Here is a 72089-nt window from a genome sequence, read left to right on the forward strand (position 1 = left end):
TGTAAAGAGGGAGGGGAAAAATAAAATAAAATTCTTAAAATTAAAGATATAAAAATCTATATATCCTGTGTATTTTAATATATAGAAATATAAATTATGTGTATTTTAATATTTTAAAATACACATAATTTTAAAACTAACATAATAATTGGGCTTTAATTTTAAAACAGTTAAACTTCTTCATGTTATATATATGTATGTAAAAAAGCTACTACTATTACAAGATTCCTATGAGAAAGTGAAACACTTGTTAATTTAAGAAAATGTAGTACGTAAACACCAGAGAATACTGTGCAGCTGTAAAAAGCAGTGAGATCATGTCCTTTGCAGCAACATGGATGGACGTGGAGGCTATAATCCTAAGCAAACTAATGCAGGGACAGAAAACCAGACACTGCATGCTCTTACTTATAAGTGAGACCTATGCAATGGGTACACATAGACATAAAGATGGGAACAACAGACACTGGGAACTACAAAGTAGGGGAAGGAAGGGGACAAGGGTTGAGGAACCAACTATTGGGTACTATACTAACTACCTGGGTGATAGGATAAATCATACCCCAAACTTTAGCATCATGCAATATACCCATGTAACAAACCTGAGAGTGCACCCCTTGAGGTCAAAGTGCAAGTTGTAATTATTAAATAAAAATCATGAGTAAAAATGTTATCTCCACAATTTATTTGGTGCTTTATTGTTGTACAAAGATAGTTACTATAGTGCGCCACTCTTCTGGGCATCATGAGTTATCATTACTAATATGATACTTTTGGAAACTCAGATTCATGATTAACGTAAGATTTACATATGTATATGAATTACGTGTGTAAGCACGTGGAAAACCTTTTGAATACATCAAATGGCATATTTTTCCTTTTGGTTTTTGGATCTGGGATGTAAAATATGAAGAGAACACTAGGAAGGTTCACAATACAATAGGAAACACTCAGCCATTGTGACAGGAGAATTGTCTGTTTGGGCCTCTAAATTTATAGCACCTGACCCAATGCCTAACACAACTGACATATTTATTGTACCCTTGTTACCTGAATGAATTCAGTATAGTCTTTAGCATTTTCTTTTAGTATATTGTCTGGGAATGAGAATAATAAATAATTCTTGGGATACAACAGTATTATAATTATATTCATATTTTTTGAATCCTACATGCAGACTAAAAGAAAAAATAATATCTGAGAAGCCAAAGATGCTACTGCTACTGTGGTCCTTGTCAATAATCAATATGGGAGTAAACCCTACAGGTGGTTAAAATAATAAACAATGAGGAGTGGATGGATTATGTATTGACCAATCTGAACTAGAGTAGAATATGGATATCTATCAAATTTTGGTCCTAGTAGTCCCTAAGACTTTTGCATTTTAAATTCACAATATGAAATTGTTAATTTTAAAATGTAATCCATTTACAAAATGAAAAATATAAGTTGTTTGCTAAAATATTAGGTGCTTTTTAAAAAATGTATTTATACTTAATTTTATAATAAACTTGTACAAACAACAAACTACTTGCAAATTATGATTAAATGAGAAATAAGCAATATATTATTTTTTCCTAATTTTTCAACTTTAAGCATATGTTTATTTAAATATATTTTTTTAAATTGTAAGATATATTTTACTGGAGATAATTGGTTAGATTTATAAATTAATTTTAAAAACTATTTTTGAGAAAATAATTCTTGTTTTTCTAAAAAAGCATATAATTTTAATAAAGCATATTTAAATTTTCATTGCTTTTGACTTTTTTTATGATTATTAGCTTAACATTGTACTTCTGTAATTATTTTTGCCATGTCCTTTGCCTGCTTTTTCCATATAAATGATAATAGTTTCTACTCTTTTGAGTGATTTGAAATTTTTGTCTTGTCAAGTATATTATTCTTAGCTTTTATTCTTTTTTTTTCTGTATTTAGGCTTAGAAGTGTTGTTCTCAACTTAGAAACTGTAGACTTTTTAACTTACTTCCCTCCTGTGCTTATATATTAGTGTTTTATATTAGTCTTTGTAATCTAAGTTTCTATAATAAGTTTAGTGTAATAGACTTGATTATTACATGTTCACTTTCCAAATATTTAGTCAATTTTACTATCACCTGCTAAATCATGCATCCATTTCGTAATTTTTTCTAAAATTATCAACCTTTAAAAAAGTATAATTTACCTATGAAAATGCATCTATCTGAGTGTAAAATTATCTGCATTTTGTCTGATGTACATGTGGTTGAGATCATTACCAGGATCAAGATACAGAACATTCTCATCACCTTTAAAGTTTCATGGGTACTCCAGGCATGAAAGTAGTCTTCAGTAGACATGTGATCTATTTCTTGGTGTCAGAATAATGCTTTAGGGGGTGGGAAGGGATGGTCACTCCATGTTTTTCTTTTATTACTGCTGTCATTAGTTTATATATTTTTATTGAAGAGTAGTATTCCAATGTGTTTATTTACCAAATTCTGTATATCCACTAACTATTGATAAATATTTGACTATATTCAACTTTTGATTATCAAAAATAAATATATTCTGAACATTAGTTTGAATGTCTTTGTGTAGATATATTTAATTTTTATTTAGTAAATGTTTAAGAGTGCAATAGATATGATTTATTATAGATGTTGTTTTACCATTTAAGAAATTGCCAAACTGGTTTTATGAAGTAGCTAGATCTTGCTATTTTTCCGCCAGTCTATGAGAGTTCTTGATTCTCCATCTCTTCTCAAACAGTTGGTATTACCAGAGATTTTATTTAGCCATTTCAATGTGAGTATAATGTCATGTCTAGTGATCTAGAATATGTTTCCACGTGCTTATGAACAATTTCGTATTATTTTGTATGGTATCTAGTCAAAGTTATAGCCCTTTTTAAAATTGGGCTGTCCTACTGATTTAGAAAAGTTGTATGCAAAAAAGTGGACATAATCAGGAAAATAAAAATGAAAGCCACAAAGCAATATCACCTCACACCCGATGAAATGGCTATTAGCAAAAAGATTGAAGATCACACGTGTTGGCAAGGATGTGGAGCAAAGGGAACCCTTGTACACTGTGGGTGGGAAAGTGAATTAGTATAGCTATTGTGAAAAACAGTACAGAGATTCCTCAAAACAATAAAAGTAAAAATACTATATTTTGGAATGTTTCAGACTATACTGGGTATAGTATCTACTAGTGGGTATATTATCCAAATCCACTACTGGGTAAATATATCCAACGGAAAAGTATTCAGAGTGTCAAGGAGAAATCTGCACTCCCATGTTGACTGCAGTATTATTCACAATAACCGAGATATGGAATCAACCTATGTTTCCACTGATGGATGAGTGGATAAAGAAAATGTAGTACGTATACACAATGGAATAATATTCAGCCACAAAAATAATGATGTTTTGTGGTTTGCAACACGGTTAAAGCTATAAGAAATTATGTTATGTAACATAAGTCAGGCACAGAAAGACAAATACCTCGTTATCTCACTTATATGTAGAATTATACAAAGCTGAACTCATGGACATGTAGACAGTAGAATGGTGGTTATCAGGAGCTGGGTAGTAGTGATGGTGTGTATGTTCGAGAAATATTGGTCAAAAGATACACAATTTCAGTTAGACAGTAGGAACATGTTCAAGAGATCTAATTGACAATATGATGATCCAGTTAATGACAATATATTATATTCTTTTTTAAAATTTTTTAAATTTTGAGACGGAGTCTCGCTCTGTCGCCGAGGCTGGAGTGCAGTGGCTTGATCTCGGCTCACTGCAAGCTCCGCCTCCCGGGTTCAGGCCATTCTCCTGCCTCAGCCACTGAGTAGCTGGGACTACAGGCGCCCGCCACCTCGCCCGGCTAATTTTTTGTATTTTTAGTAGAGAACAGGGTTTCACCGTGTTAGCCAGGATGGTCTCGATTTCCTGACCTCGTGATCCGCCCGCCTTGGCCTCCCAAAGTGCTGGGATTACAGGGGTGAGACACAGCGCCCTGCCAGTATATTACATTCTTAAGAAATACTTAGGGTAGGCTGGGTGAGGTGGCTCATGCCTGTACTCCCAGCACTCTGGGAGGCTGAGGTGGATGGATCACTTGAGATCAGAAGTTTCCAGAGGAGCCTGGCCAACATGGTGAAACCCTGTCTCTACTAAAAATCCAAAAAAAAAAAAAAGCCGGGAGTGGTGGCCAGTGCCTATAATCCCAGCTATTTGGGAGGTGGAAGCAGGAGAATCGCTTGAACTTGGGAGGTAGAGGTTGCAGTGAGCCGAGATCACGCCACCGCACTCCAGCTTGGGTGACAGAGCAAAACTCCATCTCAAAAAAACAAAACAAAAACGAAAACAAAACAAAACAAAATACTTATGATAGATTTCAAGTGTCCTCACAACAAAAATTAAAATGTTGAGAGGTAATGTATATGTTAATTAGCTCAATATAGAAAATTTTCCATGTATATATTTCAAAACCTCATATCGTACCTGACAAATATGTACAATATTTGTCTTGTAAATAATAAAACATTTAAAAAACCTGATATACATCCTTTTGCAACAGATATATGTTAGAGATGGTTTCACCTGTTTTTCCACTGCCTTTTACATTCACATAAAAATATCTGAAAGTCATGACTGACTTTGGAACCAAGAAATGAATGAAAAATCCTTAATTGCCTTTAACAGATTTTTATTAGAAATCTGGACTTTGAGGATATTGCCAGTAAACATTGAATAGGAAGTTAAGAATATGTTATTGAAAAATGGAAGAAGGGATCCCTTTGTTGTAGCAGAAGAAAATTTGCAAATATTATTTGTTTGGTAACATGGAAAAACATACATACTTAATAAACTGCATTATCTAGTTAAGGAGATTCCTTAGCTAAGTTTTGAAAGTGTCATTAAATTTCTTCTTTCTGCTTGGAGTAAAATGTGAGTGGAAAGAGATCCATTGATGTAAGACTTAAAAAAAAAAATGAATGTGAACTTGATGGTTTTGAAATTGTTGAGCCTCTCAAACAGGCAAGTGATATTAACATTAACAAATTGCCTCTGAGCAAAGCTGAAATCCAGAACATGGTCAAGAGAAAGAGCTCCGTGAAGCTAAGACAGTTATTCTATAACTCAACAATTTTGTTTATTTTTCGGAAACATCTAACGTTTTACTTCCAAATAAAATTGCTACAAAAAGAGGCATTTGTAAAGAGTAAGGATGTGCCTCAAAGACACTCTTTATTTAGTATTAGGACAACTAGCAATCTTAAGGCTATTGTCCATCAGCCATCTCAGGAGCAGCATAAGGTAAAAGAAGGGCTTATCGCAAAGATGTTTGTGTGTGTCTTTTGCCTAATTGATTCAACTTCAGTAAGATTCATATGTGCCTTATAAAGTGTTTGAGAGCATTATATCAGTTACTAGATTCTTGGTTTAGCATCAAAGTGACAGAGGCAATGTGAAATAGACTACTGAACTCTAGAAATTTTACTGGCAGAAATCAGCCTGAGAAAATGACTGAGCTCCTAACACATACTACATTTCAAAGAAAAGGAAGAATTATTCCTAAGGCAGAAAAAAGAGCCCAGAACCATGGAGAACCACGAATAGCCATTGAGATCTCATCAAGATATTTATAACACTTGGCTGAAAAGATTACTATGGACCAATGACTCCTTTGTGCCTTCAGTTTTCCATCTTTTTAGAAAGAAATGCTTATATTGGTTGCCCTATGTCTGTTCTAACATTGTATTTTGGTTGTGAGGACGGGCAGATAATTTGCATTTTTGGTTTCATGATTTACAAATTAAGAGGAACTCTATCTGAGAAACTATGCATAGGAAACATATCCAGGTTGGTTGGGTGTGATGGCTCACACCTATAATCCCTGCAGGGTGGCCCAGGCAGGTGGATCACCTGAGGTTAGGAGTTCAAGACCAGCCTGGAGAACATGGTTAAACCCCCGTCTCTACTAAATATACAAAAATTAGCTGGGTGTGATGGGGCATGCCTGTGATCCCAGCTAGTTGAAGGCCGAGGCAGGAGAATCTCTTGAACCTGGGAGGTGGAGGTTGCGGTGAGCTGAGATTGCCCCACTGCCCTCCAGCCTGGGTGACAGAGCAAGACTCCATCTCAAGAAAAGGAAGGAAGGAAGGAAGGGAGGGAGGGAGGAAGGAAGGAAGGAAGGAAGGGAGGAAAGAAGGAAGGGAGGAGAAATACACGCAGGGAGACTCATCCACACCTTCGTTTGATTTAGATGCGAGGATCCTCAACTTTAAACTGATGGTGTAATTGGAAAAGATGGTTAGGACTACAGGAAAGGAAGAAGTGTATTTTTTTATGTGGGGACACATGAATCATGGCAGGCCAGAAGATAGACTGTGAAAGGCAACCTCTGAAAGAGCTCCCAGTGATCGCTGCCTGGTGTTACTCATGAATTTGTATAAAACTTTCCCCTCAGTTGCAGGCTGGACCTCGTGGCTCATTTATAATGAAAAGAATAGTGTAAAATAATAAAATGTCACTTCTGAGATTAGGCTACAAAAAAACTTTCTCTCTCTCTCTCTCTTTTTCTATCAGCCCCTATCTGTCTGTGTCTCTGAACCCTTAATTTGTGGGAGAAAGCTTCCATACTCTACCTCTGTGTAAAAACCTGTATTTCAAGAAACTAATGTCTCTAGCTGCCAACCAAAAAGGACCTAAGACTTACCAAAAGCTGACAACTTACAAGCATATTTTAATAATATTACCATGGAAACATCATTGTCGCTTTATCATTTTATTGACTTTTACTTTTATGGTTACTATTTTCTTCTTTGTACTCTTTTTGTGTATGATTCCTTTGTTCTTTTTCTAATTTTCAAGGATACTGATTGGAGACCTTTCTTGTTCTAATATAAGCATTTCAAACTAAACATTTTCTTGTAAGCATTATTTTATCTTCTTCCCTCAAATGTTAAAAAATGATTTATTTACATTACATGAGAAGTTAATATAAAAGATGCTTTTTTCTTTTTGCCCAGCAAGTTCTACCTTGGTGAATAAACACTAGAAAAAATGGTCAGTCTAGAGTTATTGGGGTAGTGTGCCAGAAATGCCAGGAAGATCAATGTGGTTGAGAATGTTAAGATTCTACAAGTATTCACTGATTTTTGTCTATTTTCTTTATGAAATGATGAGATGGGGTGCTATCACTTTTATCATGACTGTGGAATTCTGTTTCCCCAACTAAATCTGACTCCATGTATTTTGCAGCTGTGTTATTAAAGAGATACTCATTTGTAATTTTTATCTCTTTCTCAGGAATTGAATATGTTCCCATTGTATATACTTCTTCCATTTCTCTGATACTTTTTCCCAAGATTATCTTATACTGTATTAATGTTGTTATATTAAATTTTTTATGTTCAGTGCTTTATATCACATTAGCATTTACTTTCAACCTATTGGGGTCTTCATCTTTACAGTGCCTCCTTGTAAACAGCAGAGTGTTTGGTCATGCTTTATTTTTTATTTAAATAATTCTGCATGTTAACTAGAGCGTTAAGTTCATTAACATATAATGTCTATATAGTTGGATTTTAATTTTATCGTTTTTTATTGTGTTCTCTTTCTCTTGTCCTCTTTTGTCCCTTTTGTTGTTCATTTTTTTCTTGCCTTCTTTTATTAATAACTACTTTGATGTTTTTAGAATTTGCTCTTAATTATGTTTTAGCTTTCATTACATTATGTTTTATTAGTTTTTTATTTTTACTTTCAGTGGTGTATGAAGGACTAGAATATGTATTATTGAATGTCTCAGTCTACTAGTAGTAAATATAACTATACAACAATACAGGTTGGCATGTTTGCTTTATGATGTCTTCCAACAGATCATTGGAGTCCTCTTTTTTATTTTTCAATTATTTCTCTCTCTCTTTCCCCTAGTTCAGATGATATCTACAGCTATACATACCTTCATGTTCACTGATGCTTTCATCTTTATCTCAAAGGAACTGTGTTTCAGATTTTTTTATTTCAACATTTCCATTTTGTTCTGTTTTATGGTTTCTATTATTTCTCTGCTAAGACATATATTTACAATTATTATGAGAATAATATGCTTTAGCTGATTGAGCATATTTATAACAGCTATTTTAGGTTCTTTTTTGAAAATTCCAGCAAGTGGGTTATTTCATGTTTAGACTCTGCTTATGGTCATTTTTCTTTAAAACGAGTCACATTTTCTCGTGTTTGCATGCCTTATTTTATACTTTATCCTGTACATTGTGAACACTATGAAATGAGATTTGCTCTCTTACTTTCCTCCAATGAGCATTGTTTCCTTTCTGTAAGTCAATGTACCTAGATAGACCCAAATATAAACTTTCTTTATAAAATAAATTTTATTGTGTATATTGAAGGTGTACAACATGATGTTGTAAGATACATGTATACAGGAAGATGGTACTATAGCAGAACAAATTAACATATTCATCAGCTCACATAGTTACCCATTTCTCCTCACACCACCACCTGACTCCCTGCCCTATGGCAAGACAAGCTATAATGTACTAATTCAGCAAAAATTCTGAATATAATACACTATTATTAACATAGCCTTTATGTTGTACACTGGATCTTTTGACTTGTTCATTCTATGTATTTTCTACTTTGTATCATTTGACCTACATCTCCCTATTTCTTCACTTTCTTCCTGACCCTGCTAACCACTGTTTTAGTCTTTATTTCAGGAGGACAAGATCTTAAATATCAGTTCTGTTCTTTTTCTTTTTCTCTCTCTTTCCTAAGCTATCCTGTCTGCACCCTGCTGCACACATACATTATTTAGACATAAGCCCAGGCCTTGCAGAGTTTATAAATAGTAATGCAGCTCACCCTCTTGGGTACTCACCCTTTGGGATTTTTCCCTCACTTCCCAGGAGCTATTGCCAGTGCAGGATCTGTCAGTGTCAGGTTGGAAAAACAGCACATTTTCTATTGGTCTTTGGTCACATTAACTTTACTGTGAACATTACCTCAAAGACAGGAACATCATTCCATATTTGTCAGTTCCAAATTTTGGCTGTCCTCCAAAATCAGTCTTTGTTCACTCCCCTGATGTTTCAAATAGTTAGGCAGCTGCTTTAGTATTTGGTCAAGAGTTATATTTGTTATCTATGGAAAGAGCCATCTTCATTAATTTTTTTCTCCCAACTCTTAGTATAAATACTAGTTTTAAAATTTGATTCTGCTTCTTAATGAAAAGAGTCTAATATGTATTATCTTAGCTTTCAAAGGTATACTCTTCAATTTATTCTTCTATTAATATTTATATAAACACTACACAGTTTAAATTGTGGAAAGCATAACACTGATTTAACATCTAGTAAGAGAATTTCCTTCGTCTTTCCCTTTTCTTCTCATTACCTGTAATGAAAAAGGCTTCAGTTGCTCATCCAAATGTTCATTTGGACCTATCACTCAATAACAAAGCCCTGAGCAATGGAATGGTCTGTGTGTGTGTTAGTGTATGTGTGTGTGTGTGTATTTTTACTCAAAATTTTCAACCTCATCCTCCGAAAACACAGATTTAATAGCTGAGATTTACTACCTTGATTACATTATAAGGAACCATTCAGGAGAAAAGCTCTAAGATGATGAAAAGTTGTAGAAGGATTCTCAACCTTTAATGAGCATGGAGCTAACAGGTGAACATTAGAGTGCCTATTTTTGGAGTTTTTAAAAAACTTTAATCAATATGTGTTTCCTTCATTTGATTAAAAATGACGTGTTCAATATGGTTAGAATCACAGTAAAACAATGATTTCTTGAGTTAATTTATTTTCAATATTTGTAATAACCAGATATGAGTCTCTACTAACTCGAAGCTTCTTCCAAGTCTTGGAAACTGCTTTAGTTTTTTCATATTGGCTCAGTATATTTTTTGTGGTATGTATTCCTATAAGTATTATATTTGCCATAAGTTTGTGGATTTTTTGGAGGTAAATTTTCACCCATAGCATTGAAAACAAATGGAATCTTATCTCATATTATCCCCATTAAGACCTTCAGCTTATATCCTGTAATTCTCTATGAGGCTTTTGATCTAAATCCATGTATTTTGTATATCTTATTTCATGTATCTACCATAGGTGTACCTGTGAGGAAGAAAATACTTTAAAAACATATTAAACCTTCCCCCCACTTAGGGCATGTGAGTGTGATAATACTTGTGTTTTTCATTGTAAATTATTTGTGGAGTACCATAGATTGTAATTAAAAGTAATCGTGTGCTGATTTTTTTACCTATGTCACCCACCAAACAATGAAAAATTTAAAATATGAACCATGTATAATGAACCTTTGTATTCAAAAGCACCTAGTCCATTACTGTTTAATTATTCCTATGTTCATACAACATACACGTAACAGTAAGGCAGCCTGGTAGCAAGCTATTAATATCTCTCTTTAATATTTTCTCTTTCATTCATAATGGTTTATTTTAAGTGGTCACTCATTTATGTGTCCTTATCTGTCTTTTAAAAACAGAAAGAATTGGCCAGGCATAGTGGCTCACACCTGTAATCCCAGCACTTTGGGAGGCCAAGCGTGGTGGATCATGAGGTCAGGAGATCGAGACCATCCTGGCTAACATGGTGAAACCCCATCTCTACTAAAAAAATACAAAAAAATTACCCAGGCGTGGTGGTGGGTGCCTGTAGTTCCAGCTACTCAGGAGGCTGAGGCAGGAAATGGCGTGAACCCGGCAGGCAGAACTTGCAGTGAGCCTGGATCGTGCCACTGCACTCCAGCCTGGGCGACAGAGCGAGACTCCATCTCAAAACAAACAAACAAACAAACAAAAAACAGAAAGAAATTTACTTGGTCTGGTGAATACTGATGATAGTTCCCTTTTGACAATTTGAGTAGTTTCATGTTCATATTTTTTGCAGTTCCTTTTAAGTTTGGTCATATAAAATGCCTGGGTGTGACTGTTATATATTTGGCAACAGAGCAAATGAAGAAATAGATAAAAGTCAACTGAAAAAATAAATGTATTTCAGAGCTCTGATGCTGTATAATTTTATATGGAAAAAGGTCTGGATAATTAAATGGAATTGTTGCATATGAAACAAAATTCTTCATTTTCTTATGTAATCTATTACTTACCCTTGACTTAAATTAGTGTCCTTATTTTCAATATGTATGTGTCATAGATTTGTGTGTTCTGTATCTCTACGAGATCTATAAACAGGAGGAATATATGCCAGAATTTTGCATTTACTTAAATAACAATATCATTTTTAAAAAGTATGTCAGAAATGGGTAAGTCTACAAAGTTTATTCTGTAGAAAGATGTCTATGGTTACAAAGGGAAGGAAATGATTTAATATAAATCAATATATAAAACAGTCTCCAAAGAATTAAGCCAGCATAATAATATAATACTATCAGTAGTTATAATATTTGTAATAACCAATACTATAATTGGTTGTAATTAGAATACAGTCTAATTTCTTAAATTTCAAATTTAAGAAAAAGCAAGTTAAAAATAATGTTTTTGGAGACCCCCACATTTTTATTTAATTTAGAACTTCAGGATAAATATGTATCTCTATAATAACATATAAATACATAATAAATGTATTATATATACAATACAGTAATATACAAACATATTTACAATTACATTTTTCAAGGTATCCCTTATAATGAAACTGTGAGACGGGCTAATTTTACAGATGTGCACAGCCAGTCATTTACATTTTTTAACATCGCGATCTTAAAAATATATAGCAAATTTGTTTTACATATTAGATAACTGCAATGAATAAAAAATGGTAATAGGAGATTAAAGAATAAAAGCAAGATAAAAATACAGTTAAGATTATATATTTATAATTTTTAATTTGGTTGAGGTACTCAGTTTATAATGGATGGGTTTCTACCATTATTAAATTTTATCTCAAAAAAAATTTACTCACAAGATGTGCCTAATATATTTTTAATTATTTGCAGATGAAGGAGTTGAAAGATTTTACAAAAATTTCAAGTTAAACTTTGCAACAGAGAAAACATTTACATTAATGCGTCTGTGTGCACTCCTGACACTTGCAAACATCCCAAGATGACTTCAATACTGCATGAAATTTGCACACTGCTATAAGCAGTATAAAATAATGCCTAAAGGAATAGCTTATTAGCTGGTGAAATAGGTCAAGTCATTACTCATATTTAGTTAAATATGAATAGTTCAATGAAAAATAGTCCAATAATTTTATTCAAGATAAGTGAACCTTTTACCCTTTAAACTTTTTTGTTAGAAACTATGCCATATGCAACACACATTAGCCTAGGCCTACACAGGGTCAGAATCATCAATATCACTGTCTTCCATCACCACATCTTGTCTTGTTCCATTGGATGGTCTTCAGGGAAATAAAATGCATGGTGCTGGGAAGTCCAACATCAAGAGGCCAGCATCTTGCAAGGTGTTCTCACTATGTCACTATATGATAGAACACTTTCTGAAGGTATTCTAGAAGCATGTGTGTGTGTGTGTGTGGGAGGTATAATAGGAATACTCTCTAAAGTAACAATAAAATGTATAGAATAGTAAATGCATAAACCAGTATGCACTTACTATACCTTCTAAAGATATTCTATACATACATACATAAGAATTATAATATAGTACATGCATAAACCAGTAACATAGTCATGCATCATATTTATTAATAATTACATACTGTACATAATTGCATGTGTATAATTTTGTATGACTGGCAGCACAGTATGTTGACACCCACATCACCACAAATACAAAATAATATGTATGCGATGACATTATGACGGCTACGATATCACTAAGTGATAAAAATCTTTCAGCTTCATTATAATCTTATAGAATCATCATCACATATGCAATTTGTCATTGACCAAAACGTCATTATGCAGTATATGACTATAATTTTAAATATTAGATTGATTATAAGAAAAATGCTGTAGATATATGTGAAGTAGTATGTTTAGTGTACTTTGTGTTTGCTATAAGAGAATACTACAGACTGGGTAATTTACAATGCACAAAAATTTACTGGCTCTTATTTTCTGGAGGCTGGGAAGTCCAATATCAAGGTGCCAGCATCTGGCAAGGTCTTCTTTCTTTTTTTTTTTTTTTTTGAGACGGAGTCTCGCTTTGTCGCCTGGGCTGGAGTGCAGTGGCCGGATCTCAGTTCACTGCAAGCTCCGCCTTTCGGGTTCACGCCATTCTCCTGCCTCAGCCTCCCGAATAGCTGGGACCACAGGCGCCCGCCACCTCGCCCGGCTAGTTTTTTGTATTTTTTTTTTAGTAGAGACGGCGTTTCACCCGGTTAGCCAGGATGGTCTCGATCTCCTGACCTCGTGATCCGCCCGTCTCGGCCTCCCAAAGTGCTGGGATTACAGGCTTGAGCCACTGCGCCCGGCCTGCAAGGTCTTCTTTCTATGTCATTGTATGGTAGAATGTTGAAGGTCAACAAGAGAAAATCCACGCCAGGAAAACTCGTTTTTAAAGATGTTAAAGTTACACGTGAGCAGAAGGCTCTCATGGCCTAATAATCTCTTAAAGGTCCCACCTCCCAATACAATTACATTGGCAATGAAATTTCAACATAAGTTTCTTGGGGAGAAAAGCATTCAAACAATAGCAGAGAGGATAAGAACTTTTAAACAGACAAATATGAATATAAGATGCTAAGATTTTGGGTTTTTTTTCTTAACCATAAGTGATTTCTGAGCCAGTATCTAACATACCTGGTTTCTTTCTACTACTAAATTTATATATAGACACACACAGACACATACAAACTACACAAAATGTATACATTTTCTAAAATATATATATAAAACTTTTCATCAATGATTTTATTATAATCATACAATAAATTCAAAATCATTCTGCTTGTAGTGCTTAATATAAACAAATGTAAAGAAGGAGATAGGCATAGTTTTAGGCATATACATAATTAGTGGCTTTCTAATACTGATGGTGTTTTGTTGAGAGAATAGGAAATTACACAGTACTAAAATTAAACCCATCAAATTCATCTCAAATTTCTTTCATAATCAGTTATTCATTTGAAAATATCACTCATTTCAGAATTTTCTACACCTTTTGTGTTACAGATTGTTCATGATTTGTGGTATCTCATAAGATTATGAACAATATGATGACATGCCAAATGTGTAATTTTAAAGATATTAAAAGGAGAAATCAGAAAAAAAGAATATTATATTTTTAATAGAAATTTTAAAAAACTGCTGATTCATTGCTACTTTATTTTAAAAGCCCATTATTTTATGTGACTTTCTATATGAATTATCATCATTGAGAATTTTCAAAAATATTCCAAATTCTATTTTCCATTCCCCCCACGCATTGTATATTATTTTAGTGAGCTTAACACAGCTAACCTCTGATGTGGTGGCTGTACATATAATCTTAAATTTTTCAAAAAGGTGAGAGATAATTTTTTTAATTATTAGAGTAATGAAATCAGATGACACACACACAAATATTCCCTTTGGCTCCTTTAAAATTTAAGTTAATTGCTTGTTTTTGATTAATAAATTAATCTTTTTTATTTACTTTTTAGTTTTTTGGAGAAAGGATCTTGCTCTGTTGCCCAGACTGGAGTGCAGTGGTGCCATCTCATTTCACTGCAACTTTGGCCTCCTGAGCTCAAGGGATCCTCTCACCTTGGCCTCCCAAGTAGCTGGGACTACAGGTGCACTCTGCCATGCCCAGCTATTTTTATTTTTATTTATTTTCTATTTTATGTGGACACAGGGTCTCACTCTGTTGTTCAGGCTGGTCTCAAACTCCTGGGCTGAAGTCATCCATCCACCTAAGCCTCCCAAACTGCTAGAATTACAGGCATAAGCCACCAGGCCTGGCTCAGTTAATCTTTTTACACGAGATCTATGTGAGTTGTATTGATATATTTGATTAGATATCAAATCTTGCTATTTGTGTTTTTAAGCTGGCAAAATAGAACAATTGAACAACAGAATATCACTCTCTTGTTATTCAATAAACTGATTAACATGGAAAAACACATTGCTTCGTGAATGACTAAATATTTAAGAACCCATCATATGCAAGTAGCAAAAATTGTAGCAAAATTACCCAAACCTTTTTACTTTGCTCGCATGACAAGATGCTAGTAGATAATAGCTGATTTTATTCTAGAAGATCAGGAAAGGGATGATCAGAGGAACATGCCTCTGTGTGTAGCTTGGCTTTTCCCTTAAGGTCACAAAAGAACTGTGTGTCTACAAAAACCTTAGATGGTATATATTTATTCCATATTTAGCACAGAGAACGAAGTCTTAGAAAGAGTAGAAGTACTCTGGCATTCTGTGTTCTTTTCAGGAAGAGTTTTCTCAAGACCTCTTAACAGATATCTACTTCACATTTTACTCACAAGCCTGCATCAAAGACAAATTCCTATTGCAGGCATTGGAATTCCTGAGACTAAAGTATTTCTTCTCAATACCTCAATAAAATTTCATCCCTCTTAGCATCAATAAAAGAGAGCAACCAGGCCGGGCGCGATGGCTCAAGCCTGTAATCCCAGCACTGGGAGGCCGAGGTGGGCGGATCACGAGGTCAGGAGATGGAGACCATCTTGGCTAACACGGTGAAACCCCATCTCTACTAAAAAATACAAAAAAACTAGCCGGGCGTGGTGGCGGGCGCCTGTAGTCCCAGCTCCTCCGGAGGCTGAGGCAGGAGAATGGCGTGAACCCGGGAGGCGGAGCTCGCAGTGAGCGGAGCTCGCGCCACTCCACTCCAGCCTGGGCGACACAGCCAGACTCCGTCTCAAAAAAAAAAAAAAAAAAAAAAAAGAGAGCAACCATTCTGGACTGGACATAGAGAGTGATGTCCTAATATAATGGGTATGATACATGTCTGTGTGCTCACAAATGCATTTATAGACAGAGCATTAGAAGCTTATGTATCTTCAGTGATGTTTGTGCTACTAGGTAAGCCTAGACGAGAAAGGCTGGATTCATTTAATAGAAGAAAAATGAATGAAAATATTAATGAGTATTTTTATTAACATTCAAGAATACTGCCCACCAAATGGCAGACTTTCAACTCCTTTTACAGCTATGGATGTTTCTTATAATTATAATTATTAACTTCCACAGTCATGTAGAGATAGCCGTAGGAAAAAAATACAAGATGATAATATTTTAAAATCACAAATGATTATACCACTGTTTTGTTCATAACTATGTTAGATTTCTTTGCTAAATTTGGCTACATAACTGAGCTGTTAACCAATTTTATTTACCAAGTAAATAAATTTCACTAGTACCTACTCTTTTTAATATATTATCTAATCTTATTTTTTTTTATTATACTTTAAGTTCTAGGGTACATGTGCATGACCTTTATATCATGTATAACTCCCCAATGCAATCCCTCCCTCCTCCCCCCTCCCCATGATAGGCCCCAGTGTGTGATGTTCCCCTTCCCGAGTCCAAGTGATCTCATTGTTCAGTTCCCACCTATGAGTGAGAACATGCGGTGTTTGGTTTTCTCTTCTTGTGATAGTTTGCTAAGAATGATGGTTTCCAGCTGCATCCATGTCCCTACAAAGGACGCAAACTCATCCTTTTTTATGGCTGCATAGTATTCCATGGTGTACATGTGCCACATTTTCTTAATCCAGTCTGTCACAGATGGACATTTGGGTTGATTCCAAGTCTTTGCTATTGTGAATAGTGCCGCAATAAACATACGTGTGCATGTGTCTTTGTAGTAGAGTAATTTATAATCCTTTGGGTATATACCCAGTAGTGGGATGGCTGGGTCATATGGTACATCTAGTTCTAGATCCTTGAGGAATCGCCATACTGTTTTCCATAATGGTTGAACTAGTTTACAATCCCACCAACAGTGTAAAAGTGTTCCTATTTCTCCACATCCTCTCCAACACCTGTTGTTTCCTGACTTCTTAATGATTGCCATTCTAACTGGTGTGAGATGGTATCTCATTGTGGTTTTGATTTGCATTTCTCTGATGGCGAGTGATGATGAGCATTTTTTCATGTGTCTGTTGGCTGTATGGATGTCTTCTTTTGAGAAATGTCTGTTCATATCCTTTCCCCACTTTTTGATAGGGTTGTTTGTTTTTTTCTTGTATATTTGTTTGAGTTCTTTGTAGATTCTGGATATTAGCCCTTTGTCAGATGAGTAGGTTGCAAAAATTTTTTCCCATTCTGTAGGTTGCCTGTTCACTCTGATGGTAGTTTCTTTTGCTGTGCAAAAGCTCTTTAGTTTAATTAGATCCCATGTGTCAATTTTGGCTTTTGCTGCCGTTGCTTTTGGTGTTTTAGACATGAAGTCCTTGCCCATGCCTATGTCCTGAATGGTACTACCTAGATTTTCTTCTAGGGTTTTTATGGTATTAGGTCTAACATTTAAGTCTCTAATCCATCTTGAATTAATTTTCGTATAAGGGGTAAGGAAAGGATCCAGTTTCAGCTTTCTACTTATGGCTAGCCAATTTTCCCAGCACCATTTCTTAAATAGGGAATCCTTTCCCCATTTCTTGTTTCTCTCAGGTTTGTCAAAGATCAGATGGCTGTAGATGTGTGGTATTATTTCTGAGGACTCTGTTCTGTTCCATTGGTCTATATCTCTGTTTTGGTACCAGTACCATGCTGTTTTGGTTACTGTAGCCTTGTAGTATAGTTTGAAGTCAGGTAGCGTGACGCCTCCAGCTTTGTCCTTTTGACTTAGGATTGTCTTGGCAATGCGGGCTCTTTTTTGGTTCCATATGAACTTTAAAGCCGTTTTTTCCAATTCTGTGAAGAAAGTCATTGGTAGCTTGATGGGGATGGCATTGAATTGATAAATAACCTTGGGCAGTATGGCCATTTTCACGATATTGATTCTTCCTATCCATGAGCATGGTATGTTCTTCCACTTGTTTGTGTCCTCTTTGATTTCACTGAGCAGTGGTTTGTAGTTCTCCTTGAAGAGGTCCTTTACATCCCTTGTAAGTTGGATTCCTAGGTATTTTATTCTCTTTGAAGCAATTGTGAATGGAAGTTCATTCCTGATTTGGCTCTCTGCTTGTCTGTTACTGGTGTATAAGAATGCTTGTGATTTTTGCACATTAATTTTGTATCCTGAGACTTTGCTGAAGTTGCTTATCAGCTTAAGGAGATTTTGGGCTGAGACGATGGGGTTTTCTAAATATACAATCATGTCATCTGCAAACAGGGACAATTTGACTTCTTCTTTTCCTAACTGGATACCCTTGATTTCTTTCTCTTGCCTGATTGCCCTAGCCAGAACTTCCAACACTATGTTGAATAGGAGTGGTGAGAGAGGGCATCCCTGTCTTGTGCCAGTTTTCAAAGGGAATTTTTCCAGTTTTTGCCCATTCAGTATGATATTAGCTGTGGGTTTGTCATAAATAGCTCTTATTATTTTGAGGTACGTTCCATCAATACCAAATTTATTGAGCGTTTTTAGCATAAAGGGCTGTTGAATTTTGTCAAAAGCCTTTTCTGCATCTATTGAGATAATCATGTGGTTCTTGTCTTTGGTTCTGTTTATATGCTGGATTACGTTTATTGATTTGCGAATGTTGAACCAGCCTTGCATCCCAGGGATGAAGCCCACTTGATCAAGGTGGATAAGCTTTTTGATGTGCTGCTGAATCCGGTTTGCCAGTATTTTATTGAGGATTTTTGTATCGATGTTCATCAGGGATATTGGTCTAAAATTCTCTTTTTTTGTTGTGTCTCTGCCAGGCTTTGGTATCAGGATGATGTTGGCCTCATAAAAAGAGTTAGGGAGGATTCCCTCTTTTTCTATTGATTGAAATAGTTTCAGAAGGAATGGTACCAGCTCCTCCTTGTACCTCTGGTAGAATTCAGCCGCGAATCCATCTGGTCCTGGACTTTTTTTGGTGGGTAGGCTATTAATTGTTGCCTCAATTTCAGAGCCTGCTATTGGTCTATTCAGGGATTCAACTTCTTCCTGGTTTAGTCTTGGGAGAGTGTAAGTGTCCAGGAAATTATCCATTTCTTCTAGATTTTCTAGTTGATTTGCGTAGAGGTGTTTATAGTATTCTCTGATGGTAGTTTGTATTTCTGTGGGGTCGGTGGTGATATCCCCTTTATCATTTTTTATTGCGTCTATTTGATTCCTCTCTCTTTTCTTCTTTATTAGTCTAGCTAGCGGTCTGTCAATTTTGTTGATCTTTTCAAAAAACCAACTCCTGGATTCATTGATTTTTTGGAGGGTTTTTGTGTCTCTATCTCCTTCAGTTCTGCTCTGATCTTAGTTATTTCTTGCCTTCTGCTAGCTTTTGAATGTGTTTGCTCTTGCCTCTCTAGTTCTTTTAATTGTGATGTTAGAGTGTCAATTTTAGATCTCTCCTGCTTTCTCTTGTGGGCATTTAGTGCTATAAATTTCCCTCTACACACTGCTTTAAATGTGTCCCAGAGATTCTGGTATGTTGTATCTTTGTTCTCATTGGTTTCAAAGAACATCTTATTTCTGCTTTCATTTCGTTATGTACCCCGTAGTCATTCAGGAGCAGGTTGTTCAGTTTCCATGTAGTTGAGCGGTTTTGATTGAGTTTCTTAGTCCTGAGTTCTAGTTTGATTGCACTGTGGTCTGAGAGACAGTTTGTTATAATTTCTGTTCTTGTACATTTGCTGAGGAGTGCTTTACTTCCAATTATGTGGTCAATTTTGGAATAAGTGTGATGTGGTGCTGAGAAGAATGTATATTCTGTTGATTTGGGGTGGAGAGTTCTATAGATGTCTATTAGGTCCGCTTGGTGCAGAGATGAGTTCAATTCCTGGATATCCTTGTTAACTTTCTGTCTCGTTGATCTGTCTAATGTTGACAGTGGAGTGTTGAAGTCTCCCATTATTATTGTATGGGAGTCTAAGTCTCTTTGTAGGTCTCTAAGGACTTGCTTTATGAATCTGGGTGCTCCTGTATTGGGTGCATATATATTTAGGAGAGTTAGCTCTTCCTGTTGAATTGATCCCTTTACCATTATGTAATGGCCTTCTTTGTCTCTTTTGATCTTTGATGGTTTAAAGTCTGTTTTATCAGAGACTAGGATTGCAACCCCTGCTTTTTTTTGTTCTCCATTTGCTTGGTAGATCTTCCTCCATCCCTTTATTTTGAGCCTATGTATGTCTCTGCATGTGAGATGGGTCTCCTGAATACAGCAGACTGATGGGTCTTGACTCTTTATCCAGTTTGCCAGTCTGTGTCTTTTAATTGGAGCATTTAGTCCATTGACATTTAAGGTTAATATTGTTATGTGTGAACTTGATCCTGTCATTATGATATTAACTGGTTATTTTGCTCGTTAGTTGATGCAGTTTCTTCCTAGCCTCGATGGTCTTTACATTTTGGCATGTTTTTGCAATGGCTGGTACCGGTTGTTCCTTTCCATGTTTAGGGCTTCCTTCAGGGTCTCTTGTAAGGCAGGCCTGGTGGTGACAAAATCTCTAAGCATTTGCTTATCTGTAAAGGATTTTATTTCTCCTTCACTGATGAAGCTTAGTTTGGCTGGATATGAAATTCTGGGTTGAAAATTCTTTTCTTTAAGAACGTTGAATATTGGCCCCCACTCTCTTCTGGCTTGTAGAGTTTCTGCCGAGAGGTCTGCTGTTATTCTGATGGGCTTCCCTTTGTGGGTAACCCGACCTTTCTCTCTGGCTGCCCTTAAGATTTTTTCCTTCATTTCAACTTTGGTGAATCTGGCAATTATGTGTCTTGGAGTTGCTCTTCTGGAGGAGTATCTTTGTGGCGTTCTCTGTATTTCCTGAATTTGAATGTTGGCCTGCCCTACTAGGTTGGGGAAGTTCTCCTGGATGATATCCTGAAGAGTGTTTTCCAACTTGGTTCCATTTTCCCCCTCACTTTCAGGCACCCCAATCAGACGTAGATTTGGTCTTTTTACATAATCCCATACTTCTTGCAGGCTTTGTTCATTTCTTTTTCTTCTTTTTTCTTTTGGTTTCTCTTCTCGCTTCATTTCATTCATTTGATCCTCAATCGCTGATACTCTTTCTTCCAGTTGATCGAGTCGGTTACTGAAGCTTGTGCATTTGTCACGTATTTCTCGTGTCATGGTTTTCATCTCTGTCATTTCGTTTATGATCTTCTCTGCATTAATTAGTCTAGCTGTCAATTCTTCCACTTTTTTTTCAAGATTTTTAGTTTCTTTGCGCTGGGTATGTAATTCCTCCTTTAGCTCTGAGAGGTTTGATGGACTGAAGCCTTCTTCTCTCATCTCGTCAAAGTCATTCTCTGACCAGCTTTGATCCGTTGCTGGCGATGGGCTGCGTTCCTTTGCAGGGGGAGATGCGCTCTTATTTTTGAATTTCCAGCTTTTCTGCCCTGCTTCTTCCCCATCTTTGTGGTTTTATCTGTCTCTGGACTTTGATGATGGTGACGTACTGATGGGGTTTTGGTATAGGTGTCCTTCCTGTTTGATAGTTTTCCGTCTGACAGTCAGAAGGACTGTCTGTTGGTCTGTTGGAGATTGCTTGAGGTCCACTCCAGACCCTGTTTGCCTGGGTATCAGCAGCAGAGGTTGCCGAAGATAGAATATTGCTGAACAGCGAGTGTACCTGTCTGATTCTTTCTTTGGAAGTTTCCTCTCAGGGGTGACGCCACCCTGTGAGGTGTGGGGTGTCAGACTGCCCCTAGTGGGGGATGTCTCCCAGCTAGGCTACTCAGGGGTCAGGGACCCACCTGAGCAGGCAGTCTGTCCGTTCTCAGATCTCAATCTCCGCGTTAGGAGATCCACGGCTCTCCCCAAAGCTGTCAGACAGAGTCGTTGGCGTCTGCACCGCCCCCGCTCTTTCCCCTAATGGACTGCAGCTGTGCGCTGTCCGCAGCGGTAGAGTCTCAGTTGAAAATGCAGAAATCACCGGTCTTCTGTGTCGCTCGCGCTGGGAGTTGGAGACTGGAGCTGTTCCTATTCGGCCATCTTGCTCTGCCCCCCATCTAATCTTATTTTACACTGTTAACTGACATTCTCTGAATATCTAATCACACATTCAGATTTTAGGCTCATCTTTTGACTCAGGTCATAGGTCATTTTTTGAGATGGAGTCTCACTCTCTTACCCTGGCTGGAGTGCAATTGCATGATCTCAGCTCACTGCAGCCTCCACCTCCCAGGTTCATGCAATTCTCTGTCTCAGCTTCCTGAGCAGCTGGGATTACAGGCAAGTGCCATGACACCTGGGTAATGTTTGTATTTTTAGTAGAGACGGGGTTTCGTCATGTTGACCACGCTGGTCTCAAACTTCTGGCCTCAAGTGATCTGCCCGCCTTGGCCTCCCTAAGTGCTGGACTTACAGGCGTGAACCACCGCGCCTGGACAATAGATCTTTCCTCAGAGAGATTTGGCCTTGTATAAACAGGAATTTATTTTCTTTATAGTCAAAATTCTGTTTCTTTTACACTGAGCCAGCTTCACTTTCTAATGCCAAGTGTGTCTGTTTAGGAAAAGGCACTGTCATCTTAATGAAAGAGTAAGAATGGAGTAAGAAAAACAATATGAAGACCAATACCGAGGAAGTCAAAATCCTCCAAAATAATAAAATCAAACAAAGAAACAAAACCATCTTAGCTTCAAAAGTGTAAATATCCTACTAATGATAAAACAAAAACAAATATGTTCTAGTATTTAAAATGCTTACATCTTCTAACACAATATCAAAATTCTTAGTCTTGTTTTAAAAAATAATTGAAGAAAATAGCAGAAAAATGAAAAGGCATATTACTTTTCACATGGCAGATCTATTGCATTTTTGTTTCAGTCTGTTCCAATTCACCCAGGCAACATTGCTTTCAATTATATGCTAAATTGTGATTACTTTTTGTTCCTTAAGTTATCAATAGAAAGCAAGAATCATGTTCTAATAGAATTCAGTCAGAAAAGAGACTGGCATGAATGTATGGCTGGTGTGAGAATAAGAAAACGAAAAAAAGAGCGAAGAAAAAATAACATAAATCTGTCGTCTAATCCTTTGACAATTGAATTTTAAAGATTTTTATTACGATATATATGACACATAATCTAATGCCATTCATCTCAGAAACTGATATTCAATAAACAAGTGGAAGACTTTGCATAGCATGCATCATTTATAAATGACCCTGCCCCTCATAGGCCAAAATGCTGAGTTTCAAAATTCTGAAAATTTCTCTACCACGTCCAATTCTAAAGCAAATCAAATCTAATTGTTCTAGAATCTTTCCCCCTCTTCCTCATTGGAATATTGAAAAAAGTTAGTTGGAAAAAATAAGTACAACTGGGTCAAGAAAAACAAAGAAGTTTCTTTATAATGATGGGTAAACTCTAAATTAAGCATATCCTCTCATGAATATCATTAGATTCACCAATTTGGTAGAAGAAAAAGGCATTTAAGGCATTTTATAGAACCTAAGAAGCGAGAGTAAAGCTCAGTTACTCTCAAGAAGGATACTCACCTACTGAGTTTTGTTATCTTCCCCACTAAGAATATCAATAAAAATATTATGTCTAAAAGATAAACCACATCAAAGAATACCTCTAAAGGGAATCTAACTGATTTAGAAAAGTTGGGGATTTGAAAAACTTTCCCATAATATCAAAGCAAATTTGAGGTCTGCAAAAAGCTTTGTACACATAATATTAAAAACAAATAATGTGTTAACTTTATGCAAATGTATTATGAGAAAAAAGGTGGTGATTAAGGGAGAGAAAAGAGGAAGAGAGAGAATTATCCAGTTTTGGATTCCAAGAACACAATAAAAAAATCAGAAAATTCATATAAATTTTTTAAATTATAGGAAAGTTGGTAACAACGTATAATCAAAAATATAAGGTCAAAATTGAGAAATGAAACAAAAGTATGAGGTAAAAGGAGATATTCACATAAAGTGACATATACTTATGCACAAAGATTCCCGATAGGATTAATAACATGTAAGTTTACAATATAAAAATCAAAATGAATTTGTCAGTAATTGGAAAGAAAGGTTGATGAGTTAATAGCCTTATCTTTCACAGTAGGGAGGCAAATGAGAGTCTATAGTTATAACATGATTTAAAATAATCTCAATGCCTCTTATGCTATGTAGTCACTCTATTAGTCTTAGAAGAATCTTTAAATGTCTTCATTCACTACAATATTTTGGAATTTTTAAAAAAACTATCCATAACAGTTTTATTTATTTGACATTTCTTTCTTAACTAAATATACAAAATATTTTAGATAAAAAATGTAAATATTTTAAATGAAATACTTTAATTGAAAAATAAATATTTTACATAGAAAATTAAGCAAATGCACATAATTGATAGAGAAATATGATGTGTTTATCACATCTATTTTCACTATTCTCCCTCGCCTGTCATTTAGAAGGTATTTATGATTTTATTTATAAAAATACAAAAATATAGACTTCTTGTTATGACTTTATTTTGTCACTAACTGAATAAATAGCTTGAATACTAAAGATATCTCCTATAACTACATGTAAGTTAAACCATCTGTGTCCCTATTGTATTTTCCAAAGAGAAGCACAATTACTATTTTACTTTAATTTTATTGTATTTTCTGTGATATGCTATTAAATCTATTGGCTACTTAGCATTTTGACATACTGGTGTATTAGTCAGGGTTCACTAGAAGGACAGAAATAATAGGGTCTATCTATCTATCTATCTATATATCTTATTTTACTAATTATGAAAGCTGTTATATACTAAGCACTGAGAGTACAAACATGAGTAAAATAAGATTAGTAATGTATTCACTTGTTTGATCATAATACTTCATATATATATATGAAGGGGAGTTTATTAAGGGATATTGACTTACACAATCACAAGGTGAGGTCTCACAAAAGGCCATCTGCAAGCTGAGGATCAAGGAAACCAGTCCAAGTCCCAAAGCTGAAGAACTTGGAGTCTGATGTTCAAGGGCAGAAAGCATCCAACACTGGAGTAAGATGTAGGCCAGAAGACTAAACCAGTTTAGTCTTTTTGTGTTCTTCTGCCTGGTTTTATTACGGCTGCACTGGCAGCTGATTAGATTGTGCCCACCCAGATTGAGGGTAGGTCTGCCCTTCCCAACCCACTGACTCAAATATTAATCTCCTTTGGCAACACCCTCACAGATGCACCCAGGAACAGTACTTCACATCCATCAAGCCAATCAAGTTGACACTCAGTATTAACCAACAACTGTTCAATTTTTTAAACTATTTCATATTTTCATATGCTTAGACCTTGTAAGCATAAGATTTAGAACATGTAATTTTTTAGCTTATCAAGAAATACTTGGAAGCTATTATATATTATAATATTATATATTAAGCACTGAGAATACAAAGATGAGTAAGCATAACTCATGGACCTTAAGCTGGAAAAGTCTAACCCATGACTTTGGCAATATAGTGTGATAGCTAAGAATACAGGCAGTATGGCCTTCAGAAAGAAGATGTAGTGGTTAATTTGTTGAATATGCTTAAAGACATCTTGGCTTATAGGTAGGTTTATTTTGCTCTGTAACTGGAAAGGGAGAGAAAAAGAAAAAAAGAAGGTCCAGATAGTAGATATGGAAAGCTTGACTCACACAGCTACATCATGGAAATGCATGCAGTTAAGAATTACTAGAAGTGAATGCCAGAATGATGACAGTTGGGCAAGACCAGATGATAAAGCTCTGGTATAATGTGATGATAAAGAGTACAGTGTTTATTGATTAGGCTCTGAAGAGCAAAACTTGTATTTAACCAAGGTAATGGCATGGGGAAAATTGTGTTTTATTAAACTCTATGGAGGATGCCTTCCAGAAGAAAGAAAATGGAGTTAAATATGGGAGGCTACTCTAATAAACCTAAGTGAGCTACAATAAGGTTCTGAATTAAATTTGCCGTGAAGAATTCAGAACCTAGCAAGATTCAAGAATAAAAAAACTAAAGATGATTACTTGGTTTCTATTTTGTGCAGATGGGTCAAAACAGTTAAGTAAACACAGGAAGTTGCACAACTTATTCGTGGAAATACTATTCAATATCAAACTTACAGAGTTTGAAAAAGCAATGAGACCAAAGATGTTTCATAAAAATGGTTGACTTAAGGTTTTTGGTCATTACAAAAATGAAATCCGAATCCCCGAGAAGACATAAACTAAGAAATTACTTCCACATAAGTAGTAATCTAGAAAAAAAGTATTGTGAGAAAAAAGGTAACTAAGAATTAGTCATTTGCACTATAAAATTTTATGCAACAACAAAAAAAGGGGCGTGGCCATTGGAAAAGTTTGCATAGGATTGACCATCAATACAGAGGAAAACAGCTGAGGATGATCTTGAAGTAAAGGAAAGAAACAATAGTAGAGAAAAAAATTCAATCAGTGTTAAATATGAAGTCAAGTGTAAGTAAAATAAGATTAGTAATCTTGTATTCACTTGTTTGATCATAATACTTCATTAGAGACCTTTTGTACAGTAATTGTTTTGGGTTTGGGGGTAGATGGAATAATGCTATGAGTTGAGAAGTAAATATTGCATTAGATTGCAGACATAGCAAGCATAGAATATTTAAAAAATGCCTCTGAAGGAAAATTGAAGAACATTTTCGTTGCTAAAGGATGATATGGTTATTGTCTGTGTGTATGTAAAGGGAATGAATTGTTATTGTTCAAAAAATAGGTAAATTTTAAACTCATTTATAAGCAGGAATAGGAAAGGTCTCTAAAATTATGCTAATATTTATTAAAAGCAAATTAGTATAAAAGTGAAATAAAAGTATCTAAAAATACCTTGCTAAAGTAAGTAAAAATATTCACAACTTTTTATTTTACAGTTTAAAGAGAATTAGGCAATTTTATGTCATGCAATGCATCTTCAGCTTTTCAGTACATAAAGTGATGGTAATATAACTCACTTGATGAATTCAGTAAGTACTTTTCTTGGTATCTTGAGAGAGTATATAAAAGAAATATCTTGTTGACTCTGTAACTGTGGCAAGATACAAAAGTGTTTACCTCTTGAAATGTAAGTTGTTGCTAAATTTGTTTTGTTGAGTTCTCAGTGAGGTGGACTACCTTCGTGAGCACTTAAATACCATATGGTTTCATAACATTGACAAGTACAACAGCTTGACGATTTTAATCCCAGTTCGCCAAAGGAATCATAATATTATATAAAGTGAATGAATTAGGCTTTGTTATATTGATTGAATGGTTAGGAAAGTTCATTCAAAGGAAAATAAACTCTGATTTACAGTTTAATCCACACCATAACAAAATACTGAGTCAAGGATAGTTGCTTTACTGGTTATCTGAGCATAAAATTGTAAAGAACTGTACCCTGAGGAATTACAAGTAAGATTCCTTCTTTTATTTTAATTTTATAGGTTAGTGTTATGTAAAATTAAGAAGACTTTTATGTTTTTTTATATTGTGTAACTATTGGATAATTCATTTATTTTATTCATGAAACTTTGTGTAATTATTAGTTTCAGCTTCCAGCTAAGTAATAAACTCTAGTATTACTACTTCTAGCCTGATGTCTAAACATCAATTGAGAGATTCTCTACAGTCCTCTTTAAAAAAACGTCTTTATCATAAGTTGTTAACTAACACTTGTACTATGAAGTTGCAGGGCTTTGACTCCTGGCTACACATACCTCATCCAAAAAGGAACACTGACCCCTACTGAATGTTAAATGTCAACACTGGCAACTGGCACCAAATTCAAGTTCACCAAAGCCCTATCTTCAGACCTAGGAGATGAAGTAAAAGTAACCTGCTTTCATAGAACACTGGACCAGGCTCGTATACAAAGTCATACTCATTTAATAGGCCAGGCACAGTGCCTCACACATGTAATCCCAGTACTTTAGGAGGCTGAGGCAGGGGAATTACTTGAGGTCAGGAGATCGAAACCAGCCTGGGCAACATAATAAGACCATGCCTCTACAAAATTTTTTTCTTTAAAATTAGCCAGTCATAGTTGTGCCTGTAGCTCCAGCTACTTGAGGGGTTGAGGTGGGAGCATGACTGGAGCACAGAAATTTGAAGCTACAGTGAGCCATCATGTCGTGGTACTCCAGCCTATGCAAAAAAGCAAGACCCTGTATCAAAACAAAACCCATTTAATAAATTTTCCTCTATATAAAGTAATATAATTTGTTCTATGCTTTAATACAGAATAATTTAAATGTTTAGCTACCCATGACTTTCCTTGTTTTTTCATTGTCAGACCTAGGCAGGACTTATGTCCCTTTTGTCTAAAACATTAGCAATTCTACCTGTTTCTTACAAAATTGGGTAAAACAACAAAGATTATCTTTCTCTCTCTACCTGATTATCTTCAAAATTTAAAAACCATTTCGAAACCCACTGGGCCTGAACTATTTTCACTGCTAATGCTCTGCTGCTAAAACTATATAGGCAATTTCTCAGACTCAATTGCAAAAGAGGTGGGCATGTGAGATTTTAAGGGTCAATTGTGAGATATAAAATTAATTTAGATCCTCTAAATCAAGGAGGCACACAAATGATTAAACATAGAAACAAAATAAGGGGCTTTGCCTCTTTAGTCCTTACTTGGCTCCTAATACCCACCCTCATGAAACATACCATTTGGTATATGCAAAAGGGCCATTTTTGTTGAGAGGATTTTCTTTATCCAGTCTGTCATCTCCTTATCCAGTCTGTCATTGTGTATACGTACCATATTTTCCTTATCCAGGCTATCACTGACCTATCATTTAGGTTGATTCCATATCTCTGCTATTGTGAATAGTGCTGCAATGAATATACATGAGTGTGTCTTCATAAGAGAATGATTTATATTCCTTTCTTTACATACACAGTAATGGGATTGCTGGATTAAGTGGTATTTGAGATTTGGGTCAAAAGTCTTCAACTCTTTGAGGAATTGCCACACTATCTTCTACAAGGGTTGAACTAATTTACACTCCCAACAGTGTATTAGTGTTCCTTTTTCTCCACAACCTCACCAGCATCTGTGATTTGTTGACATTTTAATAATAGCCATTCTGATTGGTGTGAGATGGTATCTCATTGTGGTTGTGATTTGCATTTCTGTAATGATTGGTGATGTTGAGCTTTTTTCATATGATTGTTGGTCACATGTATGTCTTCTCTTGAAAAGTGTCAGTTCATGTACTTCGTCCACTTTCTTATGGGTTTTTTTTCTCTTGTAATTTTGTTTAAGTTTCTTATAGATACTGGATATCAGACCTTCGTCCAATGCAAAGTTTACAAAAAATTTCTCCCATTCTGTAGGTTATCTATTTCCTCTGTTGATTGTTTCTTTTGCTGTGCAGAGGTTCTTGAGTTTAATCAGATCTGATTTATCAATTTTTGCAATTGCTTTTGGCATATTTGTCATAAAATCTTCACACATGCTATGTCCTAAATGGTATTGCCTAGGTGGTCTTCCAGGGTTTTTATAGTTTTGGGTTTTACATTTAAGTCTTTAATACATCTTGATTTAACTTTTGTATATGGTGTAAGGAAAAGATGCAGTTTGAATCTTCTGCATTTGGTTAGTCAGGTATCTCAGCACCATTTACTGAATAGGGAATCCTTTCCTCATTCCTTGTTCTTTGTCAGAAAAAAAACCTCTTTTTCTCCTTCAAATACCACAATAAGGTGTAACAGCAAAGTGGTGGGGAAAATAGATTTGACTATCGTAAACACGTTCTATGACAATTTAGGCACTGAGCATCAAGCATTTCTCAAAATTGATTTACACTCTCCTCAGGATGTCACACCTATGGACACCAATTGGCCAGAAGATAAATTAAATTTGTTGGATTCTGATTTAATGTTGGTTCTTGATATGGTTTGGTTGTGTCCCCACCCAAATCTCATCTTCAATTGTAGTTCCCATAATCCCCAGATGTTGTACAAGGGACCCAGTGGGAGGTAGTTGAATCATGGGGGCGGTTACCTCCATGCTGTTCTCATGATAGTGAATGAGTTCTCACAAGACGTGATGGTTTTATAAACAGCTTTTCCCCGCTTCGCTGTGCACTTCTCCTTGCTGCTGCCATGGGAAGGAGACAGTTGCTTCTCTTTCCGCCATGATTGTAAATTTCCTGAGGCCTCCCAAACCCTGTGGAACCAAGTGTCAATTAAACCCCTTCCTTTATAAATTACACAGTCTGGGGTATTTCTTCATAGCAGAGTGAGAATTGACTAATACTGTGCTACAGTTCTCAAATAAGCAAATGACCCTTGCTAAGGAAGGCAAATACATTGTAAGTCTCATTAAAGAATATGTTACATTCAGAGGTTTTTTTGTTGTTGTTTTGGCTATTTAGGTTGTTCACTGTCCTCTGATTCTACCTACGACTCTCTTGAACACCAAATATTCACTATTTTTATGATGCTTATTATATTATTGTTATTTGTCTCTTGTAAATGTCATGATTGATTCAGAAAAACAAAAAAAAAAAGGAAGGCCTAGATAAAGATTGCTTGCATAGAAGATCTGATCCAAGATTTTTTTTCAGGCTGACTTCTAGGCCTGATTCTCTCTTGCCTCTTAAATAATTAGCTATTAAATGAGGTCAGACTGTATCTTTCCCCGGGACCAAACATTGCTAGTACTGAAACTATTAACACGCATTGGACTACCCTAAGAATGAGCCTTCCTAGCATCATACTACTCCGTGCCATTTGTTGGATTGCACATGCAATTTATGGAATAACTTTTGGCCAAGAGAGGAGACTCCAGACTAAACTCTGATCTTCTTTTTCTCTTCCTCTGTATTAGTCCATTTTTATGCTACTGATAAAGACATACCCAAGACTGGGCAATTTGCAAAAGATAGAGGTTTAATTGTACTTACAGCTTCACATGACTGGGGAAGCCTCACAGTCATGGCAGAAGGCAAGGAGGAGCAAGTCATGTCTTACATGGATGGCAGCAGGCAAAGAAAGAAAACTTGTGTAGGACAACTCCTCTTTTGAAAACCATCAGATCTCAGGAGACTTATTCACTATCACAAGAACAGCATAGGAAAGACTTGCCCCCATGATTCAATTACCTCCCACTGGGTCCCTCCCACAACACGTGGGAATTCAAGATGAGATTTAGTTGGGGCCACAGCCCAACCATATAATTCTTTTGCCCAAATTCCTATCTAACAGGCCTGGGAAGTCATTCACTACAAGTCATAAAAATCACATAATATGGGCTATTTAACGCTATATAGTATGGCTTTACTTTCCAACTTGATTCAGGCATGACATCAAATGACAGATAAATAAAAAAATCAAAATATTTTACACCATATGTTTCTTTGGCATAATTTGAAATGGCCCTGCAAAGACATATTTCATGGGGGGAAAATTTGCTTCTATAATGTATCTCTATTAACATAACTAACTCTTTCCCTTTTCAGGCCATCCCAATCATGAAGAGATTAACTGAGAGACTAGCACATTTGAAGGTCTGAATAGGACCTAAGAGACTTCATCTACATAATAAGAACCTCGGTGTCCATAATCTCTTTTTAACCCAGACACTCCTTTATATTGATTCCATGTTTTCAGGTAATAACTCTTTCAACAAATTGCCCAAAAAGAAACCTTTGAATTCACCTATGATCTGTAAGCCACTGCTTAGAGGTTTCCTGCTTTTCTAGACTGAACAAGCATATACCTCACATGTATTGGTTTATGTCTTATTTCTGTCTAAAACATATAAAACCATGCAGTAATCCAACCACCTTGGGTACATGCTCTCAGGACCTCCTGAGACTGTGCTCCAGGCCATGGTCACGCATATTTGGTTCAGAATAAGTCTTTTCAAGTATTAAAAAATAGGATAATCACTCCCAAATAAGTTTCTGGAATACCTTTTAAACAGGATCTATCATGATTCCAACAGGACCTTGTTATATAAATATGTGTCATATCTCAAATGTTTGCATCAAGTGGCCAAAAGAGTTGAAAGAAAACAAGAAAGCCAAAGTATATTGGGGAACTTAACTATTTTATTTATAATGTATAGCAAGATGACATTTAATATCAATTATCATGATCATTCCCAAATAAATATGTGGAATCCTTCTTAATATCTATCATGAAGGTTCTCACAGTACCTTGTTATATACATATGTGTAATATCTTTAAAAAATTGAATCAAGTGGCCAAAAACGTTGCAAGAAAGTAAGAAATCCAAAATAAAGTGAGGAACTTAACTTTTACTTAAAATTATAGCAAGATGAAATTTCGTATCAATAGATATGGAACTTTATGTATATGTGTGATTAATCCTATTTCATCACAAACTAAGAATAAAATACACCATATTGTAAAAATTTATACTATACATGTAAAGACAAAAACTGTTGTTAAATCTTATATATAAAAATGACTGGATTAATCAAATAGTAAAAATATGTAAAGATAAAAAGCTGTTTTAATGGTAATAAATTTGAGTGCAATTCAACTATAGAAGCTTCCAGCTAAACACAGCATCGAAAAAAGACAAGCAAAGGAACTAGATGTAGGCATAAATTTTGTCACATGACTATGGTGAGCAAACCATTAAATAAGCCCAATATAAAATGTAGAGGAATTTTAGAAAGTCCTATTTTTAAGGAGATATAACTTTTTGTGTAAATAACTTTATTCTGAAATTGAGAGCCCACATGATTGTGCTCACTGTGAAAATTTGCCAGGATACCAGGTTCCCAAACAGAGATAATTGCATATGATTACTACAAAGGGTGCTATTGCCCTGTCCTGAAGAAGAATTTTCTCCTCCTTTAGGAATCGCAAAAGATAAAAAGTCATTCTTTTCTACACATTCCATTTCATTTTAATTTTTACTTTCTATGAATTTATATAGCACTTATCTTTCATGCTCATTTTAAAATGGAATCATATATGATTTCGTATAATTCTCAGAAGTTTTATGTGTTTGTTCCTTCTTCCAATTTCTGAAGGAAATGGTCATATTTGTATCTCTTACTACAGAATACTGAGAGGAAGATATATTAGTTTTCTATACAGAAGAATAGACATCTCATTTTTGAATTCAAAAGGATAAATTTTTAAGCCCAAATAGAAAGAAACCTTAAATAAAATCTCTATCATTGAACTTTCTGTCTTGTAACCCGTTTATGGGGGTAAAAAGTCAAGATATGTCTAAATACATGAAAATAATTATTTTCTTTTCCTTTTACTTGTCTTTCTCATTTTGTTTACTTTCAAATTTAGAGGAACATGGTGGATACTAAAATAGTGTACAAAGGCTGAGGAAGTCTTGTGATTGACACATTATTATTTAAGTAAAAACCAAATTCCAGACAACTCTTAGCTTTTGAGATATTTCATGTTATCTAATAGAGCAAAGGAAGCATTAGAGGAGCAAATGTTTAGCTCCAGAATTTTTGAAACTGCTTACAATCATGGTAGATTGATAAAGGCTAATAGAATATATCAGACAAATGTGGGTTTTTCCTCTTTGCAAGATGCAATGCATTTCAAAATATTTTGTAAGACAACTGTCTAGAGACAAATGTAAATATAGAACAGACATTAGTGAGTCTAAAACCTAAAAAAAAATTTGAAAAGTAATTTTAATTATAAAAGGACTTTAGAAAAAAGAAGAAGATCAAAAGCACCAAATCAGTGTGAAATACCTAGTAGCAACAAAGTGGAATGAAAACAGATTATGAGGTATATTCATTTTGTGATTCAATTTTTAATGCACCATTATCCACCATTCGTATAAGGTGATAGTAAATACCAAAGTGAAATTGACTGACATTTTGAATCCTTTGCCTCATTTATTATGGTTCACCTGGCAGATAGCTAAGAACATTAAATTCACTTGTGATGACCTCCTTTGCTAATATTTTAAAATAGTCACTGTAACTGATAATACCTAATACTATAGTTTATATCACTCACATTCTGCATTAACTTTAACCTTTCTTAGAACTCACTGATTAGATTATAAAAGTAAAAAAAAAAAAAGATGCATGCAACAGTCTTATGTTGTATTACCACATATAATCTAAAGGGTCTTACATGCATGTATCCCAGAGGAAAGTATATGGCTACATTAGGTCTAGCAATACATTAATAAGAACTGTTAAAGAATATGAGTATTTACTGCAAATGTTTCTGCATTACAAAATATGCAATAAATGGTAATAATTTTCAGAATATAGCAAACAGCAATAACTGATTTTAAAATAGGTATCTTTGCTAGGAGTCTGTTTAAAATATTCACCTTTTCATTTCTAAAATATGATTGGAGAAGAAAGAAAACTGTATAGCTATTTTAGCTCCAAGGTCCACACACCCCTACCCTCACACATGTGCACACACAAACACCGGTAAATACGAAACTGACTGAAACTCATTTACAACTAAGCCATGATATTCCATGTCAAATGAAGTATTATTTTTAGCCCCATACAAGAGCCAACTATAGACAGAACTCCCCATAGGCTCTTTTAACCGAATTCATGTCTGAATCTTCCCCTTTGCTCTTTTCTCTCTCCATGGAGCTGCTTTGATGAAGTGTTTCATTTACATAATCAAAAATTCCTGTGTCTCAGTTCTATCTGTGTTCAGAACAGCTCACTGGGAATGGGCTAGAAGTATAGAACATATGAACAGAGAAAAAATTAAGAATGAAAAATAAGCTTAAACTCACCTAAAATATGGTTTTAACACTAATTGGATGGAACACACATCCATGCTCACATGCACACATACACACACTCACAACACTTATCCTCCTTCAGGTCATGAGCAAACTTCTCCCAGTAACATTTCTCATTTGATCCACAGGGAAATTGGGATTTGGCGTTACCTGTCTCTACGTTGGATTTGAGGAAAGAAACTTCAAATTAGCTATGCAAACTAACTGTGGGCCAACGTTAAATCAGCCACACAGCAGGTTGTAAGATCTAATTTATCCATATTCCCCAGTTAATTTATCCTCTAAGGCATTTTACAAAATCAATTTTGTTATGACATTTTATTTCACGTGGAGTAAAGAGAGGCTTGGAGTTTTATGCAGCATCACTAAACTTTTAATGTAAAAAATTGTGAGAAAATATTACTATATCATGATAATACCGTGCAACTTTGTGGCATTCATTCTATTTATTATTAATAAGTCATTAATATAATTTATTATTAATAATAGCATACAGAGCAAAGTGTCTGCTTATGAATGCCAGCAGAGCCTTCATTTGAAAAGTGCAATCTTCTGTTAACAGTGAGTCCTGTGAATGAGCACCACCTTCTACTAGGTTAAGTAAGATTTTCTAAAGACCCAAGTTACTCCGCCTACCCTTTCCTCTGTACACAGTCAGAACCACTTTGGAAATGACCACAACCAGTTCCATTCTCCCAACCGTGAATATTATCTTCATACGTTCTACTTGGTCAGCAGAGATCCTGCCTTAGCATAGAAAGTCCCATGTAATAATATAAATTTTGGTTATGCTTTTACTGAAAGACTACATAACTTTACAATTGTAAAGAAGATACATTTGATTTGGTTGAATTTTTTATGTAAATACACTGATAAAGAGGACCAGTAGCTTTCACCATTTCACTTTTCCAGCATGAAAGGACATTTGCACTGAAAGAGTTTGTGTCATGTTGTTGATTCTGTGCCAGTGAGGTTCAGATTGATCTCAGCACATTCTGTGCCTTTATTCTTAACCAGCGGCAATGCTCTTAGAAAACATCAGAATGTGTCTAAGTTACTGTGAGTCCTAAGCTTTATTCTATTAACTTTTAATGAAATCAATGAATCATAAACTTCTGAAATTATTGTCACAAAGAAACCATTGTGTAACTAAAGCTATTATGGATCCATGCATTATTCTTGTTGGCAAAAAGAAATGTAATTTTGTTTTTGTATATCCTTAGCATCTGAATATTTAATAGATACACAGGAAGACAGTTTATCATTAAGTCATCTGGATCTAAAATGTGACCTAAAATACTATTTTTTTTTTTCTCCTAGGGCCTCTTCAAGTTTTTAAAATAATTTTCCAATAATGCGTTTTGTCAAGACATACTCTGAAAAGTTGATGTTTAAATCAATCTTACTTATGAGACAACCGGAGCCAAAATTAATCCATCCTTGGTATTAGAAAGTGATTATTAAATATGTTTAAAATATTGTTGGGCAAATATACTATTCAGTTATCTTGTTGGGGATTACTTCTTTAACATGGAAATCAGTTTACATGAGCTTCCTCTTCTGCCGTCTTTAGTGGTACCTTTCTTGCTTAAGATTAAATCCTATATGTTGCAGTTTTAAGTTATTTTATATGTGTTTTATTTAAAGCTTTATACAGGGCCGGGCACGGTGGCTCGTGCCTGTAATCCCAGTACATTGGGAGGCCGAGGTGGGCTGATCGTCTGCGGTCAGGAGTTTGAGACCAGCCTGGCCAACACGGAGAAGTCCCATCTCTACTAAAAATACAAAAACTAGCTGGGCATAGTGGCATGCGCCTCTAATCCCAGCTACTGAGGCAGAAGAATCAATTGAACCCAGGAGGCAGAGGTTGCAGTGAGTTGAGATGGCACCACTGCACTCCAGCCTGAGCAAGAGAGAGAGACTTCCATATCAAAAAAAAAAAAAAAAATCTAGTTTCACAATGGTTGATTTTCAGTTCAACTTGCAAAAAATCCTACTATTCATTCATACTTCCACAAAAGTTTCACCATTTTCTAATCATCATCAACGTATCAGTCCGAGCTCACTCAGAGAAGCAGAGACAGTGTAAGTAAAAATGAGAATTGTTACAGAAATTAAACCTTTCATAACAAGGAGATAAGTTGTGGAAATGAAGTAGCTGCTATAATGAATAAAAGCACATTGTGCTGTAGTATTATATAGAATAGGCTTCAATAAGTATGTTGAGTAATAAAGTACTCATGTCAGCAATATTTAACTAAACATTGGGAGGTACTAGAACCTGAGTAACAGCTTAGTTGTATACAAAATACGCTTTTTTTTTTTTTTTTTTGAGACAGAATCTCACTCTGTAGCCCAGGCTTGAGTAAAGTGGCGTGATCTCCGTTCACCACAATCTCTGCCTCCCGGGTTCAAGCAGTTCTCCTGCCTCAGCCACCTGAGTAGCTGGGATTACAGGCCTGTGTCACCATACCTGGTGAATTTTTGTATTTTTAGTAGAGATGGGTTTTCACCATGTTGGCCAGGCTGGTCTGGAACTCCTGGCCTCAAGGGATCTGCCTGCCGTGGCCTCCCAAAGTCCTGGGATTACAGGTATGAGCCACTGTGTCCAGCCAAAATATGCTCTCTTCCTGTTGTATTCTCTTTACAGATAACTTACCAAGCAGTAGGAAGACTAGAAGAAATAAAGCCCCTACAGACAGAGGTTTCTTGTTGTTCTTTCTCTCATCAGTTTTGTTTCCTACCAAGAAACTCCTTACAGTTTCCTTGAAGGATAGGTGGGCATGCATTTTGCACATTGAAAGATATGTGGATATGTATTCTGTACATGTAAGATGTTAAGATTCGGCATAATAAGATGTTATTATGTGTCATATCTACAATTCAGCCTGGAAAATGCAGGCTAAAAGAATGTGATTTTTGGTTTATTTTGTGTTGCTGTGTTCTGTTTTGTTTTTGAGGCAAGGTGAATGTGAGGAATGAAGATAGTTGCTTTTAATGCATTGGACCTATTGATGAAAAATTTTACCAATATAATATTGTTAACGACCTTAAAACACATTACAGATTATTTTATGAAATGTGTCTGTTTGATTTTTTTAACAGTGAATTTTTTCAGGTCAGAAGGAGTGATGGACATCATTTCTTTAATTATAGATAGCACTGTTTCCTGCACCCAGGAAATGACTTAGATATCAAAAGCATCTTCAGCACAAAGTTCAACATTTCTGTTTGCTTCTTCCTGTACATTTTTAAAGCTGGTTTCTAGGTTTCTGGAAAAAAATAAAAGTATGTCAAGGCAACAAAATCCTGACAAGCAGCCTGAACTAAGCTTCAGATGAGTTCACTTAACTAATACTTATAAAACTCACTTATACCTACATAAAAATATTTTATTTACCCTTTAAATGTTTCAGCTAGTCAATAAATATATTGCCTAGTTGAGATTTTTTTCAATGAGCTCTTGTTAATTAGTATACACAAGCCAGGAATTGGTCTCTCAAAGAATCCAACAGTTTTCATAAGTCTTATTTTGCAGTGTTTTCCAACTCCATGACATTAATTCATAATTATGGTCAAAGTTTTATTGCCTAAATTCAGCACCATTTCATCATAGAATGACAAGAAATAAAAAATATAATATGATGATACAGCAAGGAAGAAAGTATAATACACTGATATTCACCATATGAAAGACATATGCTTCAGAATCTATATTCATCCAAGGATAATAAATAAAAAACACACTTGATTGGAGGCATTGGGAAATTTACACAGAGAGAGTAGCTGGCCAATGAAAGACAGTCCTGACAACTCCTAAGATACAACATAAAAAATCGACTATGAGCCTGTCAAGGCAACAAAGGCTTGATGAACTAATATTTTAAAGAGAAACAAACAAACGTATATAGAAGTATGTTGGGCATTCTTTGCTTCTCTTATATGCCAATAATTTCTGTATCCATTGTCTTCCCAGAAATGGTGAGTAAGAAATATAAGAAAATGTAATGGAATTTTTGGAAGTCTCACCTTGCTGGGGAGAGGAAGAATTGAGTTCAAGAACCTCTAAAAAGCAGAGGCGGTGGTAAACACGGTACATTCTCTGTTGAGATTATTTAAGGATTGCACGCTATTAGTGAAGGCCAATCAGAAAAAGCACCAGTCTTTCAAAATTGAAACACGTTGAGGTCTCAGTCTCTGACTGAGTTGAGATCTGCCTGCTACTATATATGCCTATTAAAGCATAGGGTTAATCTTACCTTAAGAAAAAATATCCTCTACTACCTCTGTAATTTCTTATACAAAATTTCTGGGCATTCCATTAAAAAGTTATCAACAATCAGTACCTACAAATTAGACAATATAAGCAGAGTTATGTAAGACCCAGATCTTAAGAGTTATCAGATATGGACTTTAAAATAGCTTTGATAAACATTTTCAGGAGAAATAGAAGACAGTATATAAATTTTGCCACAGAACAGGGAATTATATAAAAAAAATCAAATCAAAGTCTTTGAAATGCTAGATATTAAAAATAAAGTGATTGAAATGAATTACAGAATATTTTACACAGGTGAGCAGAGTATTAGTTGAATAGAAAAAGACCAGTAGACTGAAGCAGAGGTTTTTAAAAGAAGAAAAAACTATGAGATATAGAAATTATGCTGCAAAGATCCAATATCTATCTAATTTGAGTCCCAGACCGGAAAAAGATAAAAAAAAAAAAAAGCAGGTCATAAGTATTGATGAGATATCTTGTCTGAGATACAAAAATCACTATATCTTCACCACAAGAAAAATAGATACAAAAATAATCTCACTTAGATATTGCAATATAGCTACTAAAAATAAAAGCCAATATAAAATGTCAAACAGCACCAGAGAAAAAGACATATTAAAAACAAAAGAATAAACAATTAGACTGACACTTGAATTTCAACAGTAATTATTTAAGTCAGAATATAACGAATGGCATAATTAACATAATAAAAACATTTAACTGTCCATCCATAATTCTATCAACATTGAACATATTCCTCAAGATGGAAAAATTAACTAAATGCAGGAAAGAATTAAGAAAAATAACAAGGGTAAATATGTAATATATAGTAAGTCTAATTCTAAAGATGTTGAATAGTTTATAATATTATATTATGAGCTATTATGTACAAAAAATTTAAAATAAGTGGAAAAACACTAGTAACACATAAATTATTAAAAATGTCACAAGAAAAAATAGAAATTTGATTAACTACAGAAATTAAATATGTAATTAAGTGTTTCTGAAATTTATCTTCCACCTTTTGGCATACAGTTGTCTAGCAAATTATATAGAATAGTATCTCCTTCCTGCTCACCAGATCCAGTAATAGTAATAGCACCAATGCAGTGAACCAGGATGGTATTCTAAGAAAATAAAAAGGTGGTCAGGGTACCCGTGTACTAGATTATAACATAAAGCTAGATAATTGATATACTGCTAGGGTAATAGGAGAGTGGAGATATATTGCTGGCCTCATTAACTGAAAATGAATTGTTTTTGGTGGTCTTTTTAATAAAGAGTACAGAGAAAAAGTATTCCCCAGATCAATAATCAAGTGTCATGAGATTTACCGATTTACTCCTACCATGAAACCACAATTGGAGCAGCAATTGCAACTGGGGTCACCAGTTACAAAAATCCTCTTTCATTCTCTAACATCAGGCTATCTTCTGCAGAGACCAAATAGGCTAATTAAAGCAGAATATGATAGGGAGCTCCACTTCTTCCTCCTACAAATCCTTGATGGTGGCACTCATCCCTGTAATCCCTCCAAGAAAGTGGTATTACTTTTGGTTTACCTGTCTTTTGAGTTGAAGCAGTTCATGCGGCTTCCACTTATTCTCTCCTGTCAGGACTACAGAATTTCTCTATCCAGCCAGGATAAAGATTCATAGAGAAGAAAATTTAAGGAGACACCTACACTCGGAGTTATGCCTGTACCTCCCTACATTGCGTGCTCCAGGCTCCTCTCTTACCTTGCCCTAGTCCTAACTCTGCATAAAGTCTTTACCCCATAGTTATTCCATAGACTAGCCTGCCATTGTAGTTCTACAGACACCACGATCAACTTGCTAACACAAAAGCTCTCTGCAAATAATTTTTTTTTGTTTTGTTTTTACTATTTTGAATTGCTGTTCATTAAGGTATTCATGCCCCCCTTATCTTTGGTGACTGTGATCACAGTTGGCCCTTTTCACCCAGTGATTCCATCAATAAATAATAATTATTAACTTTACGAAAATATTCATGTTGAAGTTTTAAAATCAATAGCCACAGGCCACAGTTCTTTTCTGGTACTCACTGCAGAAGGATGAATTTGTCTACAACAAAGAATCAAGAAGAAAAAATACCACATGCTTAATATTTAAGCAAAGAATCACCAATCTGTACAATCTGGGGAAAAAAAATTTTGATGCGTCTTGCTGAAAAATCTGAATTCAGAATCATTTTGAAAGCATATTGTCTTTATTTTAATTTTGTTCTTACATCCAACAAAATAATTAGAAAAATCATACTACTCTGCTAATTGCTACTGATCCAGAGTGTCTTAATTACAAGTAAACATGTGTATTTTTGTATTATCAGGATAACTTTTCATATTTTATAGTTTTCAAAATGTAAATTATAAATTGCACTATCCATACACACACACTTAAAACAACACGGAGGCATATGGCACGCAGGAAGTGACCACCTTTAATGGAGTTTGGGCACACATGGATACATACTTTTATATAGTTAAAGTATAAAAACAGAAATGTCAGTGTTGCAACTTTAATTAAACATACGGAAATGCTGTCCTTAGAGTAAAATTTCCTACTAAAGCTGTTTTCTTGCCAACCGTTATTTTTCATCAACATTTTGTTACATGAGTATTTTTTATTTAAAAAAGTTGTAAGAATAACTCTGAAATAAATCTCTGTAGCTTTAAAGACTTTCCTAATTAAGTCTGACGTTCAAATTTAAAATAGTATTTTTCTGGAATTACCTAAAATATTAAACCACATGTATTCATCTAAACAAAATAATATTTTCTGGAATTATCTAAAAATATTAAACCACATTGTCATGGTTACTATCATGTGTCAACTTGATTGGATTGATGGATGCAGAGTAAGGATCTTGGGTGTGCCTGTGAGGGTGTTGCCAAAGGAGATTAACATTTGAGTCGTTGGACTGGGAGGGGCAGACCCACCCTCAGTCTGGGTGGGCACCATCTAATCAGCTGCCTGCGAGGCCAGAATAAAAGCCAGCAGAAGAACCTGGGAAGACTAGACTGGTTTAGTATTCTGGCCTACATCTTTCTCCTGTGCAGGGTGCTTCCTGCCCTCGAACATTGGACTCCAAGTTCTTCAGCTTTGGGACTCTGACTGGCTTCCTGGCTCCTCAGCTTGCAAAAGACCTATTGTGGGACCTCACCTTGTGATCATATGAGTCAATACTCCTTAATAAACCCCCCTTTATATATACATCTATCCTATTAGTTCTGTCCTTCTACAGAACTCTGACGAATACATACATATATTTACCTAGTTTCAAATAATATTTTCATGAATTATCTAAAAATATTAAATCACATATATTTACACTGTAAGTACATCTGGTTTTTAAATTTAAGCTTATACATTAAATATATTGCTCATAATATTAGGTACAAATTTATTGAGAATGTATCTTGTAACTTAGTTAACACCATAGTTACTCATAACTTCAAAATTGTCAGAACATTGACATTATTACATAAGCAAAACATCGATTAAAATGCAAACTTGCAAACTTTTATCAATATATCCACGCAGGTAGTTCATATAGTCACAAAGTTAACTGATACATCATTTTTACTCCCTTAAAACATATATTTAATATAATAGAGACATGATCCCCATTTTACTCATATTCCATAGTAAAGAAGAAAAGAAAGAAAGCAGCAAAGAAAGAAAGAGAGAGGAAAAAAAGAGAATGGGAGGAAGGAAGGGAGGAAGGAAGGAGGAAGGGAGGGAGGGAGGGAGGAAGGGGAGGAGAAGGAAGGAAAGAAGGGAAGGAGGGAGGGGTAGGAGGATAAAGGAAGGGAAGGAGGGAGGGAGGAAGGGAGGGAGGGAGGGAGGGAGGAAGGAAGGAAGGAAGGGAGGGAGGAAGGGGAGGAGGAAGGAAGGAGGGAGGGAGGGGGAGGACGAAGGAAGGAATGGAGGGAGGGGGAGGAAGGAAGGAAAGAGTGAGGAAGGAAGCAAGGAAGGAAGGGGGAAGGAGGGAGAAAGAAGGCAGAAGGAAAGAGAAGAAAAAGAAGAAAGGACGTAAGGAAAGAAGGAAATAAAGAAAATTGTGGTATTTACTCTTACAGCACAATAATTAAAACCTAACGCTGGCTCAGTTTTCCCAGATTTTATGAGATGTTCCTGACATACAGGGGTATGCGCAATTTCCTTTCCTGTACGTCAAATTACAAAATATGAAAGAAAAACCTGTGATGATTTACACTGAAATAGAAATCAGAAAACACATACAAATTCTAAAATAAAATAAAACACTCTGAAACCATTTAAGAAAAAAGTATCTTATTATTTTTATTAAGTGACAATACATTTTAATGTGGCCATGAATACATTAAATAGGCAGCCCCTAATCCACACTTAAACCATCAACTTGCTCAGTCAATGGAAGAAAATATATCCTAGTTAAAATGTAATGCAAATTAAACACTTCTGCTATGGTACAAACCCAGACAGTTTGTATATTCAGGATTGTGGAAACAGAGCACAAACAAAAACAAAAGAAGGTATAGATCTCACAGGACACACACACACTATGCTTGAAGTCTCTCTAATTATATTTAGCTGGTAATCTCACCTCCAGATCTTCTCCATCAACTGTTTTAAAGTCAGTTGTCTGTTTTTAGTATTCTGATACAGTTTTCATTTATTAATTACAAATGATTATACATGACAAAATATACACTTTTAGTTTTTCAGGACTTCATAATGACTTTCTTATTTATTGTTAGAAATGGGTGTGGTTATTTCAAAATAATAAGAGATTAGAAAATAGTGAACATAAGATAAAGGCCTGTTTTTGGGCTCGACAGTTGCGTCACCCCTAACAAGTCATTTTGCCCGTTGGAACTTCAGTTTCTACATATAAAATAGGAGCAAAAATTCTTTTTAGATGTCTGTCTTAGAGTTTCTGTGGGCCAGACGCAGTGACTCACACCTGTAATCCTAGCACTTTGGGAGGCTGAGGCAGGAGAATCACAAAGTCAGGAGTTCGAGACCAGCCTGGCCAACATGGTGAAACCCTATCTTTATTAAAAATACAAAAAATTAGGTGGGTGTAGTGGCGGGTGCCTGTAATCCCAGCTACTTGGGAGGGTGAGGCAGGAGAATCTCTCGAACCTGGGAGGCGGAAGTTGCAGTGAGCCAAGATTGTGCCACACTGCACTCTAGCCTGGGCAACAGAGTGAGACTCTGTCTCAAAAACAAACAAATAAAAAAACAACCAAAACAAAAACAACAACAAAAAACAGTTTCTGTGAAACTCATTTACTAATGCTCAAGACCCCAAACTGATTTCATGGTTCATATCCCAGGACATAGTGATGAGATTATGTGGTGTTCTGAGGTCATCTTCCTGTATAACTGTGTAGAGCTCTAATCACCATTATTGCCTGACTTAATTCTTTCTGTTCTTTTTTTTCTGGTTAGTCAAAGACATTATGTCGTTTTTTCCCCGTTTTTCTTTAGTATCTATTTGGAAAATGTGTTTGACACGTAATTACATTTTCCCAAGTACTATGTTCAGTGCATATTACTTCTTACCTCTTGAGAGAATTCAGGCTATATCTTATACTCATTTTCTATTCCTTGTAGCTCAAGGGTACGCTGGGCACCCACTCACAATAAATATAGACAGAACAATTAAATAGTGTATTTTAGTAGTAGATATTTTACATAATATGAATGCTGACACAGTTTTACATTAGAAGTTATTCCAGGTATTTAGTATTAATTAAAACTCATTCTATGTACTAATATACTAACAATATTAATACCATGAGTATTTTTTGCTGAAGTCTGCCTGGAGACAATTCTGTATGGGTCTCGCATTTCTGCCTATCTTTTGAGCAGAGGCACTGGCTGTGTTTTTCTGCACTATCTTCCAGTGATGTTTATATAGCAAAAGCCTTTGAAGATCAAAATAAGGTTTCTCTTTGGGGAAGCATGCTTATTGCTGATTATAATTTTTTTCTTTTAAATTAGGTTTTCTAAGCTTAGGTTTCCTCTTTGCCACAAAATCCCCTGCCAGCCTCGTCTTCTTTATATCACCCTCGGGAATAATAATAAATTATCATTTGTTTTTATCCCAGGAGTCTCTTGTATAGCATCAGAATCAACAAAACTGTGACAACCTACCTTATTAGCTTATAAGTAGGGTCAAAATACGCAGCCTTTCACAGCCTTTGACAAAGTCTGTATTCATAAGCCACTTCTTAGTACAAAGAATCAGAAAATTTTAAGCTAGGGTGGAACACTTAGAACTCAGTTTTAGAGCTCTCCCATATCATAAATGAAAAACTTATATATTGGAAATTAACTGAGTTTCTGAAGTTCACTGTATGTTAATGGAAGGGCACAGACCAAACCCTAGAATTTGTAATTACAATGAATGGCATTTTTTCCAACTGTTACAGAATGATATCAAATAATACACATGTGAACTTCATGAATACCACCCGATATATTAGCTTAGACTTTTTCAGAATGAGTTTATGAACGTTGTATTAGCTTCGACCATTTGATGCTGTATAACAATCTTATCTCATTGAGTCTATACGTATATAGAGATAGATTTGTATATATACATACATATATATATATTCCAACCTTCATGACCATAGTGGAACAGTTGTGACTCCGACGTTGTTTTCCTGGCCTTCAGCCTGATTTGGCTTAGTTCAGATTGCTCAGGCTTAACTTGGTTTCACTGGACTGAATTTGACCGTAGTTTTCTTGGCCAGGTTGAACTTCATGAATCTTCTAATTTTTATTTTACAATCCAGGCCGAAAGGGATTTCTCCATGTGAGACATGTTGTTATAATAGAGAATAAATGAATGAGTGCCCCAAACAAGCTATTTAAAACACATTATCTTCTGTTAAAAATGGCAAATGTCATATCTGCTTATATATTGCTGTTCAGCACAGTTCACATAGCCGAGCTGCAGAGTCAACGAGATGGGCAAGCATAGAAAGGGTAAGGAGAAACAAATAATTGCAAAAATTCTGTAGGTATAACAAAAACTACCATACATGCATCTAAGATTTCAAGTCCAATGTTACAGTGTTTACTCACAAATATATTACATATGATATATTAATATATATTACATATAAATTACATATGTGTTATATATATAATAGCCAATGCATATAGGCTGACCACAATTTTCATCCAAATACAGCTGAATTTTTTTTCTTTCAAATGGTCCTTTTGTTTTTCTAAATTATCCTTTCTGTGTCCTAATTATAAACCTGAGGAAATGGTTCTAAAATGCTCTGGATCTTATCCCTAGAAGCAACCTTTGCCAAGTGCTTTTAATTATTAGTTTATTGAGATACAATTTATAATTTATGTACAGAGGAAAGTATCCATTTTAATGTGTGTTTAGATTACTTTTTACAATTAGAGCACTGGGTAGGCTAAAGAATGGGAAGTTCATTTGAATTGCAAGCATATGCCTCCCATATTTCTGCATGACTTATGAGTAGAAGCAGTGCCTTTCTTCCAAACTATTTTTATGAGGATAATTACACAGCAAAAGGTGTTTGTGCACTGTCTAGTATTATAAAGATAATTACCCTCTGGGCAAATGTCAAACTGATTAACTACCTATTATAAAAAAAAAAAAAAATTCCAAAGCATGTGGTTCTACTCTTATTTCAGCCCTATGCAGGTATCAGATTGTCCTATTTGCCTCACCCTGTGGATCTGTGTCATGTAGAACAAGCACAAATACTGATATTCTGACTACTGTTGTTGTTGTGATTAATAAACTGTTGTATCTGACCCAAGTTTCTCATGTTTTCTGCTTTCACCTATGAAAATACAACAGATTAACTTGTTAGTGTGACAGCAGGGTAAAATCTCATATACTTTACTGTTCTTTTTGACTAAAAATCTCTTTAAATTCATGGCTGTTCTTCTTAACCATTCACTAAAAGTGTCAATGCAATCATAGTGATGTTAGTAAGTTTTTAAAAACGTGCACTATCTCTAAGATGCTGTACTCTCCACACGGTTAATAATTCTTTTTTTCCTCATTTTTACACTCAGCAGGTAAGCTCATCATCCATTTTTAGAAAATATAACCACTGAAAGAATCAGTTTGCTTCCTGGTACTAAATCTATCAGCCAATCTTTACTCTCTTCCTTTTCTCTTTCGCTTCTGTTAGGTGCAAATGAAATAAACGTTTCATTTCCTGTGTTCTTCAGGTCCTCTCCTTGTTCTTCATCAAAAGCATACACATTTTCAAAAAAATCTAAATTTAGAACTCTAAATTCTAGCAATTTGAACTACAGAACAAGATGGAAACATGATTACTGAAAATTGACAACAAAAAAGAAAATTACTGCACTTTCCATTCTAGCTACCATCCTTATCTATAGAATTTTTCTTCACACTCATAGGAAAAAATGAATTAATTTGCTTTTGAATTTTATTATCTTTCATTGATTCTTCAATCTGCCCTCATTATTACAAGAAAACATCCTTTCTTAACCCTAATAACATATAGAATGCTATAACCAATTCATATCACATAATACATAATTTTTATTTCTATTAAACATTGATAGTTAACTATTGCATCTTCAGAGACTTTCTGTTTGCATCTTTTAGATGTTAGATCATACTCATATCTCTGCTACCTCAGCGGCTGTTGTTTCACTAGATTTGGTAATATTTTATCTTCATCTTCTCAACCACTTAACATAAAGATCTTCAAATTATAGTCACTCAGAGTCTTCTAACTCTATCTTCTAAATGTGTAAATATTCCAATTAAAAAATAAAGATTGGGGTTACAAGGCAGAGCAATATAGTCAAATAGCACCCTCCAGTGATTCCTCCAGCCTCCAAGAATACCAAGTTGAACAACTATCCACACAAATAGAAGATCTTCGTAAGACAGAAGGATAAGTGACCACAGTACCTGGTTTTCACATCATATCAATGAAAAAGTCACCAATCAGGGCAAGAAAGACAGTCTCGAATAGCCTACACCAATCCTCCTCCATCCCCTGGCGGCAGCCATGTGGTGTGGAGAAAGAATTTGTGTACTTGGGAAAGAAAGAGCAGGGATTGTGGACTTTGCTATAGAACTCAGTGCTGCCTTGTAACAGCAGAAAGCAATACAGGGCAGAATTTGGCCAGTGCCCACCAAGGAAGCAATGAAAATAGCCCTAGCAAGGGAGGAATTATCCATCCCAGTAGTCAGAACTTAAATTCCAGCTACCTCTACCACTGCAGGCGAAAGCACTCTGATGTCCTAAATAAACCTAAAAGGCAATCTAAGCAGCCAGGACTACAATTCCTAAGCAAGTCCTGGTGCTGTTCCAGGCCTAGAGCAAGTAGACTTGGGGTGCATGCAACCTGGTGAGACACCAACCAGGGCTGCCAAAAAAGTGCTGTGTCATCCCCTCCCCAACCCCCGGGAGCACAATTCGTAGCTACAGAACAGACTTCATATTTTAACTTAAAGGAAAAGTAAACAGGACTTTGGCAACTCAGATACCTGGCTCAACCACAATAGAAAAGGGCGGCAGGCAGAGTCCTGAGGCCCCCATTCCAGGTCCCAGCTTTCAGACAACATTTGTAGACAAACACTGTGCCTGAAGGGAACGCACTGCCTTGAAGGGAAGAATCCAGTCCTGGCATAATTCATCATCTGCGGATTAAAGAGGCCATGGGACGTAAAAAAACATGAATGATAGCCAGGCAGTATTCACTACAGGCCTTGGGTGAAACCCAGGGCTGTGTTGGCTTCAGGTGTGACCCAGCACATTTCTAGTTGTGTCATCCAAGAGGAGAGACTCCTTCTGCTTGAAGAAAGGAGAGGGAAAAGTAAAGGAAACTTTGCCTTTCAGTTTGAGTATCAGCTTGGCCATTGTTCAGTAGAGCGTCAAATGGGATCCTGGAGTTCCCGATTCCAGACCTTGGCTTCTGGATGGCATTTCTGGACCTGCCAATGATTACAGGGCATCCCACTTCTCTGAAGGGAGAGACCCAGGATTGGTGGAATTCATTGTAAGTCGATTGAAGAGCCCTCAGCCCTTGAGTGAACATCTGTGGTAGCCAGCAGTAATCACCATGGGGTAGTGATGACCACGGGGAGAGATTCCTTCTGCTTGAGGAGAGGAGAGAGAAGAGTGAGAAGGACTTTGCAGACTGGATGCCTGCTCAGCCACAGTAGGATGGCGCACCAAGTCAATTTCTAACGTTTTTATTTCAAGCACCGACTCCAAGATGAGATTCCTTAACCTGCCTCGGGCCAAAGAGGAACTTGCTACCATTAAGGGAAAGACACAAACCTGGCTGGATTCATCATTTGCTGACTGAAGAGCCCTAGGGCCTTGAGAGAACATAGGTGGTAGCCAGGCAGTGGTTGGCATGGGCCTTGTTAATGACCTAGTGCTGTGCTAGCTTTGGGCCTGACCCAGTGTAGTGCCAGTGTTGATGGCCACAGGGGGACTTGTGTCATCTCTCCCCCATCTCTGGGCAGCTCAGCACAGACAGAGACATTTTGTTTGTTGGGGGAAAGTAAGAGTTGAGAACAAGAGTCTTTGCCTGGTAATCTAGGGAATTCTCTCAGATCTTACCCAAGACAACCAAGACAGTACTTCTATGAGTCTGTAAGAGTCACAGCATTCCTGGAACTAGGGTGCCTGCTAAAGCAAAAAAAGCTGCAGTGAACAAAGTCTTAGATCACAGCACTCAACTCTCTCTGAATACCTGGAAAGCCTTCCCAAGTAGGATGAGCACAAACAAGTGTAGACTGTTCAGACTGTGATAAATACATAACTCATCAATGCCCAGACATGAAGAAATATCCACAAGTATCAAGATCATCCAAGAAAACATGACCTCACCAAATGACATAAATATTGCACTAGTGACCAATCAGGAAGATGAGGAAACGTTTGGAACTTCCTAGAGACTAGGTGAATCATTTTGACCAAAATGCTGATAGTGATATGGACAACGAAGTCATGGATGAGGATATCTCAGATGAAAGTTATGAACTTATTGGAAACTGGAGTAAAGGTCACTCTTTACTGGAGCGAAGGTCATGCTTTAGCAATGAGACTGGCAGCATTGTGCCCCTTCTCTGGGAATGTGTGGAACTTTAAACTTGAGAGAGATGATTTAGGTTAAGTCATGGAATAAATTTCTAAGCAGCTAAGCATCAAGATGTGGCCTGGCTGCTTCTAAAGCCTATTGTCATTTGCATAAACAAAAAAATAAACAGAAACTGGTACTTACATCGAAAAGGTAAGCAGAGAATAAAAGTTCAAAAACATAGCATTGTAGTCATGTGGTGGAAAAGAAAAACCCATTTTCTGGGGAGAAATTCCAGAAAGCTGTAGAAATTTGCATAAGCAAAGGGGAGCTGAATGGTTATACCCAAGAAAATGGGGAAAATGCCTCCAAGACATTTCAGATACCTTCGTGACAGCCCCTTCCATCACAGGCCTAGAGGCCTAGGAGGGAAAATGGTTCAGTGGGCCAGGATTAGTGTCCCACTGCTCTGTGCAGCATTAGGACTTAGCATCATACATCACAGATGCTCCAGCTCCAGCCATGGCTAAAAGGGGCCAAGGTTCAGCTCAGGCCATTGGTTCACAGGGTGCAAGCCCTAAGCCTTGGTGGCTTGCAAATGTTGTTGGACCAGTGGGTGCACAGAAGGCAAAGATTGAGATTTGGGAGTCTCCACCTGTATTTCAGAGTATATATGAAATGCCTAAATGCCCAGGAAGAAGTCTGCTTCAGAACAGAGCCCTCATGGAGAACATCTACTAGGGCAAAGCAAAGGGGAAATGTGAGGTTGGAGCCTTCACACGGAGTCCCCACTGGGGCACTGCCTAGTGGAGCTGTGAGAAGAAGGCCACCATATTCCAGATCCCAGAATGTTATATCTACCGTCAACTTGTTCTATGTACCCGGAAAAGCCGCAGTCACTCAACACCAGCCCACGAAAGCAGCCTTGGGGGCTGAACCCTGCAGAGCCACAGGGGTGGAGCTGCCCAAGACCTTGGCAGTCCATCTCTTGCATCAGCGTTCCCTGGATGTGAGACGTGGAGTCAAAGGAGATTATTTTGGAGCTTTAAGATTTATTGACTGCCACGCTAAGTTTTGGACTTGCATAGGGCCTGTTGCCCCTTTGTTTTGGCAACTTTCTTACATTTAGAATGGGAACGTTTACCCAATGCCTGTACCGTCATTGTATCATGGAAGTAACTAACTTGGTTTTAATTTTACAGGCTCAGAGGCAGAAAGAAGTTGCTTTGTCTTGCATGAGACTTTGGACTTAAGACTTTTGAGTTAATGTCAACATGACTTAAGTATTTGGGTCACTGTTGGAAAGGCATGATTGTGTTCTGAAATGTGAGAACATGAGGTTTGAGAGGGGCTGGTGTGGAATATGGTTTGGCTCTGTGTCCTGACCCAAATCTCTTGTTGAATTGTAATCCCCAGTGTTGAGGGGGGTACCTGGTAGGAGTGACTGGATCATGGCGGCAGACTTCCCCCTTGCTGTTCTCATCACAGTGAGTGAGTTCTCATGAGATCTGGCTGGTAGTGTGTAGCACTACCCCCTTCAGTTTCTGTCTCTCCTGCCACCATACGAAGACATGTTTGCTTCCTCTTTGCCCTTCTACCATGATTGTAAGTTTCTTGAGGAATCCCCAGCCATGTCTTCTGTACAGCCTGCAGAACTGTGAGTTGATTAAAACTCTATTTTTATAAATTACCCAGTCTCAGGTAGTCCTTTATAGTGGTATGAGAATGAACTATTAATAATATATCATCTGACAAGTAATTAATAACCAGAATATAAAAAGAACTTTAGTAACTCATTTGTAAACATCTAATAATCCAATTTTAAAATGGCCATTGAGATCTGAATTTACACTTCTCAAAAGAAGTCATACAAATAACAAACGGGTATATGAAAAGGTGTACATCATCATTGATCATCAGAGAAATGCAAATCAAATCTATATGGAGGTTGGGCACGGTGGCTCGTGCCTGTAATCCCAGCACTTTGGGAAGCTGTTGAGAGCAGATCAATCACCTAAGGTCAGGAATTCAAGACCAGCCTGGCCAACATGGTGAAACTCCATCTCTACTAAAAATACAAAATTAGCTGGTTGTGGTGGTGCACACCTGTAATCCCAGCTTCTTGGGAGGCTGAGACAGGAGAATCACTTGAATCTGGGAGACAGAGGTTGCAGTGAGCGGAGATCACACCATTGCACTCCAACCTGGGCAAAAAGAGTAAAACTTCATGTGAAAAGCAAATTACAGGCAATAACAAATGCCAGTAAGGATGTGGAGAAAAAGTAACTGTCTTACACTATTGTTGGGAATGTAAATTAGTGCATCCATTATGGAGAACACTGTAGATTTTCCTTGAACTACTAAAAATAGAACTACCATATGATCCAGCAATTCCTCTGCTAAGTATATGCCTAAAGAAACGAGATCAGAATATCAAAAAGATATCTGCATGCTCACTACTCAACAATAGCTGAGATTTGGAAGCCACCTTAATGTCCATCAACAGATGAACAGGTTAAGAAAATGTGAGGGAATTCAAGTCAGCCATAAAAAATTAATGCAAATCTGTCATTTGCAGCAACATGGTTGGAACTGGAGAACATTATATTAGATAAAATAAGTTAGGCACTAAAACACAAAAGTCGTATGTTCTCACTTATTTGTGAGAGTTAAAAATTAAAACCATTGGCCGGGCGCGGTGGCTCAAGCCTGTAATCCCAGCACTTTGGGAGGCCGAGGCGGGCGGATCACGAGGTCAGGAGATCGAGACCATCCTGGCTAACACTGTGAAACCCCGTCTCTACTAAAAAATACAAAAAACTAGCCGGGCGAGGTGGCGGGCGCCTGTAGTCCCAGCTACGTGGAGGCTGAGGCAGGAGAATGGCCTGTAATCCCAGCACTTTGGGAGGCCGAGACGGGCGGATCACGAGGTCAGGAGATTGAGACCATCCTGGCTAACACGGTGAAACTCCGTCTCTACTAAAAAATACAAAAAAAACTAGCTGGGTGAGGTGGCGGGCGCCTGTAGTCCCAGCTACTCGGGAGGCTGAGGCAGGAGAATGGCGTAAACCCGGGAGGCGGAGCTTGCAGTGAGCTGAGATCCGGCCACTGCACTCCAGTCCGGGCGACAGAGCGAGACTCCGCCTCAAAAAAAAAAAAAAAAATTAAAACCATTGAGTTCATGAACAGAGAGAGTAAACTGATGGTTGTTAGAGTCTGGGAAGGGTACTGAGACATTGGAGAGGAAAGTATGGATGATCAATGAATATAAACACATAATTATATAGGAGGAATAAGAACTAATATTTTATAGCATACCAGGGTGACTATAGTCAACAATAACATTGTACATTTTAAAACAACTTAAAGAATGTAATTGGCATGTTTGTAACACTGCAAAATGATAAATGCTGGAGACCATGAATATCCCATTTATCCTGATGTGATTATTATGAATTGCATCTAGTATCAAAATATCTCCTGTACCCCATAACTATATATACCTACTATGGACACATAAAAATATAAATTAAAAATGTTGAACCAACAAATAAAGATTGACCAAGTAGGTTAAAAAACATGTCAATTAACTATTTTATACCAAGAACTCATTTCAAATACAATGACATAGTTTCAAACCAGATATGTGGAAACTGATACACTTTTCAAGCATAGTTTAAAACAAATTAAAAAAGCAAAGGCAAAAATGGCTATATATTGTCAGACATATTCGATTTCAGAACAATGTAAATTATGAGACATAAAGAATGACATTATGTATTGATAAAAGTATCAATTCATCAGTACAGTCTAATCATCCTAAATGTGTATGCACCAAATGACAGTCTCAAAATATATTACATAAAAACTGATAGAGCTGAGAAACAGAAAAATCTACAACTATATTTGTGAATGTACTCCTGTAATTTTAATGTTTCCTTCGAAAGTTTATGTGTCATAAACTTAATTCTGCTGCCTTAATGAATGGATTAATGTTGCTATCATAGAAATGGATTTGTTATTATGGGAATGACTTTTTAATACAAGTGTGCTGTCTCTATCTCTGTTGTGCTTGCTCTCTTGCCATGGTATTTCCTCCATCATGGTATGACACAGCAAGAAGAATCTCATCAGATGCCAGCACCATTGTTTTTGGACTTCTTAGCCTCTAGAATCATATGCTAAATAAATGCATTTCCCTTATAAATTACCCAGTCTGTGATATTTCATTATAGCAACAAAAAACAAACTAAATAGAAAACTAGTTCTGAGAAATGAGGCCATTGCTATTAACAATTCCCTAAAATTGTGGGAGCCATTTTGAAAAGGAGTGATGGGTAGAAGTCATATGAATTTGGAGGAACAGACTAGAAAAATTCTGTATTGTGGTGAATGAAGTGTTAACAGTGATTCTGGTGAGGGCATGGTAGGAGAGATTAGGGAAAATCTTGAACTTCCTAGAGATAATTTAAGTGGTTGTGAACAGAATGTGGATAGAAATACGGACATCAAATACCACTTTGATGGTTTGCAAGTAGAACTGAAGAACAAGGTTTTGGAAACCATAGCAAGGACCAACCTTGCATAAAGTAGAAATGAATTTGACTGAACTGTTTTTGTACCTGAAGGCTTTATGGAATGCAGAATATAATAGGAACAAACTTGAACATCTGGCTGAAGAAATATTTAAGCATCAAAATATTTAGGCTACTGCTCTAAAACTACGAACTAAATACACTTATCTTATTTCAAATTACTTTGTGTGTGGTATTCTCTTATAGCAACAGAAAATGGACTAAGGCAATAACTCTCTCAATGAATGGTAGAAATACTTAACTTATCAGCAAAGATATAGAATAACTGAACAACATCATTTGTACCAGCAACCACTTTCTTATTTGAGAAAAATATGTTGAGATTGAAAACATAATTTATCAGTGTAAGTTCATTAGGATGGACTTTGAAAACACAAAGAATTATCCTAGAAAGAACACACGAGATAGAAGGGCAAGGATGGGAAAAATAAACAAATACACAAGCCAATAATCTTTAAACATGTGGATAAATGTAAATAAAATAAGCTCTATCTTTACAAAATGATAATGATGATATTGATAATACTGTCTATTATATATGAGGAAAAAGTACAATATGAAGTACTATAAACAAACAACATGCAAGTAAGTTGAGGATGATTGGTATAAACCTTTCTGATAACCCTGTGGTTTTACAATGATAGTTAATATAAGTTTGCATTTTGTTGCATATCATGGTAACATTTTTAGAAAGCCTATGGATAAATTGAAGGAGACCAAATTAGCATCCAAACCAGTAAAGGGAAAAAGAATGTATTTTCAAAGAAAAAATAAATAGCATACAGAAAGGTAGATTAATTAGAAGTTAAAAAATAGTGTAAAATATGAAAACATTGTATCTAATCACAACAAACATAAGGACTAACCTCACCAATTAAAAACAAAGTTAAACGTAAAAAAGTTAAAAAAAAAATTAATTTACAAGGGCACTACTAAAACACAAGTTTGTAAAGTACATTAAAGTAAAGTAGTGAGGATTGAAATGGGTATTTTAGTTTGGGAGTTTGTGTGCATGTATATGCAAAAGTAGACTTTGATAGATATGTAACACCAGTTACCAACTGTCCAATTCTCATAATACTAAGCTTTAAATAAACGTTTCTAAATTTATGATAGGTGAAGCAGACAAAAATTTAGGAATATGAAAGTTTCAACGTGTAAACAACAAACTTACTAACATTACATGGAATACCACAATTGATTATTTAAATGGTGCCTCTAATTATATATATTTTGTTCTTTCTTGAATACATTATTTGTTAAAAATTGACTGTAGAAATAGCTACACAGAAAATCAAAGAATTTTGAATATCTGCTGTTACCTAGATATTTTATATATTATGTTTAAGTTCAAGTTCCATTTAAAGACTAAAAGTAATAATCGTATGTTGTCAGTTGAAGGGTGTCCATTTAAAAAAAAAAGTTGAAATCTGACACCAGGTGCCTGTGAATGTGACCACATTTAAAAATAGGATCAAGCTGCTATAATCAAGTTAAGAAGGGGTCATACTGGATTATGATGAGCACTAATTCAATGACTGTTGTCCTCATAAGAGAAAAATTTGAACACAGACAACCACAAAATAAGATAATGTGAAGACACAGTCACACAGCAGAAAAATCATGTGAAGACAGACATAAACATGAAAGTGACAGTTCTACAAGGCAAGAAACACCAAGCATTGCCAGCAAACAGTAGGAACTAGGGAAGAGGCATGAAATAGTTTCTTCCTCAAAACTTTCAGAATGAGCCAACTTGTCTGACACTTGGATTTTGGACTTCCAGTTTTCAGGACTGTGAGATAACATTTTTTATTGTTTTAAACCACCCAGTTTGTGATAATTTGTTATGGTAGCCCTAAGAAAGTAATACATAGTACTTTTGACTATTAAAACACTGATAAACAAGTGATAGCTTGGAGAAAAAAAATTGAAATGAAAGTTTAAAAACATGCAACCAACAACTGTTTTAATACAATTTAATTGCACATGGAAAATGCACCAAAGAAGACAATATAGTAGTAAATGAACAGATTTTCAATAAATTGTAAAGGCTCTTAAAGATCAGCATATATTATTTGACCACAACTAAATTAAATTAATATATGTAATAAGATATCTATGAAAACCCCAATTTTTGAAAATTAAGTCTTTTCTAAAGACTACATCAATTATAGAATAAATAACATGGACCACTTACTGAGTTATATTAAATATGCAGTATATCTGAATTTGTGCTCCATCTTATAATTCTGTAGAAGAAAATCTATGAACTTTTACAAATAGAAAAACTTAAAACTGGTTATCTAAACTTCACTTTTAAACATTAGATTAAGAATAATAAAGCAAGTAGTAAGCAGCAAATGGGAAACAATAAAATAAGGGCAAAAAACTGACAAGCATTAGAGAATGCCAAGTAAGCAAAAAGTTGGTTATTTGCAAAAAGAAAGAAAAACCAAATTAACAATATAATAAAAAAGGAAATAGCACTACATATCTTACAGGTATTAAAAGGACAATAAGAAAAATTTGTATGTTTACAACCAATAAATTTAAAATGAACAAATCATGTAAAATTCTAATTTACCAAAATTAACATAATAAAAAATGAAAGATCTGAATGGTCCTTATTGATTCAATAAAGTAAATTTTTTATTATAAGTTTTCCCAGAAACTAAACAACTGGCTCAAGTACTTTCTCTTCCTCCAGTGAATGCAATCAAATATTTTATGAAGAAGATTTAGATTTTGACATTTTCAAAAAGTTTATGAAAGATGCTGTTATATTTAAATGCAATACTTTTGTGAGAATAATAACAGATAAGAAAAAAGGCGAACGTGCTTTTTCTCAGGAATATCTGGATGGACACAGAAAACAAGGAATGCTTCAATCCAACCATGTTGTGAAGAATATACATCTTCTACCCCACTTGTTTAAGAATCAGGACAAACCAATAGATTAAGGGAAAAATGAATTTAAATAATATGACATTAAACAGAAAATAATATAAATAGCTACCATATGATCAAACTCAAGTTTAAAAGTAACATTTGCTTTATATTCTCATGCCAGAAAATGTTGCATTTTTTTTTTCTAAAATACAATTTAGCCTTAAGCTGTGAGGCAGTGCAGTAAGATAAAAGAGAAAGTGTTTGGCAAAATCTAATGTTACATCCCATAACAAAGGTTTTGAACTTTAATTTTCTCATTTTTGATACTGATTTTTTCCTGGGATTTGGTGATTAAAATTAAATAGTATATAAAATGCAAAGTGCTTAACATGTTACATGGTAGGTTTCTAAAATATATTTTTAAGTAGCTCCATCTAAGAGTTTGTCAAAAGAAAAATATGTATTCTATACAAATTCTAAATCACCATCCTATGATAACTGGTTTTCCAACTATATTACATTTTTTGACTATTATTTTATTTTTGCATAAATAGTATTTTGTTGATTCTTCCCATCTCATCTGATCCAAACACTTTTTCTGTCTCTGTTTATATTCCATCAGTATTTCTCTGACTTAAAGAAATATGCTCCAGATAATCTGTTATTAGTAACACAATCACACACACAATTTTTTCCTTATTATATGACACATACTATTACCTCAGATAAGTATATTTCAATATATACTTTCAAAGGACAAGTAAGTTCTCACAGTTCCACATCCGTGAAATGTTATTTTTGTGTTTCTGAAGGATTTTTGTAATTTTAAAGTAGTATTTTTTTCTTTAGATTTTCATCATGATATTTAACATGCTAGTGTAATTTGTGACTTATCAGGAGAAAGAATACAGATTTCAAGGTTTCCAAAAATCATTTAAGCTTTAAACATATTGTATGGAACACTCATTATTGTATGATAGAACATTAACATTCTTTACATTGGAAATAAAGATTGCAATTGCTCAGCTTTTATTTTCTATCATAAGATCATGCTATTTTTAATACATAAATGTTAATATTTTTGGCAAAAAAAAGATTTCTGCTTGTAAGTTATTCTGCCATATATTTTTGCTCCCCCTTTCAAGCTATTTGAGCCCTAACTGCTCATAGCAAGCCCTCGAGGATGTCCTTTTAACTTGCCTTCTGGAAACCCACCCACTAATGCATATATGACTTTGCCATCTTCTTTTACCCCTTCCTCTGAATACTGACTATGAACATCTTGGGAGGAGCTCTCTAAAGTGCATGTAGAACTGTTCTTTGTATAGAGATGGCATTGAACTAAGAGAACTGTATCCCTTCTGGGTTCACAGAAAGAGAAATTAAAATTGATGCAACTCAGAACAGGTGTCCAGAGCTGAGAGAAAGATTGGTTCTGAAAGCACATCTCAAAGGATATGAAGCCAGAAAGAAGTTACTGAAACTGTACCAATCTTTTCACATTAATTAAAAAATATATATATCTGCAGTACACCACTAAAATCCAAAGAAACTATAGACAAGATAATGGTTACTGTGACACTTTATAGTCTATTGTTTTTTGTTTACATCAAATATTTAGTCAAATATTGATTTTAAAAAATATATTCTGAGAGTTATTTAATAAAAGATAAATAATAATACAGGCATTTTGGAAATTACACCAAAATATATACTGAAAACATTACTGCTGATTTAATCTTTTGTGAATACCTTTAAACTGTTCATGAGTGAATACATCATCTGTAGGAAGGTTGCATTATTTATAGCTACCAGAAATTCTATATAATGTACAGTGCCGAATGCTGGTAGATATTTAATAACTTCAACGGCCTTAGAAGAAGGAATCTGTTCAGCAGGATGTCTTAAGAAAAATTACTTCCTTCTCCTCCATTTCTCTGATCTACTGCCAGAGCTTCTTGTGACTAAAATAAATGAGAGCCAGAAAGCATTGAATAACTCTCAGTCCATGCTTCTTAAAACCCTGGGAGATAACAGGCAGATATTCAGTACAGTATTATATAAACTTTCAGGGTCCTCTTGGATATCTTTTCTAGATTAAAAGTTTGTGTTCCTGACTCAAAGGATGACCAAAACCACATTAATGTATGATGATATTTGCTTAGCCATATCTCCACTTGAAAATTAAATGTTAGCCACACGTAATGGTTTTTATATAAGATCATGGAGTAAAACAGAGATGAAAATAGTGAGTAACAAAGAATAACAATATAGTTCCCATATTGTTTCTACTCTTGATAATGTAAAATTATTTGTGCCCTGTACGTTTACAAGTTCACTTTTTTCCTTGGCATCTTCTTACACTTTGACTGTGAAATCTAATTGATCGTGTGACCTAAATCCTTATTCCCACAGCATCATATTTCTTGCAATTTTGTCTCCATTGGATTTCTGAAGTTTTCCTTTGACTAATATTAATGAGCAAGAGTATAATAGTAGGAACCCCAGTTAATCATTGGTCACAACCACTGTCATTCATATCAAAGTATAAAAATGTTGAAAATCATCCATTTCTTCCCACAAGCAGACAACTTTGCATGGTAATGTTGTTGCTCCTTCTGTGAACATTTTGAGTCTTTTTCTTTATCCCTTGACTATGGGATAGCCTCTGGATTTGCTTTGACAATAAAACACATTGGAATTGGCCTTGTGTGTGGTTTGAATCCAGACCTCAATATTGGTATGTTTCTGTCCTCATTTAAGAAATTTTGTTGAGCTGTCATTTGCAAGGCACTGAACGACTGAATATCTAAGTCACAGATAATATACCTTAACTAGTGGACTGTTCACTGGCCAAATAGATGAGTTAAAGAGAGATATGGTGGAAATTAGCAAGCATGTATCTCCAAAGATTCTAAAAGGATGAGATCAGGCACATGGATTGGGTTCAGTGTATACTGCTCAGGCAATGGGTGCACCAAAATCTCCTAAATCACTGCTAAAGTACTTAGTCATGTAATCAAATGCCACCTGTTCCCCCAAACCTATGGGTAAAAACATTTAAATTTAAAAAGTAAAATAAAAATAAAGAATTTAATTGGCATTGATCTCTGCAATTCCTGCACACATGTGGCATTACTTTTGGTTTACTATCTTGGCTAAAGGAAAGAGAGACTCAAACATGGAACTTGCATTTGGGCATGTTTGCCATAACGTCCCTCACTCCATGGGTTAAGAAATCAAAGTGAGGATTCTGCTTTGCATTAAACATATAGGTTCCAACTATTCATTTCAGAATTGAGGAAATAATTCAAGGAAGCAATCGCCTCACTAAACCCACTTTAGAATCAGGCCAATAATTAATTTACCAGATAACTGCTATAAATCTTTACTCTGGGTGAAAAACTATAGTAGTAACCAAAAATCAGCTCCCATTTGGAGTCTGTATCTAACAACCCCTACCCTTGCTAGTAGACTAGCCATTGCTATAGTCAAGTTAGTTTTCTGCCGAGTAGATCTCAGCAGACATAGAACAATTGTTGCTACATAAGTCAAGCAGTACTTTTGGAAGCTGAAATTCTATTTAATGTTTAGCAATCCTGAGATCATTTAGTTATTGTCACAAATCATTGAGCTTAAAAAACATCTAATTTAATTTATGCTAATGTAACTTTATTATGGTAATTGTAACCATGCTGTCCATGATGGTTAATTATTGCCAACTTGCCTCTACATCTTTAGATCTTATTAGGCCAATGACATCAGGTTATGTGTGTCCAGTGTATTATCACTCTCAGTCATCTCCGATATACAGAGCTCTTCAAGGTCAAAATGCTCTTCTTAATATTTGGTAATAGAAGGTCCTGTTGGGAGACATTCTTAGGAACAGCTGAGCAACATGCACATAAAAGACTAGCTTTAACATTTCAATATCAACTCTTCAGACTCCACTCTCTTCAACATACAAGGAAATTCCAGCATTTTCATGTTATTCATTACTGTTATTTTTAGTATAGTTATCAAGAGCACAACTAGATTATTGCTCTCTGACAATCCAGTCAATACTTTAATGCTCAAATGCTGTACTCTATTTTTAATACATTTGACCAAATCAAGTTTCTATTATGTCTTCTTTGATGTGTCATACTAGAATCACTTCCATAAACGCTTCTCAGGCTTGTAAGTCTTTCAATGTCAATGCGATTTTCTCATGGCTCAAGACTTGCATTTCTCCATCATAGATTTGTTGTGTTTGACTCTCATTAGGAACCTGAAGGAATGAAAGGCAATGTGGGCCCATCTAAGTATATTTGACCTCCGTTTCTGAGAAAACTTTCTGAGTGTTGCAATTAAAATGTTTATAGTCAGAGATCATATCCCGCATAGGGGTAGGAGCAAAGGATATTCAGGAAAATGTAGTTTCAAGGTTCTTAAACTTATCAATATCTTTCCCCAAATTCTCATCCCTTCTCTTAGTGGGGGATCCTGCTTTTGACCCCACGAGAGTAAAGTAAGTACTTTAGCACAAAATGTCTAAAATAAGAGAGCATTCAATTTTGTGCTGCAGCTCTGCAAGGTGTATATTGTTTCTCATTTTAAAGGTCCTTCCCTGTTATTACAGAAGCTGTGAGAACTTTTTTAAAGCTTCCTTTCTAGATGCATGCTTCATTGGATATTGATAACCCCTTTCTTTTCTCTATGTTCTCTAGAGCTGTACAAAGAAAGGTGATTATACAATCTTTATAATCACTCTAGTTGCTATGGTAACTAAATACCACAACCACTTTCTCTCTGAATATTAAACTTTCTACCTGTAATTCATCCTATGTTACTACTGGTAGCAATATGAGAAATTGTTATACCCCTTATGCTATGGATTAATCCTGTGTGTCAAGAATTGGGCTTGAACATGCTTTGACTTGAATATTTGAGCCAACCAACCCTAGAATCCCATTATAAGTTCATATTTTCTGGGATAATTCTAAAGTAAATTATTACCAAAGCCAAAACTAGATAAATATAATATAATCAAGTTAGGATAATTAGAACAATTACAAATAACTATTTTATGAAGGCATAGGTTAGATAAAACGAACCATAATGATTAGCACAGGAACCCTAAGCTGGAAGAGGTAGATTATCACTGCCTGCAAGTCTGAAGGAACAAGGGGAAGGGGAGGTTACTAGAATTCATAGCAAGTCAGTAAAATGAAGTAAGCCACCTTGAGAGAAGCAATGACCTTTTGTCCAAGTGACACAATAAATCCAAGTTAACCTCACAAGAGGGAAGTTAAGGAAATAAAAAATGGTACAAAAAAGAAAGAAGGCACAGGAGCCCTCTGATATTACTAATCATAATGGTCTCCTTCTGAGGCAGAAAGCAAGCATGATAAAGTTGGATGGTGGATCCAGAAGACAGAAGGGATTCAGGATGCCTTTATAATACATTTATTCAAAATAAAATAAATATGAACGTATCTATCGGCAGAATAATTAAGATCCTATGTGAAAATTTAAGGAGCTAGAGTTAATTGTGCTTGAGATAAGAGGGAATGATCATATTTTCCATAGACCCTATGCGATATCATTACACACACACCCCCCATACATATATATGTAAAAATAAACATGTATGTATGTATGTGTACATATATTATTTATTCATAAAGTTAAGAAAAGACATATTTTCAGCACCCAGTGCCTAGGATTAGGGCCCAGAGAGGTAACATTTGTTCTACCCAGGGGGCCAAACTTATTGCAACACTGAAGGTAAGATCACAATGTTTCTCTAAACCTATTTCCACAGAATGAGCAACAATGATCAGAGGCAGACAGTTAGCTAAAAACATGTTCTTTATGAGACAAATACCAGAAATTTAGGGAATGTGGGAAATGTTTAAGTGAACATGCATTCTACTTTTACAGCTTCTATACCCCTTCCCTATGGAGTATCATTCTCTTATTCTCTCTCAGGACTCCACTCTTTTAAAGCATTTTTAGTTATCAGAGTCTGTTAAATACTACTGGTTTGTGTGTTGAGACAAACATTTAAAAGACTGGCAATCATTTAAAATCATTGTACTCTTTAGGCTTAGTACTATGAGTCCAGGTTTACATTTTCAGGCAGAGAGACTCTTATCCATTCAAAATATTTAATGAACAGTCATGAACTGTTCATTTGTAACTCTTGTTTAGAGTTTAAAAATAATTAGATCTGTCTCAATATAGTAACAAAGTATGTATTTATTCATTCTGGTTACTGTCTTATTAATTAACTTAAAATATTATCACACACTCTTCTTGACAATGATGAGATAATAGGGGCAAAAACAATAAAAACCATTGCCTTTGAGAAGCACACATTTTCATGGGTACCTGTATTCTACTGAAATGCGAGAGAATCTAATATTAAAATAGCTACACATACATTGTCAGCTGGGATACTTCACATGATGAAAGTATGCAAAGAAAGTACTGGGCAATGGAGAGTAATGGAGAGGAGGCACAATGGTGTAATGTGAGATTAAGCTTCTACCAAAAAGCACATAGAAATTATAGAAGCAACATTTAATAATAGAAAATCATTAGAAAATTACAGTAAAATATGGTTTTAAAATCTTCTACTTGTCCACACTCAAATATTAACCTTTTATTATTTACATTTTAAATTTCTATGTATCTATATTATATATTTTTATAAACATATGTTTATTTCCTTAATTTCCCTCTTGTGAGTATCACTTGGATATGTTTTGTCACTTGGACAGAAAGTTAGTCTTACTCTCAAGGTATCTCACTTCACACACACATATACATATATATGGATATATTAGATAGATAGATACCAATTTATCCAATTATATGTGCAATAAAGATACATACTTTGTCAACAAATGGCAAATAGATATCAGGATATGAACAAAAGATACACAAATAGCAATATCAAAATTTCCTCCTCAGGCCTTTACTTTCAAAATCAAACTGAAAGAATTCCTTTTTAATTAATTCTCACTCTTATCCTGAATATTTTATAGCTATTGTAGGTGCTTCCATTTGTAGCACTGAATTTTCTGGGGGGATCACTGAATATCCTCAGAACATTATGTTTATTTAAATAACAACAAAATGCTGGAAAAGCACATAAATTTGTCTTTTCATTGAGATGATAATTTATTTTATTTTTTATTTTTTTATTATACTTTAAGTTCTAGGGTACATGTGCATAACGTGCAGGTTTGTTACATATGTATACTTGTGCCATGTTGGTGTGCTGCACCCATCAACTCGTCAGCACCCATTAATTCATCATTTATATCAGGTATAACTCCCAATGCAATCCCTCCCCCTCCCCCCTCCCCATGATAGGCCCCGGTGTGTGATGTTCCCCTTCCCGAGTCCAAGTGATCTCATTGTTCAGTTGCCACCTATGAGTGAGAACATGCGGTGTTTGGTTTTCTGTTCTTGTGATAGTTTGCTAAGAATGATGGTTTCCAGCTGCATCCATGTCCCTACAAAGGATGCAAACTCATCCTTTTTTATGACTGCATAGTATTCCATGGTGTATATGTGCCACATTTTCTTAATCCAGTCTGTCACAGATGGACATTTGGGTTGATTCCAAGTCTTTGCTATTGTGAATAGTGCCGCAATAAACATATGTGTGCATGTGTCTTTATGGCAGCATGATTTATAATCCTTTGGGTATATACCCAGTAATGGGATGGCTGGGTCATATGGTACATCTAGTTTTAGATCCTTGAGGAATTGCCATACTGTTTTCCATAATGGTTGAACTAGTTTACAATCCCACCAACAGTGTAAAAGTGTTCCTATTTCTCCACATCCTCTCCAGCATCTGTTGTTTCCTGACTTTTTAATGATTGCCATTCTAACTGGTGTGCGATGGCATCTCATTGTGGTTTCGATTTGCATTTCTCTGATGGCCAGTGATGATGAGCATTTTTTCATGTGTCTGTTGGCTGTATGCCTGTCTTCTTTTGAGAAATGTCTGTTCATATCCTTTGCCCACTTTTTGATGGAGTTGTTTGTTTTTTTCTTGTATATTTGTTTGAGTTCTTTGTAGATTCTGGATATTAGCCTTTTGTCGGATGAGTAGATTGCAAAAATTTTCTCCCATTCTGTAGGTTGCCTGTTCACTCTGATGGTAGTTTCTTTTGCTGTGCAGAAACTCTTTAGTTTAATTAGATCCCATTTGTCAATTTTGGCTTTTGCTGCCGTTGCTTTTGGTGTTTTAGACATGAAGTCCTTGCTCATGCCTATGTCCTGAATGGTATTACCTAGGTTTTCTTCTAGGGTTTTTATGGTATTAGGTCTAACATTTAAGTCTCTAATCCATCTTGAATTAATCTTCGTAAAAGGAGTAAGGAAAGGATCCATTTTCAGCTTTCTACTTATGGCTAGCCAATTTTCCCAGCACCATTTATTAAATAGGGAATCCTTTCCCCATTGGCAAGAGCAAACACATTCAAAAGCTAGCAGAAGGCAAGAAATAACTAAGATCAGAGCAGAACTGAAGGAGATAGAGACACAAAAACCCTCCAAAAAATCAATGAATCCAGGAGTTGGTTTTTTGAAAAGATCAACAAAATTGACAGACCGCTAGCAAGACTAATAAAGAAGAAAAGAGAGAGGAATCAAATAGATGTAATAAAAAATGATAAAGGGGATATCACCACCGACCCCACAGAAATACAAACTACCATCAGAGAATACTATAAACACCTCTACACAAATCAACTAGAAAATCTAGAAGAAATGGATAATTCCTGGACACTTACACTCTCCCAAGACTAAACCAGGAAGAAGTCGAATCCCTGAATAGACCAATAGCAGGCTCTGAAATTGAGGCAATAATTAATAGCCTACCAACCAAAAAAAGTCCAGGACCAGATGGATTCACAGCTGAATTCTACCAGAGGTACAAGGAGGAGCTGGTACCATTCCTTCTGAAACTATTCCAATCAATAGAAAAAGAGGGAATCCTCCCTAACTCATTTTATGAGGCCAACATCATTCTGATACCAAAGCCTGGCAGAGACACAACAAAAAAAGAGAATTTTAGACCAATATCCCTGATGAACACCGATGCAAAAATCCTCAATAAAATATTGGCAAACCGGATTCAGCAGCACATCAAAAAGCTTATCCACCTTGATCAAGTGGGCTTCATCCCTGGGATGCAAGGCTGGTTCAACATTCGCAAATCAATAAACGTAATCCAGCATATAAACAGAACCAAAGACAAGAACCACATGATTATCTCAATAGATGCAGAAAAGGCTTTTGACAAAATTCAACAGCCCTTCATGCTAAATATGCTCAATAAATTCGGTATTGATGGAACGTACCTCAAAATAATAAGAGCTATTTATGACAGACCCACAGCCAATCTCATACTGAATGGGCAAAAACTGGAAAAATTCCCTTTGAAAACTGGCACAAGACAGGGATGACCTCTCTCACCACTCCTATTCAACATAGTGTTGGAAGTTCTGGCTAGGGCAATCAGGCAAGAGAAAGAAATCAAGGGTATCCAGTTAGGAAAAGAAGAAGTCAAATTGTCCCTGTTTGCAGATGACATGATTGTATATTTAGAAAACCCCATTGTCTCAGCCCAAAATCTCCTTAAGCTGATAAACAATTTCAGCAAAGTCTCAGGATACAAAATTAATATGCAAAAATCACAAGCATTCTTATACACCAGTAGCAGAGAAACAGAGAGCCAAATCAGGAATGATACTTCCATTCACAATTGCTTCAAAGAGAATCAAATACCTAGGAATCCAACTTACAAGGGATGTCAAGGACCTCTTCAAGGAGAACTACAAACCACTGCTCAGTGAAATCAAAGAGGACACAAACAAATGGAAGAACACACCATGCTCATGGATAGGAAGAATCAATATCGTGAAAATGGCCATACTGCCCAAGGTTATTTATCGATTCAATGCCATCCCCATCAAACTACCAATGAGTTTCTTCACAGAATTGGAAAAAACTGCTTTAAAGTTCATATGGAACCAAAAAAGAGCCCACATTGCCAAGACAATCCTAAGTCAAAAGGACAAAGCTGGAGGCGTCACGCTACCTGACTTCAAACTATACTACAAGGCTACAGTAACCAAAACAGCATGGTACTGGTACCAAAACAGAGATATAGACCAATGGAACAAAACAGAGTCCTCAGAAATAATACCACACATCTACAGCCATCTGATCTTTGACAAACCTGAGAGAAACGAGATGATAATTTAAAGGTAGCAAATATTAATTGCATACTTACTTCTGAGAAGCATTCTAAGTTATATTTTCAGGGCATTAGTTTTTTCCTTGCTAAAATAATTCATGACAGTAAAGAAAATGAGACTCTGAGATTTAAGTAACTTACTCAAAATCTGACTTTCATTAAAGAGAGATGGAAGACTGACTTAATTTTGATTCTGGTGCCTGTGCTCAGTCTTCTCAATTCCATCCATGTTTAGTGATATGTTTTTTAAGGAAGCAAAAAAAAAAAAAAAAAAAAAGAAAAGAAAATTGTATATGATACTACCACTATTAGTTTACACCTCACAAGACTGTACACTAAATGACAAGAGAAATGACTACTGAATTCACAAAGCTTTGAACAGTACTTTATATGTATTACTGAGCAATTTAAATCAAAGCTATTTATTGAAGTGACACTCCTATACACATTGCAGGGTTATACCAATGTAAATAATACAAAGTTATAAAGTTATATTTAGAATGAAAGTGAGTTTGTGTGTACATGTAAATGATACACAATTGCACTCAGAAGACCTGAGTTGAAAAAACAGCCCTTATAACCTTCAAATTACATGAACTTAGTTGAATAATAATGCTTTTTACCTTAACAATAAAATAATAGCAATAAATCATTTAAGAGTGTAGTTGAGAAGAGCAAAATGGGATAATGGGAACAAAAGTGGTTGATAAAATGTTATTCTATATTTTTTGGTCTAATTATTGCTGTATCTGTTTTAAAAATTAAAAAAAAAAAAATGTGTAGCCAGAGAATCATCCCAAAGGTGACAAGAGTTGTAATTGTTAGGAAGAAAGGACAGTTGAAAAGGGAGTTGGAAGAGTCTCTCTGTAGGGAATTTTCAGCAGTGCTACAAGATAACATCTGTCTAATATTCAGAAGAGTCATACAGCCTGGCAGAGAACAGCAAAATGAATGAGTTTGCCAATTAGCACTAATTAACCTGTTTGGGTGGAAAATTTGGTTTAATTCAGCGGTTCTACCACATGCTGGTATCAGGCTGAATTTTAACACTAAATACGACTTCTGCTAATTTAATTGATCAAAGTTTGAATCTCTTAAGCATTTATTTGTTCATATTTATACAGATTCAATAACTAGCTATAGCTCTAAAAAATCAGGAAAAATAATGTTATTGTTGCTGTGTATTGTCAACACACATTGTAAAAACATTTATTTTTTACAATTTATAGGGACTACTAAGATGCAATTCAAATAATTTCCTGGAAAAATGAAAGTTGTTGGTAATTCTATCCTCACAGATATAAACTGTACTAGCAATTAAATACATGTATCCAGGTGTATTAATTTTATACACTTAAGGCAATGCAACTGTGTTACAAAGTGAATCATCTACTTAGCTCTGTAAGTTTTTTTTAATGATACAATATACACTGAATTGTAGTTTTAATGTACTCATAATTCAATATCTTAATATAAAATGTACATTAAGAGCTTGTCTCAGTTCATGTGGGCAGCTACAATAAAGCTATAATACCTTGGACTAGGTACCATACAAATAATAGAAATTTCTTTATCACAGACCTGGATGCTGGCGAGTCCATGATCAAGGCACCAGTAGATCTAGGGAAGCCTCACTGTCTGCATCTTAGGTAGTGTTTTGTTGCTGTGTCCTCAAGTGGTGGAAGGACAAAAAGGAACCAAACACATTTCCTCAACCCCTTTTATAAAAACAGTGCCTCACGACTTTATCATCTCCTCAAAGTGCTACTTTGTAATACTACTGCATTGGGGATTAAATTCCTGCATGAATTTTGGAGGAACCCAACTATTCAAACTATTGCACTACTACTGCAGGTAAGTACAAGCAGGGATTATTATATTAGTATGTCCTTCCTCAGTTTTCTCTAAATGTATGACAATCTACACCGATTGGTTTAAAACCAGAAGCATCTGTACTTCAAAAGTTTTAATTTGATCTTGTGCAAATATATGTGAGAATATTACCATATATCTCCTAGAAAAATATATTTTATTTTCCTTTTTAAAACTTTTAAATTCAGGGGTACATGTGCAGGTTTTTTATATAGGTAAACCTGTGTCATGGGGGTTTGTTGTACAGATGTATTTCATCACTCCAGGTATTAAACCTAGTACTCATTGGTTATTTTTCCTGATCCTCTTCCTCCTCCCACCCTTCACCCTCCAAAAGACCCCAGTGTGTGTTGTTCCCCTCTATGTGTTTGTGTGTTCTCATCACTTAGCTCCCACTTGTGAGAATGTGCAGTATTTGGTTTTTCGTTCCCGTGTTTGTTTTCTGAGGATAATGACCTCCAGTTCCATCCATGTTCCCACAAAAGACATGATCTCACTTTTTTATGGCTGCATAGTATTCCATGGTGTATATGTACCACATTTTTCTTATCCTCTACTATCAATGGGCATTTAGGTTGCTTCCATCTTCTTGATATTGTAAATAGTGCTGCAGTGAACATTTGTGTGTATGTATCTTTATGGTAGAATGATTTATATTCCTCTGGGTATATACCCAGTAATGGGGTTGCTGGGTTGAATGGTAGTTCTGGTTTTAGGTCTTTGAGGAATTCCCACACTGTCTCCCGCAATGATTCAACTAATTTACAATCCCACCAATAGTGTATAAGTGTTCCCTTTTCTACACAACCTCACCAGCATCTGATATTTTTTGACTTTTTAATAATAGCCATTCTGACTGGTGTAGATGGTATCTCATTGTGCTTTTGACTGGCATTTCTTTAAGGATCTGTGATGTCGAGATTTTTTTCATATGCTTGTTGGCCTTAACCCTTATTCAGCAAGGGAGGTATAACTCAAATTCATTGTTTAGCGCTTTTATCGTTTGTTATTCCTCAGGATTATAAACTTGTCAGGGACGCAAGCACACTCTTTGTTTATAAAGCCACCAAGTATCCTTCCTTTCATTCTTTGGGTTTGGAATTTTTTTTTTCTATTTTGATAGAAATAGGGTGCATAGAAAACATTGTGTAGCTGACATGTCAATCTGTGACAAAAGAAAATTTAAATTGCTGACCGTCTTAGGGTATAGCAAAAAAAAAAAATTTATTTTTTTTTTTACATCTTGCTGCAATGCCAAGATGGTATGAGGAAACTGAGTTTTAGGTCCCCTCTGTTTGTAGTATTTTCTTACTTTAATTCTCAGCAAGTCACATCAGCTGTAAGAGAGAACTTTCTGTAATTGGGAAGAAGAGTTAATTTAGGGAAACTAAGCTAGTGACCTTAAGAACAGAGGAAAGTAGGCTTGCTCCTTCCTCCCTCCTTTCCTTCCTTCTTTCTCTCCTTCCTTTCTTGTTTCAAAACATTTACTGTGACATAAAAGATTAAGGTAATATGATTGAGAAGGATAGTCACCCCTACTTAATATCTTTTACTCCAAGTTGTGAAAAACTCGCTCTGTCTTTGAGAAGACAGTTATTTTAAAATTCTGAGAAAGTCAAGAGAGGATGGATATCTTCTGATCCCAGGTATGGATTGTTTATCTTTTGTTCTCTGATTTATATTCCCGAGAGATTAATAGTGGAAAAAAGGTCCTCTAATACTTTAGATCAACATCACAGTTTTCCAAAGGGAAGGCATAAACAAGAATGTTAATAACTAGTTTCCTATACTTGCCTCTCTGATGCCACAAATCTACGTCAAATGTTTGTCTTATTTCATAGTTAATGACATAGAATACTCTAAAGTACAGTTATCAATAATTAATATGTTGTAGAATTCCACAACATTTTCACAATATTATATCTAAATGTTCTTCATTTGTATAACTAAAATATAGTAGGGTCTCCACTTTTGTTTTGTATTTTATGACAACCACAAACTGCAGCATTTTGAGTCCATTCTTCTCTTTATTTATGTTTTTTTTTCCCTTCACTGGACAAACTCCCACTTAATTTCAAAATTACAGATGTCTTTGGGTAGAAGGTATAGTTGACTAAGAAATAAAAATCGGCAGAAATGATTAAGTGCATTCCTAAACTTAAACTATAATTTATTGCCTTTGAGCTATACAAACATATTTAAATTAGAACCTGATAAAGTGATTAATCTCTACTCTGTCAAACTCCCAAATAATAAATAATAGTGCTACTATATTTTCCCGGGGGGGTACAAGGAGCCATTTAATTCCCTGTGTGAACTTTCTAGATGTCCAGGAGC

Source organism: Trachypithecus francoisi, unplaced genomic scaffold, assembly GCF_009764315.1.
Source record: "Trachypithecus francoisi isolate TF-2019V2 unplaced genomic scaffold, Tfra_2.0 Lachesis_group18, whole genome shotgun sequence".
Classification (NCBI taxonomy): Eukaryota; Metazoa; Chordata; class Mammalia; order Primates; family Cercopithecidae; genus Trachypithecus; species Trachypithecus francoisi.